The sequence below is a fragment of the Castanea sativa genome, chromosome 5, assembly GCF_040712315.1.
Source record: "Castanea sativa cultivar Marrone di Chiusa Pesio chromosome 5, ASM4071231v1".
Classification (NCBI taxonomy): Eukaryota; Viridiplantae; Streptophyta; class Magnoliopsida; order Fagales; family Fagaceae; genus Castanea; species Castanea sativa.
In genome coordinates this window covers 46705304-46777392 of record NC_134017.1, presented here as the reverse complement: position 1 = coordinate 46777392, position 72089 = coordinate 46705304, and the positions used below count along the sequence as shown (strand labels likewise).

General features: G+C 33.7%; 7 protein-coding genes across 9 annotated transcripts; 4 read left to right on the top strand and 3 right to left on the bottom strand.

Annotated features, from left to right (window-relative positions):
• Positions 1-4350: 4350 nt before the first annotated feature.
• On the bottom strand, positions 4351-8347 carry LOC142636583 (uncharacterized). Of its 2 annotated transcripts, none has more exons than XM_075810844.1 (4): positions 8203-8347; positions 6244-7393; positions 5041-6147; positions 4351-4943 (listed from the first exon to the last, which is right to left on the bottom strand). In XM_075810844.1, exons 2-4 carry the CDS (start codon positions 7249-7251, stop codon positions 4905-4907), a joined length of 2154 nt encoding a protein of 717 aa, XP_075666959.1. In that variant the 5' UTR covers positions 7252-7393; positions 8203-8347; the 3' UTR covers positions 4351-4904. The 2 variants fall into 2 exon arrangements, with proteins under 2 accessions (XP_075666959.1, XP_075666960.1); XM_075810845.1 differs by lacking the exon at positions 8203-8347 and adding an exon at positions 8012-8200.
• Positions 8348-30774: 22427 nt separating this feature from the next.
• Positions 30775-35980, bottom strand: LOC142637297 (cysteine protease XCP1-like). The gene is made up of 5 exons (XM_075811572.1): positions 35247-35980; positions 32356-32588; positions 32091-32228; positions 31492-31998; positions 30775-31272 (listed from the first exon to the last, which is right to left on the bottom strand). Exons 1-5 carry the CDS (start codon positions 35734-35736, stop codon positions 31132-31134), a joined length of 1509 nt encoding a protein of 502 aa, XP_075667687.1. The 5' UTR covers positions 35737-35980; the 3' UTR covers positions 30775-31131.
• A 4215-nt stretch (positions 35981-40195) lies between these two features.
• On the top strand, positions 40196-40724 carry LOC142635301 (uncharacterized). The gene is made up of 2 exons (XM_075809486.1): positions 40196-40383; positions 40475-40724. The coding sequence occupies exons 1-2, from the start codon at positions 40196-40198 to the stop codon at positions 40722-40724; spliced, it is 438 nt and encodes a 145-aa protein (XP_075665601.1).
• A 4675-nt stretch (positions 40725-45399) lies between these two features.
• Positions 45400-49969, bottom strand: LOC142635300 (uncharacterized). Its single transcript, XM_075809485.1, has 4 exons — positions 49913-49969; positions 46108-46971; positions 45655-45804; positions 45400-45462 (listed from the first exon to the last, which is right to left on the bottom strand). Exons 1-4 carry the CDS (start codon positions 49967-49969, stop codon positions 45400-45402), a joined length of 1134 nt encoding a protein of 377 aa, XP_075665600.1.
• A 2303-nt stretch (positions 49970-52272) lies between these two features.
• LOC142633385 (uncharacterized) lies at positions 52273-53884 on the top strand. Of its 2 annotated transcripts, XM_075807619.1 has the most exons (4): positions 52273-52514; positions 52695-53057; positions 53213-53349; positions 53610-53884. In XM_075807619.1, exons 2-4 carry the CDS (start codon positions 53046-53048, stop codon positions 53779-53781), a joined length of 321 nt encoding a protein of 106 aa, XP_075663734.1. In that variant the 5' UTR covers positions 52273-52514; positions 52695-53045; the 3' UTR covers positions 53782-53884. The 2 variants fall into 2 exon arrangements, 1 of the variants encoding a protein (XP_075663734.1); XR_012843895.1 differs by lacking the exon at positions 52695-53057 and having other exon boundaries at positions 53619-53884.
• Positions 53885-63770: 9886 nt separating this feature from the next.
• On the top strand, positions 63771-64226 carry LOC142635299 (uncharacterized). The gene has a single exon (XM_075809483.1). It carries the CDS (start codon positions 63771-63773, stop codon positions 64224-64226), a length of 456 nt encoding a protein of 151 aa, XP_075665598.1.
• A 1066-nt stretch (positions 64227-65292) lies between these two features.
• Positions 65293-65715, top strand: LOC142635298 (uncharacterized). The gene has a single exon (XM_075809482.1). It carries the CDS (start codon positions 65293-65295, stop codon positions 65713-65715), a length of 423 nt encoding a protein of 140 aa, XP_075665597.1.
• The last annotated feature ends 6374 nt before the right edge of the window (positions 65716-72089 follow it).

Genomic DNA, 72089 nt, shown 5'->3' with positions numbered 1-72089 from the left:
TGGAATTCAAACAACGTAGCTAAACTCCTAAAAACTTTTCAACGTAAGCAAAAGAGCAGCAACGGGTGCAATGCCTTGGTGGGATTGGTGAGGGACGAAAGTAGAAGCTATGACCTGCAAAAAAGGCCAAATGCCCTACTTGAGCAAGAAGAGATTATGTGGCATCAAAGGTCGTGGATACAGTGGCTGTGTGAGATCTAGGGTGATCAGAATACAAAGCTCTTATACTTTAAGGTATCCAGCAAAGACACAGAAATTTAATCATTGGGTTAAAATTGAAGGATGACAATGGAGAGTGGTTTGAGGATCTTGACAATATCACAAGAATAGCCACACAGTTCTTCGAGCATATCTATTCAACATCCCATCCAACCACTAAGGTAGTGCTAGAGCCTAGAAGTTATTGGTATAATCGTTTGTGACTGATGTGATGAATGCGACTCTAACAGCTATCTTCACACCGGATGAAGTCCTGATGCAGATCAGCAGTTGTACCCAACAAAGACAGCCCATACGATATGCCCCATCCCCCAATTTTACCAAAAAGTTTTGGTCTATTAGTATGTCTTGATATAGCATGGTGATTGCTTAAAAAAAATAAACAACCATTTTTACTTTTTACTTTAGAGGTTATTTTACAGTAGTGTCAATCATTTTTTGTAGATCGACCTCGAATAGAAGTCACCGAAATATTATTACTTGCAAAGAATCTATATTTGGGCTTGCATCATTTTCATTGCAACAAGTTTTTGGCCCCATTATTGGGAAATGCATTATGAACACCATGTTTTAATTTATGTTATTTTCAGTAGTTTGCTAGATTTTGGTTTAGATTAGTTGTTTTTATTTAATAATTTAATTATTATTTTCGTTTTTATTTAGGTACTAAATTATTCTCCTCAAGAAGCAAAGATTGGGGGAGTTAGATCTATTTTTTGTAGAACTCCTATTAAAAACTTTACCAAAACTTTTCAGGTAATTTGTTCTAATTTGTCTAAAGTTACCCATTAATTAGTGTACGAGCGTTTGACAACGTGACCATACAAAACAACTTCATAGAATAGAATTGAAGCAATTAATTTTTGAGTCACCCAAGCCTTATACAAAACTTTTTGATAATTTGTCTACCATGGTTGATGATTAGAGTAACCAAGAAAATAATGAGTACCAGAATAGCAAAATGACCCACCTGTCAAATCTCTTAGGGATTATTTGCAACCTACTAGAACCAATACACCTTCATGTATGATGTTCCCTGATGTTGTGGAAAACTTTGATATGAAACAAGGTGTAATTCAATTACTCCCTAAGTTTCATGGGCTTGATTTTGAAAGCATGTTTTGCACCGCAAGGAATTTGATGAGGTATGTGCTACATTGCAATATAAAAATGTTATTGAAGACGAGATTAAAGTAACCTTTAAAGTTCTTGAGTGTTTGTTGGTGCTGGGAATCATTAGAGAGCAATCCCAAATCTCCAAGAGGCTTTGGAGTGATCAAGGAAACTTGACCATGTGATTGGTGGCTCACTTGCGAACTAGGGTGGCCTGATACATTTAAGGGCCTTAGGTGAAAATTGAATTGAGACATTTTATATATTTAAATATGACTCTCTCCCTCTCTCCCTCTCTCTTTTTTCTTAAGTAAATATTACTTAAAACTATATTCTCTTGTTTTAGATGCAAAATTACTATTTAACCAAGTAGTTTTTTTTTTTTTTTAACTGATAGATTCAAAAAATTTGACAAATTTTTTTTTTACACCTATTGATGTGGCAGATTGATGGTAATAAGTAAAAATGTGATGTTAGTAATTGAACTAAATGAGAACTAGTAAAATTTTGTCAAATCACTGTTGTGAATTTTTTTGTGTATTACTTTTTTTTTTTTAGAAGTGCTACATTCACAATATTTTCATAACAAATCTTAGATGTTAAGTTGTTACTAGTTCTAATTTGAATCCACCATTGAAATTAATAGTTTGCCCATCAATAATAGCCCGTAACAACCTGACACTTAGGATTTGTTGTAAAATATGTTGTTGATGTAACATTTCTTTCTCTCTTTTTTTCTTATTTTTCATTTGATAAAAAATGTTATTTTATTTATTGGCTAATATTTGTGTTTAATTAATACTATTACAATGAAAGAAATAATACCATTTGTTAAAATTTGGAAGTCTTTTTCTACTTGGGGAACTTAGGCGACTACCTCATTTGCCTACACAATAGAGCTAACCTACTTGCGGGTTTGGTAACTAGAGAAGAGAAAGGATTTGAGTAACTAGTTGGTAGCAAGTGGTTGGATGACTCGAGTTTGTTGTTACTTCATTGTTTTGAAGGATTTGTGTGTAAGATGTATTGCAACTATTTTCTCTAGTGGTTCATTTGGTGTAGTGATGCCTTAGAGAGGTTTTTCCGCCGAGTTCTTGGATTTTTCTCTTTGTAAACACTTCGGTGTGTTGAGGCAATGTTTTGATTGCGTGTGATTGTTTATATTATGTTGTTATTCATGTTTTTTTTTTTTTTAGAATTTCAACTTATGACGTCTGTTTCCGATAATAATTCTTTATCATTAGACCAAGATACCAATCGATTTTTTGTGTAGACTGAGATTGAACTTCAAATCTCTTATTCAATCATCAGAGACTTTACTAATTAAGCTAATTGGAACTCAGATCTCTTATTATGTTGTTATCCATACTTATGCCAACTAGTTAATTACATTAATAGTTGGACCTAATTTGATAGATTGGCCTAAAATTGACAAAGCCATAAAATTTGGGGTCTAAATCATAACCATAATTAAATTTGATAGTTCTCATCATTCATAAGTTATACAATATGAACAAGAAAACCATGAATGAAAAGCGTATTGTAAATCCTGCACACCAAAAAGCGTATTGTAAATAAAAGATCATTCTATCCTATCAAAACTTTTGTCTAATGAATCCTTCCGTAGTTTTAGACTTTTAGAGATTGAGTTTTATACGGCCTTTCTATAACCAGGTTATAAGGCCACTTCCAGCCCACAATTTGTCCAATAGAAAATTTTGGGCTTTAACACAAGGTGCTAGCCATAGGCCATTAGTTATGGCCCAAAACTGCCTCGCCTCTCTAGCCACCTATTTGTTAAATTGGCAGATGAGGGAGACGTGTCGACCTAAGGCCACTTCGCATTTTTTACAAAATCATTTGGAAAATATCCTGTTAAACCATATCTTAATTTTTAACAAAAAGCTGCTAAATTTGAGAATTAGAATAATTGAATTATATTGTTTAAATTGGACTAAACCTGCATTGCTAATTTTATCAGAAAAATTGCACCTAGTAATATATTCATGGGGTGAATTGGCGCCATCCTGGTCTAACTGTGATTGAACCTTAATAAGGTTGTCACCTTGTTGCACATTTCCAACGGCTTTGATGTTACTTGTTATGGAGATAGCACTTTCAGGGTTTTCCAATTGAAGCCTAAAAAAATATAACATGCATGGACACCATTTAATCTAATATTTTGAACATAAAGGTTTGGAGAAAATTTTGTTATATTAATTCCTCAAAGTTTTTTATTTTTACTACATGTGAGACTTTTGCTCATACATGTATGTATATACTAAACAGGTGAAACATCAACCACACTAAGTTACTAGCATACATAAAAATGAATAATTAAATAGAAGAAAAAAGTGGACATGCAGAACCTAGTTTTATATTGTAGGCACACTTAAAGTGGAAAACCTTGGCGCTAACTTAGAATTTGTCATCCCCATATTCTTAATAAAACAACAACAACAAAAAAGGTCAATCTCTTAAAATCCTGTTTCACCAACTGCTGATTGTCTTAAATAACCAGGTTCCATATCCCAGCCTACACTACAAGATCTGACCCACGATTTATCTTAGTGATGAGTACATAGTGTGTTCCCAATCCAAAAAGAAGTATGAATACATGCACCACAAAACCCTGTAGTCTTGTAAACAATTTTTATCCATCATTTGTTATCTACCAATGCATAATCAGTATAAGATGCAGCTAGCAATAAATCACAAAGATTAAATTAATCATTAAAAAGAAAAAGAAAAGAAAAAAGACAGATCTGCTGATGCTCATTGATTTTATTTTTAAAAACGCTTATTTGATGCTAAGTCCACACATGTATCAGAAAAACTGAAATTATAGTCTATGCTTGATTGGTGATAAGTTGATAACATATATAGTTCAATTCTCCCAAGTGGTGACATTACCAAATAAACCTTCTCATTATAAATAAATAAATAAACAAAGGAAAAAAGATGATCGGATCACCTTAATTCATTGTTGAAGGTCAAGACTATAAGAATGAGAGAAGGTTTGTGCAGGAAGCCAGCAATTCTTGAATATCATAGTATAAAGAAAATCATATAAAGAAAACAAGGCAATAAATTACAGTTGTACCACTCAAATAGCCATTTAGGCATTTAAATCTGCTTGAAAGTCTACAGACCAAGAGATGCTGTGAAATGCTGCTATGACAGAGTATCTAAGTTATCGAGGAAGCTGTAATACTGCACCTCCAAAAACAAAAACAAAAACAAAAAACAAAACAAAAGACCACTAATTTCTATATAAAAAAATTCACAGAAAACTGTAGACAGTGAAAAAGATTAGTGGCCATTACAAGTAATTATAAATATTGCCTGGTGACTATTTGCCTCAGCCCTTATAGCAGTACAGGGAAAAATGACAGTAACCAGTGAACTTAAACAAGAATTGAGCAAACAAATCTCCACTTACCTAAAATATCATGGGAGAAACAATGGTGTTGGAAAACCTCCGGGTGAAATGATATGAAGACATATACTTTCTTTGACCATTTCAAAAGAGAACTTCACAAACAAGCCAATGAGCCTAAGGACCTCTGAATCTAAGTTTTCGGTTGCTGAGAAACGTGAGTAATTAATTCCTGTCAAGAAAGGGGAAAAAAATTAGCACTTCTTTTTATCCCAGTAGTATGCCTTCTTTTATGGAGAAACCATGACAATGAAGAGTGATGCCATTACCTCAGAAAATCTAACATGATCATGATGCAAATGAGAAGTTTTTACAATGGTTTCCCACTTGGTTTTAGTGGAGGATGTCTTAGGATCCTGCTTTTTAGGATTCACTTGACTGCCAAGATTTGAAAGTGACAACAGATTACTAGAGGAAATGGAAGGCAGCGTACGCCAAAGCCAAGACTCAGAAGGTGATTTTGGTAAAGGAGGGGGGATAGTGGACTGTACAGAACTAGCAATTGCATTTCCTTGATCATCTCCATTAAGAATCTGATGACTTTCAATATTTAGATTTCCTTCAGTGGTCACTTTTGAGCATTCCAAAGACCTAGATCTTTCAATAAGTCCTTGATCCTGTCCAGAGCCTTCCATCCTGACCTCTTGGCCTTTCAAATTTGATATTTCAGACTCGGAAGATAAATCAGCATCACCAGACCCATCAGGTTCTAATATGCTCTCTTCCATCAAAACATTTAGGCATTTTGTATGTAGGAAAACAAATTCTCCAGTAGTAGTTTCTTCCGGCTGCCTGCTCACTAAAGAGGTATCCTCACCAGCGGAGTCCATACATCCCTTGGTCTCTGAGGAACTTGAGTTTAAAAATGATTTTTTTGCAATATTTACAGTATCTACATACAATGTCTTCTCAACTGCAGGGGTCATTGAACCTGAAGCTTGTTTATCCATGTCACTGCCTTTAATATTCAGATTGAACCTGTTCACTTTACTATTTTGAATTTCTTTGGCTTTGGGAATGATAGGAAACCTGACTCCACGAAAGGGAGATTGAGGTGCTTCATTCCGGTAGGGAGATACTCCAGCACCCCATGAACGCCTGTAGGGAGATAACCCACCTGCTGTTGTATGCAGTTCCCCTGAACGAGTAAACCGACGGGATTCACCAGTCTGCTTATTCCCAACTGTTTTTTGCAGTTCCCCCGAACGAGTAAACCGACGAGATTGACTGGTCTGCTTATTCTCAACTGTATTTTGCAGTTCTGCAGAACGAGTAACCCAACGGGAATGAATGGCAAGCTTATTCTCAACCTTCTGTAGTTCACCTGATCGAAATCCATTGGCTAATTTGGACTTACTAACATTATCCCAAGCATGCTGAAAAGAGACAAGACCACAATCAATGAATCTGAATTGTGTTAGTTACAGCAAGAACACTGAATATTAAGAGAAAATGGAAATGGAAATGCTCACCTTTTGAGCAGTTTCATTGTGAGATCGAGTATAAGCAGTTTTTCCTTGTCTTACAATGTCACCGGTGGAAGACACAGGACCCTGGGTAACTTTCATCCCCGGCAGTGGACTTAAGAGGCACAAAGAATTCTTAAGGCGTAATCGTGTGAATAACCCACAACCTTTAGCTGAAATATTGCCAGAATTGTCGTACTCACTGTCTTCATCTTCGCTTTCCTCTTCCTCTTTATTTTGGCCATATACTGTTATCATGTTAGACTTGTTTTGATTACTTAAAGGCTTCCAATCCCCACTAACCACTCTATTAACTTGTCTAGGTTGCTCATGTGTAACACTTGGCTTCCTTGAAGCATATTGAGGTGGCTCTAAAGCCATTGCCCTGGCTGCAGGTAGGAAGCGTCTCATCATAAAGTCTAGAGTTTGTGGATCTGTCGAAAAGTTTCCAGAAGGCTTCATTTCCAGACCACCAGACCCGCTCAGACCATTTGAACTACAGTTCACGGAGAATGAATTCGTAGGAGACAGCGTGTCAACTGCATCAGAATAAAAATCATCATTTTCATCCTCCAAATCGGAGCTCCCTTTCTCATTTACTCCCTCATTGCAGAACTCTGATTTGGTTGCTTTGTCATTTGAAGAATGCGATTTAATTTGATACCTAAGCCTATTTGTATCTTCATATTCCTTTTCCAATGGCTTTTTCATACTATCAAAAAACCTTACAGGAGGAAGTTTTGGAGTAACAGATTTCTCCTCAAGAGGCTGAGGGTGAGGCTCAGGTCTATTGCCATCCTTGGCTTTTCCTGGGATCTGCTCCCAATTAAAAGGAACCGCAACGGGTTCTGTCACTTGATCCGTTTCTGATCCACAAATAGGAAGAGCAAATCGCCTGCTGCGCATAGGACTCTCAATTACTTTCCTATTCCTTCTATCTTCAGAGGCTAATGGTGAAGAAAATCGCCTCACAGACATAAGTGGTGCATTAAAATTCAATTTTCTTTCCCCCATCCTAAATAACAACCAAGTGAATTCTGTGCTGTACAGTCCCTCTTACTTACAGGTCACCAATTGTCAACAATTCATAGACAGTGGCAAGATAATGCGGCCAAAATCATCATAAATCCCTCCAAATGCCAATTTTCCATAAATTCTAAAAATAAGATAAAAAAAGGAAAAAAAAAATTAACCCATATAACAAATCACTAATAATAACAAAACTGGAGCACCAAGGGCACTTATCATTCTCAGCTGTGAGTATGTGACTAGGAATTCAAAGCTGAAAAAATAAGTAAAAAACAAACGATAAATAAAATTATCTCGGTTTAATGGTAGCCAAAGTGAAAGATTAAGTTTTGAATACTAATTTTCTCATCATTTAATATCTCAGTGAAGAAATAGAAAGAAAAAAAAAAATCCTAATTTGATTACTAAAGCAAACTAATGGAAATACAGATTTTAATATATCATTTTATTTATTTATTTATTAACTTGATCTCAGCAATTAAAAAACTAATTCTGCAAACTAAACAATAAATCAGACAACAAAGTCTTGTCAGATAAGCTCAATTTCTAATTTTTAAGATAGTAGATGTTGACAGTTAATTCTAAACAACCAAACAGAAGAAGCATTGATTAGATAACTAACAAGAACTACCATTTCTTATTGTAAGACCACCCCAAAAAAAAACTCAAAAACAACTATAAACACTTGAATTTCTAGATAAGTATAATCTTGCCATCACAAAACCTTAAAATGAGATTTGTTTACCTGATGGAAGATTCACTGAAACTGAGTGAAACTTAACAACAGTTTCATACTAAAAAGAAAAATGGGGAACAATTACAATACAAGAAAGTTCCAAGAAAATTCAGAATTTAGCATCTAAAGAGTAAATGAACAGAGAATTACTCATACACAACCAAAAATAAAGAGATAACCAAAGAAAATAGAAAACATACAGTGAGTGAAAGATGGCTGATCTTTGTAATGATGGCGTGTTGCTTTGGGGGAATGAGTGATAACAAAGAAAGAGAGTGCAGAGAGAGAGAGAGAAATATGAGTGTGCTTGCTTAATTGCTTTTTTACTTTCTTCGTATATGGCCCTATGCACTCGGACAGAGACAGTACAGTAAGTAGTTTACTAAAATGACTCGAGAAGAGATAGACTTTCTTCCTTCCTGCTTCGATATTCTCTTATCTCTGCTTCTGTCGCGTTTGAACTCACGCGCGTTTTGTGTTTTTTTTTTTTTTTTTTTCCAGCTAGTATAATTTTTGACAAATTACCTTTTATATTCTATAGCTTTTTTTTTTTTTTTTTGGGGGGTAAAATACACTTATTCTAGGTCCAAGATTATTTTGTTCCCTAAATTTAACTTTGTCTCTAAGCTGGTACTAATTTTTCTCCACCTTTTTATAATGATGAGGAACTAAGTTAATTAGTTTTGAAAAATTTTACACTTAATTAACATTAACTCAAATCTTGGGAGTGTTAACTATATTTTACTTTTTTACTCTTTTTTTTGTGCAAAGTTTATACATTATACTTTAGGCATGGTCTCTGTTCCCCCACCCCCCTTATATTTACTAAGTAAGGTATGGTATCATATTGATCTATATAATCTCAACTAGAAATATAAACAACCTTATAGTTTTCTCGTAAAGCAAGAAAACTCCTAAAGTTTTAAATATAATATTTAATTTCGTGTGGTACATTTTATATGTGAATTGTTAATCAGTTTTTATGCGTGTCACAAAACCCTCCATGGCATTATTTATGTGAAAATAAATAATGAAAATATGAAAACATGACATTACATTAGCAGTTCATCATTTATTTTTATGAATGTTTTCCAATTTACGCATTAAAATGAAAATGCGATAGAAGAGTTAAGTGTTAAAATTATTCAAATTAAACCCTAAAGTTTATAGTTGAAATCAAATTAGTTTGAAAAGAAACTAATTTGATTTCAACTATAAACTTTACTTTCATTGAAAAGAAACAGAGGTTTAAGATTGTTATAAATAAACCCATATACTTTCATTAGTTTGAAATCAAATTTAACACCACCTACCCCTCAAACCCCAAAAATTAAAGTTCAATTTGATACTGGTGAAAATATAAGGTTTAATTTGTAACAAGCTTAACCTTTAGAATTTAATTTTAAAATTTTAAAGTTTAATTTGAAACACCATTAAAATATAGGGTATTAAAATGTAATTTACTTATGATTAAAAAAAATGTCACTTGCCCTCCTTCAAAAAAAAAAATATATATATATATATATATATATTTATATACTTTACCCTAATTTCCTATACGCCTTGACAATAAAGCGGAGTAAATAAATATAATTATTGTGATGTACTGAATCTATAGATGAGACATAGTAAATACACATGAATCACATGACTTATTTTAAGAATAGTATGCTTATTTAATTACATATTGTGAAGAGAATATTATCATTTAAAATACAATCATTAGGAGAGTGCTCTCATGGGCTTTGCTGTGATCTATTTCTTCTAAAATGAGAGTTTTAAACATGTGAAGCCATAACATACCTGCTTAATTCATAGATATTAGATAATTTGGTTGGTTAAAATTATTTCAAACTAAATTCAGATCCATTTATATTATAAACTTTCGCTTCAAGCAAGATTAAAAAGATTGAGTAGCATATGTTCTTTCATCTCAGTAGATTTCTCTATGAAAATTAACCTCATCCTACTAAAGGAGCAATCTCTGTGTTTAAAGGTTTTTTTTTTTTTTTTTTACAAGATAAAAATTATATTTTAACCTAATTTAAGTATATATGTATGTAAAACTTTCTTCTCAATATTTGAATTGTGGGTTGATGCTTATCATTTATTTATATATTAATAGATGAGCACACGATTGAGGTGGGTGTCTAAATAAAATGCACGACACGTCCGTGGGAATAAAGATAACATAACACCTCCCAATCCCATATCTGATATCTCAAATTTAATGATACTGAGGTTTGAGTTGGGTGGCCAGTGGTCACGGACATACAGTTGGGAACATAGTCGGTTGCTAAAGCCAACGGCCGCAGTTTCGACAATTTTGGCAGATTAGTTGAACCGACATTTTTTAATCGACACACATTATTGATTATTCTGCTCTGTGAATGGGAATGGTTTTTTTTTTTTTGGTTTAAAATGGGAATGGCTTTGCCCCACGCACCATTAATCAATCATTGTCAATGATTTTAATACCAGACACAGATTATTCTTTCGAGGCAGGTTTTACGTAAAGCAACGTAAATAAATAAACGGAGTAAATAATTAATAGGGGTACAGAATATTACACTTTATACACACAAGTATGAGATTAAATTTTTTTTTTTTTAATAAAAATATTACTAAGTATGAGATTTGTTTTATTTTCCTTTTCTATGAATTATTACGTGCCGGTTAGCAAAAAAAAAATAAAGAATTATTACGTGCCATTCATATTATTATTGTAGTTTGAACAAAAAAATCATTTATAGATGGCAATAAAGCAAAGCAAAGCAAATCAAGGGTGTTACTTTCCGTCCCATCCTTTCTTTAGGTTAGAAAAAATTCGCTTAAGATGCAAATGGAGCAAACTATAGGTACGGTCATTCATAACGAGGATCTATCGACATTAATGATTAGAGATGAATGATAAAAGGGTGGGGTAGTTGTAGAGGTGTGTCCACGGGAAAAATTTTTAGGTACTTCCGAAATAAAGAGAAATGATATTCTCTTCTCTCACATTCATAGTGGATCTCAACATTAATTTAATGATGAAATCCATTATGAATGTGACAAGAATGAGCATCATTTTCCTTATTTCAAGAGTATTTAAGAATTATTTGCCCACAAGTTGAGTTGGATTGGGTTTAGGGTACACTCTTCACTCAACCTCACAACTTTGGGTGTTGAACTTCCAGACTTGCTACTAATCATCAACTTTGTAGAAATCAACTGTCATTACCTTATAATTCCACTAGTCGGATTGGTCAAAGTCGCCTCTAGCATAGTATGTGTCGTCATCATCATGACATGGTGGAACTCATGAAAATCGGTTGAGATCTCCACCAGTTATAGTGGAGATCTCAACAGATTTGCGAAGATTAGGTGGCAAAATTGAAGAAGGTAGCTCACGCAGTGAGGGAGAATGGCAAGGTTTTCAATCAGATTGGTCCAATCGAGTCGCATACAAAGAAACCCTCCACTAGACCAGCTAATATCAAGTGTTCTTGACACAAACTTGTGGTCGATTGCCATGTTGCTTGGATTGAGTGAGTTTCAGATCAATTGGCTCTGAATTAGATAGATTCCTTGGGTTCGAATTCGAGTTGGACAACCTTAGGTAGTTGCATGTAGGGATGGCAATTTTCGAATCAACCTGTGAATACTTGGTCCGACCTGACCCTAATGGGCCGGATTTTACCCGGCCCAATAAAAAAATAGGGTCAGATATGAGTTTTTTTTTTAAAACCCGAATCGGGTCCAGGTTCTGTTCAGGGTTTTTTAAAAAATTCGAAACCCCACTCAAAACCTAACCTAGATATTACCCGGTTACATGAGATTACTAAACCCCTCCTTATATATATGTAAACCCTAAGTCACTACTCACTAACCCAATACCCAGTCCAGCCGTCACTCCTTCACGCTTCAGTCAGTGCCTCATCACGCCCTCACGCCTTAGTGCCTCAGCATGCAGCCATGCCTTAGCCAAGCTTAGCTACCGCTGCGAGCCACCATCTGAGGCAGCTCCGTCTCTTTCTCTCACTCAATAGCTAGTCCTAGGTTGAGCCTCCATGGCTAAACCTAAGCACTCTTTCCTTTATCTCTAGATCTAAAGCCCAAGGCCGAAGACCTCAAGCTCTCTCTTTCTGATCTCCAACTCAAGGCCAAGACTCTCATCTCTCTCCATTTCTTTTTTTATCTTCTTCTTTATATTTATTTTTTGATTGATCCGAAATCTCCTCCGTTGGTTTGGTTATTTTTGGGTTTGAGGATTGAAAAATGGGATTTTATTTATTTGGGTGTGGCTGTGGAGATTTGAAAAGAAGGGATTTTTGGGATTGGTTGTTAGGTTGTGGGTTTGATGTTGAGTTTGGGGCTTGTTTCAAAACATGGGGCCCACGGGACCCCGCGGAGCAGGTCTGGGCCCCGTAAAAAAAATCCATTAAATAATCGAATTGGATCTAGGTTGCGGGTCTAGACCCGCGGGTCAAGTCCGAGTATGCAAAAACCCGGCTCAAACCCGACCCGTTGTCATTCTTAGTTGCATGAGTGCTAAGAAAGAGAGAAAACTAGTATTTTGATAAATAATAAAAAGATATGTAAAAAAATAATTTATAAATAAGATACGTATAAAAAAAAACTTTATATAAATAACACACACGCGCGCACACACACACACATATATATATATATAGACACACACACACAATTAGGATGGGCAAGACAAAACGGAGCAAGCAAAACTCATCTCTATCCATAATATATTTGGGATAGAAAAAAGTTCAAAAACCCATATGGCCAAAGGGAGATAGGACAAATCAGGCGTGACAAAGAACTTTTGTTATCACTAACTGATATATATATATATATATATATATATATATATATATATATATATATATATATATATATATATATATTTCAAAGAATAGAAGTTGATTGCACACTCAAAGAATAGTCAACTACTTAAGTGCTCGAGAAACTCTAGACGCTTAGAGCTAAGGAAGAAAGAGACATCCCTTTCATTCTTACTATTCCTTTGAATCTCAATTAGATCTAAAAGGTTGAAAAAATATTGTTAGAGTTTAAAAAATATATATATATATATTTTTGTTTTTTCATACTAAAGGCCAAAGAAAAATAACAGTTTTATAGCTTATACAAAAGAAAAAGTGTATAATGCAATAGTCAAATTTTGGCCAAATCACTTTTACAAATAGTTTAATTATTCATAGTCCATTGACCCCATGGAAACATTCCCAGCAGAATTCCATTCAAGCAAACTATAATAAACTATAAAATGCTTTTATTTTTCAATAATCTTCTTAATGTTCCCCTTCAATTAAGGAAATCACCATATTTTGAGGTCGGTTTGATTTATATAAAGCCATTATTATATGTATTTCCTTTGGAGATGGCCTCTCGTGATTTTAGGGGTCTGCCGTTCTTGTCCATGTTGTAAGAATTAATATTGACCACAAAACAATTAAGTCATCCCCTTCCACATACAAGAGTCAAGATTTTCCTTATAATTAACTAAAAAAACTGTATTACTATTTTATTACATATATGTTGTAAAGCATTTGAATCTAAATCTATATCTAAATCTAGCATCTTTCTTATCAATTATCATAGACCATGACCAAGATCATTATTTTTTTCTTCTTAAAAAAAATATCATATTGTTTTTATCTACAACTTAAGTATTTAAGGGACATCGGAGATACGTTTTACTATTTTAATGTTATGGTGGCTTCATTCGAACATCTCATATATATGGGGATGAATTTTTTAACCCCCTGAATTTATGGACATGGATTGGAACATACTCAATACTCATTGTTTGATTATATTCCTACTCAATTCTTAATTCGTTATATTAAAGTTTCATTGATGAACCAAGGAGGAACACGAAAACATGTAATTAATAATCTCCAACGACCTTAATTCAGGCAGCTGTTGGTCCAGTGGTTAAATGACTTGTTCATCTCATAATGGACCCTACCAAATTATCAATCTTATTAATTATTAACATTATTTCAACCTATCTAGCTATTTTTGGTGGGATTCTTTTTTGAAAACACAACAAAAAATTCATAAAATTTTCAAATTGGTCTATCACCTTATACCTAAGCTATTTAAAAATAAATAAATTGTAGATTGTAGGGGCCTCATGTCATGTGTGAGGCGATAGGCTAATTTGGAAATGTTGTAAAATTCTATTGTGTCCCTCTCTTTATTGTTTCTAGTGTACTTGAATATTATTATTGACTTAAAAAAATGCCTATTTCTTTTTCCCTTTGATGAAAGAATATGAAGAATGTTAGGTCCTTATGTTTTAGTGGTGGCAAACAGTGTCCAATTTAGAGTGAGTCAAATCGTGTGTCAACTGTCAAGTTGGGAGTATTGTTGTGTGTTAGAGTGGTGATTGAAGATCTATTTGAGAACACAAAGACTGCTCAAGAACAACTCAAGAAAAGTGGAGTTTTTGCAACTTTGACTCCATCCTTGATACTAACTCGATTTCACTCAACTCCAACCTCGATTCCAATCGATCAATTAAGCACTCAAAAGTGAACTTTATGTTTCCTTGACTCTAATCGATACCAGTGAGACTACAAAAATTCAACAACACAAAAAACCCAATAACTTGTCAACTTCAAACCCCATTCAAGTCCTACTTGTTGGATTATAAAATGGACATTATAAGTTGTCCCTAGAGAATATTTTTAAGAGAGATAAAAACTTTGTTTGTGCGTCTAGGGTTGTGTAACAAAGATTCTCACAAATTCACCATGCCAGAGAATTCAAGTAGATTTGAAGGTTAGTTAGTGAAGTTGAACTCATAACTCCAACCACATACTTTTTGATGTGAATAAAAATTCAAGAGGTTCTTGAAGTCAACTGAAGATTCCAATCATAATCACAAGTGCATCATTTGTGGAGGCACTCCATATAGTACTTTAAGAGTTCAAATGTTCCAGTGCAGTGAATAGTTTTCCCTGTAAATTGTTTATGGGTTGTAGAATTCAAGAAAAATGTTTTTCCTAAGATTGTAAAGGTTCTCTTCTTATTGTAAACTAGCTAATTCCCATATGATGCACGTGTTTGTTATTATTTATTTTATAATATTCATATGTGTTATAATGTTTGAAAAATTAATTTCAATTATGTATTATATGTTACTAAAATAATGAAGAAAAAAGTTGTAATCCAATATATCTTTAAGTAATCATAATTAATAACCCTAAAATGTCATCACATGCCTATTGATTTTTTTTTATCAGACATACATGTATATTTGGTTCTTACATTTGATGTTTTTAATATAAAAATTCTAATTATTTATTTCTATTTTTCTTAGGACTATTTATTTATATTAGAAAACAAGTGAACTTTTGAAGGTTAAAAATCAAAGATTTAATGTTTATAATTTTTTATTTGTAAAACTATATATACATGCCAAGAGACTTAAAAATATAACAACAATTGAATAGAGTAATATAAAATTATATTATTTCATATCTCAAGTTTAATTTTACATACATTTGAGTACCTCAATCAATTACAAAGATTAAGCACTTCCCAAAAGTATACTAAATAAACACAATATATATATAACGATTCTATGTCTTCCCCAAATATACCTTTTAGAAACCCCAAATGTTGTTGAAGCACTATATCATGTTGTTGAGAAGTTCAGATCACATGCACCCAAAACCAAAGCCAATTTGATACTCTTCATAACACTGATTTCTCACTCTACGTATTTGGCGCTCTCTCTCTCTCTCTCTCTCTCTCTCTCTCTCTCTCTCTCTCTCCTACTTTTCTTATAGCCTTGTTGTGAAATGGGAGTATATAAAATAATATATGTTATAACATGAAAAACTAATATTGAATAGAGAAAACCTTTCATTTTTGAAATTTATAAAATTAGAAGTGAAAGAGTTCAAGAAATTGGAAAAAAGGAGTGGAACCAAAATCTTTTGCATTTATGGAGTGGAACCAAAATATTTTGAATTTAATAATTAAAAACTATCCAAAACAATAATTTAAATCATATTTAAGTAGAAACCTCAATTCAATAATTAAGAACAATCTAAATTACTAAACATTTTTAAAATAATGACAAATTTTGCAAAAAAAAATTAATGACAAAATCAAATGCATGTAAGTTTGAAGCAAAGCTTTCAAATTTTGTTTCATGATGTTAGCAAAAAATAATATACCAAAAAAAAAAAATCATCTTATGTATTCTAAAAACAAACATATTTATTGCACTTTTTTAATAAGTTATTACATATATATGTGTGTGTATATATAGACACACACACATATATAACTATAAATATATTTATATCATGAATAAGATGTTTTTTTCTTCTTATATATAATTTTGAAATAATTTTTAAAAATAATAAAAATATTTAATTATCTTAACCCGAGAAAAAATTTCCTAATTTTACTATTTCTTTTTTTTTTTCTCAAAAAGTTCTCTTTAATTTATATTCATGGAAGAATATATGTTATTGATTAAAACTCTTAAAATACATATTGATAATCAGAGTGAAATACCATATCAAACCCTCAAAAAAAAAAAAAATAGATATCATAAACTTTATCAAAAAACACATGCAATAAAATCAATGCCTTACAAAGAATAGGAAAATTAAATACAAAAAAAAAAAATGTTAATTCAAAAACTTGGTTTCAAATTATTGAGGAGACATACTCTAGCCATATGTGTACATTGTTTTCATCTTTAGCAAATCTAGCCGGTTCGTTTGAAGCCTCAGTTTAAGTCCTATTACCAATATATATATATATATTAAAGCTACGCAGTTTTTCACATAAAGAAAAAAGACATTGAAAGAATAAACTTGCTTAATTACCGAAGAAGATCAAACCAAACCAGATATGATAAAGACCAAATAAAAAGTAATTTAAATAAAGTATTGAAAAAGAAAGAAATGTAAATCAACATGTAAACTCAAAGTTTGATGTCTAAGCCCAAATTTTATTTTATATATATACACACATGTTTACACTTTAAAAGATTAAATTTTGTAAACTCAATCATTATATTTTCCAAAAAAATTTGCACCTGTTTCACTATCTCTTAAAATCCTATGTCAATTTCTTTTGTTAGTTACTACTCTTTCTATGATTTTACTTCAGCAAACCAAGTATTATAGGACTCTGATTAAACGTACGTTTTTTTTTTTAAGAAATTAAACGTTGAAGAATTTGGATTGTAATATTAAGATTTTTAGTAACTTAGAAATTATAGATAAATAAATAATAAAAAGATTAGATAAAGAATTTGGATTGTAATCAAATTAAAATTTTCAATTTAGAAATTATAGGTGAAGAAGATAAGGACAGATATATATACATATATATATATATATATATATAAAATAAAATTTCTGCAATTTAATGAAGCCACTTAGTGCAACCATGACGTCTAAGCTCAAATTTTATTATATATAATTTGGATTGTAATCAAATTAAATTTTTTTATCAACCTAGAAATTATAGGAGAAGAAGATAAGGCCAAGAAATATTTATTTATTTTTAAAAAAAATCTAAAAAAATTTCTACAATTTGATGAAGTCATTTGGCACAACTACGACATCAAAGCCCAACTTTTATTATATATATGTTTTTATTTTGAGATAGTTTTTCCATTTGTTTTTCTTGGATTACCATAATGTGTGTTTCTCATTATTCCCTTGCATCTTTAATTGATTGAGCAATATTTGTATTTTTGCATAACTAAAAGGGTTTTCATAATTTGATTATTATTATTATTATTATTATTATTATTATTATTATTATTATTTTGATGGGCACAATTTGATTAATTTAACGACCATGAAAAGTGACTTTTATTATGTTAAAATATAGAATTATGATGAATGTTCAATATAATTAATAATAAATTATACTTCAATTTCTCAGCCTTTTGATAATATAATTTTTTATATATAATCGTATTTTAAAATTTCTTGAAATGGGATAATAGATTTAAATTGATAAGTCAAATATTTTATAATACAGTGTCATCTAAAATAAACTATCTTTATAATTAATTAGCCATATTGCAAAGCCCATTAAACAATGCCTAATACAATCGTTGGGCGACTTGGAGCAATCATGGCATTTAGGACTTAATAATTTTATTATATAGAATTTGATACAGAGTTTTTTTTTTTCCACCTAATCTTTTATCTTGGATTACTCTTACATCAATTTTTTTTTTCTACTTTCTCTCCACAAATCTCTAGTCTTTTTTTTTTTTTCCCCTCTCTTTTGATAAATTTAATGATTATTAAGTTGATTTTTTTTCCTTTCTATTTTATCTTTATTACTCTTACAATAATTGCTTCTTGTTTTTTATGTACAAATCTTTCAGTCTATGTTTTATTTTCTGATACCCCTACCAAACCTATTAGAAAAAAGTAGAGGATTAATCCTCTACTTTTTTTCATCATCATCAACATATATTAACATTATTGTACGAGGGATATAAAAGTGATAGCCAAGAAACTTAACCAAAAAAAAAAAAAATTTGTTTAAAAAATATATTGTGTATAGTATAACTTAATTGTTCCACTCTTTCTTATAAATTATTATGACTTTTGAGTAGAATTTATAATATGCTTTTATGTTAGAAGTTAGAATCCATTCCTCCTTATTGTCTGTGTGCACATGTGTGTGTTTTTTTTCTCAATAAAAAAAAAGAAAAAAGAAAAAGAAATGAAAAAAACGAGAAACAAAACAACGGAGAAAGAGCCAAGAAATTCTATTATCTTATTAGATGTAGCTCCGCCCATGTTTTGTTAAAAAAAAAAATCTTAATGAGACCAATTTATACAATACCCTCTCTTACAATACGTAAGTCTCATAAATATACGATACTAACCAAAAATGTAATATGTGAGTCTCATAAATATACGACACGACAGTAACGAAAAAATGTGAGAGTGATGTTGCTGGTCTCTTTCTGGTGGGTATAGGACATGCGTGTTCCTCTAATCTTTGCTGCCTGATACCAAAGGCATCATTCATTGGCACGCTCTGCTCTGCTAGTCAAGAAAGTAGGGCTGCTGATCCGTCCAATAAAATTATATTAGGTAATAAGAGACTTTTGACTTTTAAGCAATTCGAAGTCGGACATCTCTTTTCCTTTTGCAAAATCTACCCTACCACTTTCTATAGAAACATGGCATATGCATGGCCTGTAGAGCCCACCATGATGGATGTTGTCAGTTTGCCTACATTGTACATAGTGGTGTTTCAACTTGGGCATTAAGCTCGGGTGGTTCTGACTTATTCTTTGGCAACATGGAGAGTCCAAAGTATTGTCCAAGTTAGGGTAAGCATTGTGTTATGGATGTCCTTCCAAAGTTAAGTAAATGCTTTTATTTCACTACTCTTAGTTGACCACATTAACAAATTGTGAAATTTTTTTATGGAATTTAGTTGTGTTCCGATGCCTATTGTTCGCAAATTGCAATTTTCTTATCTCATAACCTTCTATGCCATGTTTTTTTTTCTTTTTAGATCTTTAGTCCCATATTTAAGTGCACACGCAATGAACCTAAACCAAGAGTCCAAGGATGTGCATGTGCAACATAAAATGGGATGAGGAGGATTCTAAAAAAGAAGAAAACCAATATTGGCTGCCTAAGTATAAATAAGCCTAATAAAAAGATTTAGATCTTGTACAATATGAAATTAATGAGTGAGATTAAGAGTTAAAAATTCATTTTTAATCTCGATCTTGGATTAGAATTTTGTTTTTAATTTTTCAACATTTTACTTTTTTTACTTTTTAAACTTCTATATCTCATAACTGCATATATGGTAATTGTACCTTGCAATTATTGCAGGGCGTCCAAGACTCCAAATCCTAGAGGACCAAGTACATTTTGTAGCTCAATAAATTTGAAGCAAGGTTCAACTGGTAAATGTCCAATCAGATTTCAGATGACAATTGTTCGGGTATGGACAGTTTTGAGCTGACTGTAACATATTGCCGGCCTTGGAGTAAAAGCGGTTGCTGGAATAATAAGCAATGCATCAGCAAGTACAGTGCCCACACCCATGACTTTTTTTTAATGTGGACAACCAACCGAAGATATCAAGTCCACTCTAGAAAACTGTAAACCTCTTCTATAATCGATGGAGTGAACAGTATATATTGATGTGACCACCAGCTGCATAGATCTTTAACGACAGTGCAGTTATTGATACGAGAAAGAGTAATATTACATGAACATATAAAAATACGTAATTTTGTGTCCTAGCTCGCCTTATGGCGAGGTGTGAATGGTGTGCTATATGGGAACATAGTTTTACCAGCGATAATTTGTTAGGTGACCAGTTGTAATATAAAATTATGTATTTTTATATATCTTTAGAATTACTTTAGAAGAAATTGTTTATTTTGTGTGCATTTGGCTTCAAATTAAAAAATTAATTTATTTTACTATTCAGTTTATTTTTGTTATTATTTATAGGCTTCATTGTACTTTTTAGTAATATTTATGGACTCTACTGCACTTTTTGGTACTATTCATGAGTTTTATTGTACTATTTTAGCAAACTTTTACCTTTATTTATAATACTTTTGACAATTTTTTTTTAATTTCAGTAAAATAAATAGATGCCAAATAACTTCATGTTTTTTTTTTTTTTTTTTGGTGTGTATGTGTGTGTGGGTAATACTACGTATATTGTCGTGGCTAGAACTATGATGTGAGAAGAATTGGGTATATTTTTGGTTAGCATAGAGAAAGGAACTTACATATATATCCTGGGTTGTGTAAATACTAGTTAGAGATGTTGACAGAGATTGAAAGTGAGATAGAGACAGAGAGGAAACCAAGGCAACAATTAATGTGGTTTGTCTAGCAATCCATATCCAAAACTAAAAGTTTTTGACCATTATATCTTTACTATTATATAAATACTATATTACAATAAATTCAAAGAAGTAAAATATTACAATTATTTATTGTAATAATATATTACAATAATATATAAAAAAAAATAACTAACCTTAGGGTCATAGAATTTGCACGACAACAGTACAACTAGTGGAAGAGGGGGAGGCATGACCCCCCTAGTTTTTAAATTTTCCACCTCCCTGATATTGTTTTTAAAAAGTTATTATCTTAGTTATAAATTTTCTTTAATATTCCCTTCATATATTAAAAACTTTGTACAATCACTAAAGATGATTGGTGGGGTGATAGAAAAGTGAATGAATAGAACAAATTTAATTCTCTTTCATATATGTTTAGCAGGAGAGTGGAAAAGTAAAGAGGTGAAACATATTTTGTTTAGTTGAAATGAACAATGAGAGAATAGAAAATGATGTGTATGCAAATTTACACTTATACTCCTATTACATAAAAAAAAAAAATTTATAAGCCACAAAAAAGCACAGAATATCAGATTAAAAAAAAGGGTAAAAAAAAAAAGAAACTAACATTAGGGGTAAGAGAGGATCATATGTGTAAATTCTCATTGAAGTCCCTCATCTCTACTATTTTCTCCTCAATTCGAGGAGACAAGTAAACACCCCAAAATGGTGGTCTGAAGAGAAAACAATCAGAGCCTACAAAATCACCTCCTCCCATGTAATACCCCAATTTTGTTTTTATGATTATCACCATACATTGTCATTTTTTTAATATAGAGTTGAAGTACTATATGTGTGTGCGTAGTAAGATGGAAGTAGACAATTTTGCGGTGCAACAAATAGGTGAGAAAATAAAAATTTTAGTGCATACAATTAGTGTGGTAATTAAAATAATAAATAAATAAATAAAAGATGAAGATGTTTTATGGGCTTCTTGGAGACTAAAGAGATAAATCAAGTGGGTTTTAAACTCCAGCCCACCACCCCACCAAGCCCACATTGTTGATGTATTGAATATAAGGTAGAGGAAAAGATAAATTAGGGTTTTCATAAGCAGAGTTTCATCACTAAGGAGGTTAGGAAGTGTGTTTTTCTCTTGGAGTTTAGAAGTTAGAACACATACAATTGAAGGGGCATAAGTTTTGGCTACAAAATCAAGGTGAGATTCAGTTATGTCTAATATTTCTATAATGTTTATAAATCTTGAAATATAATTATGATTTTGGCAGCGTGGTAAGATTCAGTTATGTCTACTATTTTGACTAATCGATTACAATGGAAATATGGTTATATATATGAGTGTTATTCATGTAAAGATCCGATTGTAATACTCTTAAGTTATGATACTTTTGTGTTTTATATTGATTATCCGTTGAAATTGAGGACCTTGGGTCTAACAAAGGATTATATATATTAGATTAATTCCTAAAAGTGAGTACATGATTTCATTGAATTGCCTACAGATTTCATTTGAATATAGATTCCATGATTATAACCTTAAATCCTAAAGGTGGCCCTGTATCCTTACGTTTTCAAGGGGAATATTAATTTAAGGTCTAGGGTATTTCGGCTGCTGCTTCTCTAATGGTAATATGAGATTTGACCCAATGCAAGGAAACATAATTGGCCTTTGCGTATATGGTTTGCACGTTGCCCACTATGCATCCCTAGAACAAGTGATTTTTTCCATCAAATTTCCTTTTGAATATGTATATATTAAGTCCTATAGATTTGCCACGTTTTCTTTGATTATATATATTAGGTTGGATTAACGTTTTCTTTGGTTATATACATTGGGATGGTTTAACGTTTTGTTTGAGGTTTTATATTAAATCCTAGGTCAATGATATTTTGGCTACTGCCTTCCTCATGACAATATGAGTATTGGTTAATGCAAGGGAATATTATTGGTTAGAATATCATTGGTTAGAGAAACTTTAATTTAGTGTTAAGAGTGTTATTAGTTCAGCAAGGTATAATCTTAGTGAGTCAGTTTGTATAATTCAATAAGCTTTATATTTTTGTGGAGAATATTGAGTAATTTCCATGATTGAATATAGGTTTCATTTAAGAGTATTTTGAGACTATTTGGAGAGCGTTTTGGCTAGACTTTTATAGTGATTCAAGTGCTGTAAATAATTATGCATAATATACACAAGTTTGGTGATTTGGGTTCTTAGATGTCAAAGGTTTTCAAAAGTTAGGTTTTTAAGCTTACGTTTTCTAAAGTTTATCGAAAGCATTTTTACACCATTGAAAGAGAAACTTCGACTTTTAAACAATGTTTTAAAGAGAAACTTTGAATTTTAAATAACATTTTGAATGTCCAAATCTCATTTAAAAGATGATTTCTAAATTAATCTATTTTCAGAAAAGAATTGAGTTTCAATGTAAGTTTTCTAAAAATGTTATTGTTCTTTAAATTCGTTAAAACCAAGTGATTACAAAAACATATTCTTATTTTCCAAATGGTATTTAAGACGTTTTTTTTAGCAAATTGAGTTTTCAAACTTACTCAAGAATTGTAAAAATTATTTATATAAACTCTTCAGTTCTTATTCATTCCCTAAGAGACTTAAGCATCCTTTGATTTATGTCTCAATTCAATATTGTGATCTTCGATATGCCTCTTATTTGGAATAATTGTTAGTATTAAGAAAATTATTCTATTTTGTATAAACTTTGCTTTTGTGATATGTGACTCAAAATGAGTGTTTTTAGAATTAATCAGATATATGTGTAAATCCGCTCACAGGATTGTATGTGAGAATATGTGTTGATTCCTCACTTGTAGAGGTTAGATGTTGGTATCTGTTTACAAGATTGTATGTGAGAATATGTGATGTGTATATATGACACTGTGCTCTGATCAGTTATATGTATGTGTTTTCGAATGATTTTAAGATGTGATTATATATGTATTAAGTGATTCATTATATGTTTAGAATAATTATATTTGATATCATTGAGTGAGTTTGTGAAAAATCAAAATACTTGTACTTTGCTTGACTCTATCCTGTTGTGTATTGTGTATAATTTTTTACTGGATGTGTGGCTCACCCCATTAATTACAATTTTCAGATTAAAATTTAGTTGGGGAACAAAACCTTTGGATTGCTCCTTAAGGTGCAAGGTAGAGCGTAGGAGTTTTTAGGCGAAGTCAATAATACTAGAAGTCTTAAATGATTATTAGTTATTTTGTTCCACTTTAGACCTCATAGTATTTTGGAGGTTATTCTAAATTGTAGATTTTATTATTGTAAAAGATTTATTAAAAGCATTGTTTATTTGAAGTTTTATTGAACTATGTTTAAATTAGTTATGTTTATTGAGTTATGTAAGATTAGCAAGTTAGTCATGCATCTAAATTCATGTTCCATGGATTTGGGACGTGACATCCCAATTCCCAACCAAATAACCCTACTATTCAAATTTCCCTCTATTTTCTCTTCTAAATTTTCTGTCCCCTCAGAATTCACCCCAACTAAACACACTAATTTAAAGTATTATTATTTCTCTTTTTTTTTTTATCATATATAAATCATTAATATTAAGAAAATTTAAAGGATATGCTTCCAGGGTTATATATATATATATGTGGGGACTAAAAGGATCTAAATAAGTATTTGGGCCTTGGGCTTTATTGATGGGCGCTAGTTCGTTTTAGACTAAAAACCTCTAGAGCTGCAGGTCGGCCCATGGGTCGAGAGTCCAAGGATTCGTCCGAGGACGAATCTCTCCTCGGACAGACTCGCAATGACCCTAGGATTCGCCAAAAAGATCAAGGCAGAGTTATGATAAAAACTGTTGGTTAAGAGGGGGATTTAAGTACCCTCTGGACGCAACGGTGTGAGAGAAATATCTCAGAAAAAGGCTGCTACCTCCACATTAAAGATCCTGCACCTACTTCCCTGGCCGCATTAATGGAGAAGTGACCCCTGAACAGTAGAAGGGGCCTTCTGGCCATTGCTTAAGGACTGGGGGAAAGGTGGTGGAAAGGGGGGGAGGATCTAGGGGTAAGATTTGTGTGACACGTGGATGAAGAAGGAAGGAGAAGAAATATTTAAAGAGGGAAGAGAGTAAAGAAAGAGGAGAGGTTTTTTTAGAAAAGAACTAGAGAAGGACTAAGAATTGTAACATTTGAAAAGAAAAAGAGAAATAATATATAAATTGTCCTCGGTTTACGTCCGAGGAGGTTCATTTTGCCCTATTTGTCCATTGTTTGTAAATACTGTAACATTCTAGCCTGTTCATCAAGTTTCGAACACCACTAAACTAGATTGTGAACCCACACTCTACAAATTTAATTGTTTAAGGCTCATTGGGCTTGAGCCCACGTGTGTTTTTGGGTTCAGGTGCAATTGTGCACTTACATATATATATATAAAAAAATAAATTACTATAATAAAATATATTTATTTTTCAAAAACAAACACTTTTTATTTGGTATGTAGAGATGTTTTTATTTTTTATTTTTATAGGTGATATTTAGAGAGTTTAGAATACAAAAATACATGGAAATTTTTCTTTTTTCATTAGAAGAAAAAGTTATATGATTTTTATGGTTAAAAGTTAGGATATATTTGCTATGTCATCTATAGACAAAAGTGTTTTTTTTTTAATATTATATTTCTCTAATATTACATTATATATGTTAAGGCATATAAAAGTGACATTTATACATTTTACTATTATTAAATTATTATTCGTTTATCAAAAAAAATTTATTAAATTATTATTCTTCTCTAATATGCAGTCTTTAATTTATTTGACCAGAAAAAAAAATGTTGATTTAAAATATGAACGTAAATATTAATTATAATTAATATAAATTATCTTGTAAAACCGACTTGATGAAATGTTCTTTTATTTTATGGGACGTTAGCTTAATTGGTATGAGTGATGTGTGGGATCTCTTGGAGGTGCGTGTGGTTTAGGAATTTAATTGTGCAGGCTAATGGAAATGGGCTATCTTGAGTGGGCTTGTATAAATTGAACGTAGCGTTCTTGAATGCTATCTTTTCGCAGGAGCTTATCTACAGTATAGAACAGTCAGAAGTAATATGGGCTATTAATGGGTTTATAATTGTTGTGAGACCCATAGGAATACTGTTTCACGGCCTCTTTTTACTGAAATTCGGCAGGACCACATCTACGGATTTACGGCAATCGAGGAAGCACAAACATAGATACGGGTATGTATACGAATACAAATATGATACACAGACATAAATACCGATACGTATATGAATATGAACACAAATATGACACGGCAACTTGATAATTGTAGCTTAGGGTCCGTTTGGATAGAACTTATTGCTGAAAACTGAAAACACTGTAGCAAAATAATTTTTAAATATGTGAATAGTACCGTGAGACCCATTTTTAATGATAAAATTGCTAAAAAGTGAAATTTGTGGGTCCATAAACAGTGCACGGATGTACTGTTCATGAGAAATTAGTCAACAACTACGGCTGAAAACAAAAAATAAATAAATAAATAAAAGGGGGAAAACGTGGACGCAGTGGACGCAGCAATAAGCTGCATCCAAACGTCCTCTTAATGGGCAGTGGACTTTAACTCATAAAAAACAAAAATTTGAAAAGAAACACCTATTTACATCTTTTGTTCACATGGGTTAGTGGAGATAAATAAGCTCTTCACGTGTTTTAACTTTAAGGCAGACGAAACAAGGAAAAAGGGCAGAAGGTGAAAGTTGTAAAAGAAAAATAGATCTAAGAAGTTGGACTGCTGGCGCAACATGAGAAAAAGAAGTGGGAGGAGATCGGTATGAGAGGTACAAATACAATGCATTTCAGCTCTTTCTTTCTATTTTTTGGGCACAGGCCATGTTGGAATCGTGTCCCTCCCGTGTCCATTATTTTTCAAAAAAAAAAAAAAATGGTCGGCTAGACACGTGTGTCCAATGCATGTCTCGTGTGACATATGTGTCAGACATAGACACGACAACTCAAATGATGTGTTCGTGCTTTGCAGATTACAAGACAAAAGAGAAGGAACCAATTTTGTCTTTGATAAATAACCAATTGTCTAAAACTTTTGAAAATAGTAAATTAAATCATTTAACTATAATTCTAACTGTTTTGATTTTCAACAATACTTAAGACTTTGAGGCCCAATGCACTATTGCCAGCTTGGGAGTAATACGCGGAACTCATGAATAGTGAGGGAAAGATCAAAGTATGAAACAGAGAAGAGAAACAAGGTGGACAAACTAAGTTTGGATGATAAGCGAGAATAGGAAAGTGACTACTGAGCCTAGAATCCAATGTGATCATAAAACATTAGGACATCTTCCCTCACTTCTGAGAAGCTAGTATTCTAAATTTCTAATGTGTCTTTCTTCTCTTCCTTGTCTTCTTTCTCCCTCTACCTACTCAAAAGGGAATCTCTGCCCTTATATATAGGCATGGATGGTCAATGGGAAAGAATCCGATTCTTTCTAAATACCCTTGTAACAAATGTGATCATTAGGCTGGGAAGGCCATGTGTTACATAATCTCTCTAATAAAAAAAATTAAAGATTCTAGTAAGGACCAGAGTCAGGCTTGCTTCAAATCCGTTCTGCCACTAAAAAGTTTGTAGTTTAACTTAACCCAACAACTAATTTCCAGAACAGGTTGCATAGAAATTGATCTGGCTGATTGAAAAAGATGGCTTCGGTGGTACGAATGCTAACTGAACATGGATTTTATGATTAACTAGTTTACCATACCTTGCCATGACACCACTTCTGTTACTGCTATTTAAAAAGAAAAATTGATACATTCCAATAGGTGATCTTAGAGTTCATAAAATAAAAAATAAAAAATGGCATGGAAAATTAGGTACTATTAAGAAAAAATTTTCTAAATTGAAAAGTTCTGCACAGCATAAAGGAGTAGAGTCTCTGGATAAAAAAAACGAAATCTCCAAAACTCTCTTTTAAGACTTTATAGGTTCAAAGTTTTTAGATTTTATATTTGTAATTTTCAAAACAAAAAGGTATATAAATTGAATTATCGTTATTTGCACAATCATGAGTTCATAATTATCAATTTGTATTTTGCTTTTGATTACAATGGTGGCAATGTAGGCGTAGCAACCCCATTAAGTTTCCGTAACCCACCTCTATACTTTCGCCGTTAAAAACACAGAAAACATATCCAAAAGCATGAAAATCAAGATTTAAAAGCATATTTCTAAAAACATACTCAAGTTAGTAGTGCAAAGTGACGTTTTGTTCTACTGAAGGATCCTTTTAAGTTGACACAGGACGACATCGTTTTGTCTTCTTATTTAGAACTACTCAGAAGCTCCCAGTCTTCAGTGTTAATGTCCAAGAGATCTGATGCGGTCCACATATATTTTCTGTTATTAGATATTTCTCTCTCTTGTTAATGCACATTAATCACGTGTGTATTCAATGTAACTAATCCCAATCTTTACGGGATTATTGTTATGGCCTGTTTGGGAGTTTAGAGAGGGAGGAGAGTAGAGGAGAGTAGAGGGGAGGGGAGGGGAGTAGTGGAGAGGAGAATGATTACCCTCCACCTTGTTTGGATGTTTTTATAATTAGTAAGGGGGAAGGGAGTAATTAGCCATTCCCCTTGTTTTTAACATTGTAATTTTATAAATATAATAAGGGTAAATTAGGTAATTTACTTTATCAATAATGTTATGTGCTCTACTCTCCCTCCAAATCTCTCCAATTTGAGGGAATTAAAAATGAGGGGGTTGGAGGTAGTTGAAACCCTTTCAAACCCCTTCAAACCCCTCCCCCTCCTTCCTTAAAAAACTCCCAAACAAGGTAATTGAATTACTCCCCTTCCCTCTACTCTACTCCCTCTCCTTTTTTAAACATCCAAACAGGCCATTAGTTACGCCACAACCCCAAGTCCTTCTCAGTTCTAACAATGGAGAAAGGGGGTTCGAAAGTTACAATTACTCCAGTAAATGCCCTCACCAGCTAAAGCTACTACCCTCGTTTCCATTCATATAATGAAACTGTTACATTTGTTATTTGTATGTATGCATTTTCATGTATGTACATCTTGACATCTTGTGAGAACTTTTAGGAGTATTTACAGGGCATTAAATTCTTTGAGATCATATGGGTCATTTCATTTGTTTGTAAAATTTGTTGCGTTGGTTTTGATTTGAGGGTGTGTTAGGAGAGAGAGAACTGATCAGCTAGAGAAGATAGAAGAGACAAAGAAAAGAAAGAATCTAATATGATAATTATTTTTATAGTAGTTTTATTAAATTTTTTTTATACAATTTAAAATAATTTAATAAAGAGTAATTTATTTGTAATTATATTTTTATTTATTATAAGAATAATCATAAATGCAATATAAGAACAATTATAAATCATAAATTTAATAATTTTTGTCGTACTAAAATGAAAAAAATACAATTTTCTCAAAAATTCAAAAGACAAGTTAACGAAAATATTTATTTTTTAATAAAAGTTATTTATAACATTTGGTGAATCATTAAAAAGAATATAAAATTTGAAAATTATTCTTTTAATTTTAAACAAACTTTCTCAGACTTATTTTTTCTGCTGACAATTCAAAACACTGAAAAAAGTAACTAAAAAAATTAATAAAACTTAGTTATGATTAATTGGACCAATTAGGAAAACAATTTGTTGTTTATAATCTACTAAGGTTATTTTCTTTGCAGAAATTGTAATTTTGTCTACCTAAAACATATTATCAAATAAGCAATTATTAGCAAAATCTAAGAATTAAATTTCTATATATGCATTGTTATAAAATAATAATAATAATAATAATAATAATAATAAGTAAAATTGCGAAAGATAAAATTTGTCTCTCATCCAATAATTATTGTTTAGTCAACCTTTGCTTTTTTCTAAATAAATGACATTATAGAGTACTTCTAATACAATTATTAAGAGTATTTTATCCACCACAAAGGATTAAAAAATAAAAAAAAAATGATTAAAGTCTCATAGTTTAACATCTAAATTGAGCACTATAAAAATCATGCTATCCTATTATAATAATTACCAAATTAAATTATCTAAATCATGCTATGTAGTAGAATAATATTATATTTTTATATTTAATCCTTTATAATGCAATAGGATAACATTTAACAATCAAAGAGAGAGAAAAAAAAACACAACAATTAAAAAAAAAAAACTGAATTGCATTAACCTAAAGTAGATTAAAGAATATAAAAAAATTATCAACTTAAAGCAAAGATGCAAGAAAAATAAAAAATAAAAATCCACCCAAAAATTGAGAGAGAGAGAGAGAGAGAGAGAGAGAGAGAGAGATAAACTTTTTTTTTTTTTTGTAAGGAAAAACTATGCATAGAACGAAAGAGATAGTGACAAATTTATAGTAAGAGAGTGTGAATAAGAAGAAACAAAAATAGAGGAAGATGAATGGAAAGATGAAAAATGATATTAATGTAGAGAGTAGTGGGGAGATGAGAAGGTGAGGGGAGGAGAAAGGTTGGAGAAGTAGTAGGGAGATGAAAATATATGAGTGGGAGAAAGGTTGGAGAAGTGTAAATTTGAAATAAAAAATATTAAAAATAATTATAAAAAAATGAAAATAAAAAGATAACGACGTGGACGCTAACGTGGCTCAACGTGAGCGCAACAACATTAAATGTTACGTTTCAGCTTTTAGTAATAAATATAGATATAGATTATGGTCGTATTTTTATGTGTTTCTGATTCCCTTAAGTTGATTGTACTGAGATCTGGCTTTTAGGAAAGAATTTTCACTCTACCACTTTCACAGCAGCCAACTGGCTCTTATATCGCCTGAACGTATAGAACTTTCAATTCCAAGTTGGGACAATGTGATATAGTAAAACATTCAACTTATTCCCATTTATTTATATTTATATTACAATACTGGACCAAAATATCTAAACTGCCTTGAGCATGAACATTGTGCTACACAGTAGGAAAAATCAATTAAGCATAGTTGTAATCAATGAAAATAATGTTTCCAAAACATCACCAAGAGAAAAATAACTTTTTCTCCTTAGATCTTCTGTATCTGATTTTGCAGTTTGCTCACAGCATATGTTCAGACTCTGGAGAGTCCATACAAACACCTGTCACAGCAGAAGGACACAATGCCTGCTATGAAGAAATTGAAATTGCAATAGTAACAACATCCTTCAAACTTCATAGAAATGGTAAATATGTTCCCTTTCTCAGCGCATTGCAGCAAATGGATTCCTCTTCCACTGAAGTGGGAGGTATTCCTTCTCTGTTTGTTCTAATTTAGTCCATGGGAACTTGTGTTTAGCCATCCTTTTCTTCCTTGCGGCTACTCCTAAGTAATCTCCCTGGTTCTACAGAACAAAATTGAAAAAGAATTAGTAACTAATTTGACAGTGTATACACTATGAAGAAAACAGAAACGATATTAACTTTTTATTGATGCCTTAAAAACTCACTGCAATGAAATAATGGTTTGCAATTGTTTGAAATGTAATCAATGGCTGTCAAATAAAGGCTATACATTTCAAAATTTCAAAAATAAAGGATTCCAAACTTAAAAATATTCATACCTTGAGACAGAGCCCTTCTTCAACATCGCAAATGGGGTAATCACCCGGGCAGCAGTACTCAGTTCCAGTGCAACAAACAGCATTTTCATATGGACAGCAACCATAAATCAGGCAAAAGTCATAGAATTCATATATGCAGCAGCATGTCTCATCACTTGGACAGTAGGAAAAGTCACCACATTCACTTGGTGAAGGAGAAGGAGGAGGTGGTGGTGGTGGTGGTGGTGTCACGGGAGTAGGTGGTGGTGGTGGAGCAGTTGGGGATGGATAAGGAGATGGTGAAGAAGACTCTTTGGTTGGATATGAAGCCATAGCATTAATAGCACAGACTCCATATGTTAAATTAGTATTCCTTCTTATATAAAAGTATCCATCAATTCCCCAATATGTTCCCCATGAATTCTTCACTATCCAATAATCTTCACCATCTTCAGAACCATAGCCTACTATTAAAACGGCGTGGTCAATGTCATCAGGATCACTCGAACAGCTACCGTCATAGATACCCTGATTACATGATATCATTTTAAGCACAATCTATTTTCCAGTAAAGATTTCCAAGTTAACATGAAAGCTTAGTGAACAGAGATTAGACTTACACTTGTGTAAAGTTGAAAGTCAAGTGCAGAGCCATCCATACCCACACTAACGGGCTGCTGAACAGAAGCACACAAGAGAGCACTGTCTGATTCTGCTACATCTTTATAGCCATCAATGCTTACAACTTTGTTTTCCTCCTGATTAAAATAAAACACCATAAATGAGACAAAGATGGAAATGGTATAAAAAAAAAAATTGCAACCATTTTGATATATGTCTTAAAAAAGTTTATACTCAAAATATTCTAGCAAGGGAAGAACAAACCTTGGTAATGTTGCAGGCTTGATCCACAAATTTGTAGGGATAATCAGCTTCTGTATCAATCCCCCCATTGCTTATAACCCATTCGAAAGCATAGTCCATATAGCCTCCATCACATCCATAGTTGGTAGTATCACAATCCATAAGTTCTTGTTCTGAAAGACTAATAAGGCTTCCAGTGACTATGGCGTTTATTCCTTCTATAGCACCAGTTGAGGAGAATGCCCAGCAACTTCCTGTGAACATAAGCCGAATCCGCAATTAGGTGATTGTTGTGATAGTGAAGTTAAAATGAACATGACTTCACAATTCTCTCAAACAAAAGAGACATAAACCTTTCATTTAGCTTTTGCATTGAATTTGCTCTTGACAAAATTAAGATGTTTTGCCCTTTTGTTGTAGAGAAAACTATTGCTATTTTAAAATCCATCCTGGGGCTCTTAGTGATTTATAACAGTATATCAATCCACCATAGAATTAGACCAACTATTGTCCTGGGACTTGTTAGCAAGACAACATCAAGAAAACAGATTTACAACCATGCTCCATTTATGTTCTACATTCTCAACTAGTTGGGCAGGAGACACACCTGCCATAACACTGCATATTGTTTGATTATATTAAGAAGTCAACCCTCAAATTTGGTTGTGATGCATGATTGAATTGTGCCTTTCACATCTCAATTAACACCCTTATGTTGCAATTAAATAGAGCTTGCTAAAACCGAAACAAGATCAAACAAAACCTTGATGACAGAAAACTAGTTAAATTATCCTTGAATATTCTGACTTTTGTAATTTAACTTTTAAGGCATTTGTTTCTCTCACTTTCTACCAAATTCTTTAAGAACTTTAAAAAAAAAAATTTAACTTTTTGCTATCGTTATACTTATACTTCTTTGGATTTGGTACTGTATATCTGTTTTAGCAAAAACTGCGTCCTTTTGTTGAGACATCCTGTGCTCATAAAAGTTAAAGTCAAAATTTAAAACTGATACAAGAAGCACAAGTTGTATTTTGTTTTTGTGGATACAAGAACAAAATTTTAAATCATATGATTGAGGGAACTTTGATTATTATGAAACGGTCAGGTTACTTTAACCTTGGTTTGCTAATTAGAAGGATAAATATATTTCTTTTAGACAAACCCTCTCCTTTTTTTTATTCCATTCCCTCCTACTGCCTAGATTCTCTGTTGGTTGGCTTTCCATCTAATATTCAGACCCTTTGACTCACAAGTAGTGCCAGCACAAAAGGGTACTAAAAGTCAATGAACCGTGGAGCCCACGTAGTCATTTGTCTTTTATTCATTTATTATTATTTTTCTTAACTCTTAAGAAATCTACAGATTAAGGTCCTCCAACTTACCTTTGGTGTTTAAAGGATGGGTTTTTTCATACGATAAAAATAGGGAAAAGTTAAGAGGCATAGGGAATATTTTTATAAACTTTTTTATAGGAAAATGAAAAAGTAAGAAAAATGCTAAAAATGCAAATTATTTTATAATATTTTTTTAGAAATTGTTGATACGGTGGATGGTTATTAGTAAGTAAAAATGTGATATTGGTAATGAGTTTAAATGAAAACTAATAAGAATTTGTCATATCAACAGTTTGTAAAAATATTGTAAAATAGTTATGTCAATAGTATTGTAAAAATAATAATTGACTCTTTTGATAGCTTTTTATATTTCCCGTGAAGGAAAATACTAAAAGCACAAACTATTTAACTATTTTTTTTTACAAAATACTGATATGGTGGGTGATTATTAGTAAGTAAAAATGTGATGTTAGTGAGAGGTTCAATAAGAACCAGTAAAATTTTGCCACACTAATATATTGTAAGAATATTTTGTAAATAATTTGTAAATAAATGACAAAATTTGATACAGTACCTTAGATGTTGTTCCTTAAGTTCCCTTTAAGATTCAGCCATGTGGCTACTTAACAAAGAAATACACTTTCATTCCATAAGAAAAAATTCACATGGCGAAATTTTAGAAAAGAAATCTAAGGAACAGCATCTAAGTACTATACCTAAGTCTTATTCATAAATAAATAATAATAATAACAATAATAAAATCTTAATTCCAAAATTACAGAACTCGAACAGTTTTAAGGCATTTGAGTTACCAAGTGGAGACTACTATAGTTGGGCTTACAATGATTTGGGCTTAAGCCATACTAAACTCGAGTCTGGACCCCAGAGGATAAAAGTCAATAATTTCTTTATGGGCACATCCCAACTAACCTGTGGGGGCTCACAACATGTGAGCCAGCTCTCCACAAGAATTTTAACCAAAAGGCATTGAATCATTGACTCTTGGCCTCAAAATCTTTACCACATAAAGGCAGAGAGATAGACAGATAGCTACGCTTTTCTTTTATACGACCACCAAAGTTGTAATGGGAATATCCATCTTTTTAAGTGAAAAAAGGATTCTTTTTCATTTAAATTGAATGCGTTGAAAAGTAACTTAAGAAATGTATAATTAGAATTGTAGTTTACAGCCATGGTAGCAAAATATTGTGGAATAGTACGTGGTTCTACTTAATGACAAAATGTCATTTCTATTAATTTTTCGACACTTCATATACCTAATGGTTCAAACATGATTGACTTGTCCCACTGATTTTCGAATGGTTGCTCTGTCCATTTTAATCCATAGGAAGAGGTTCTAATATAAATGTCTAATGAGTTACTAATGTTTAGATGAGAAATCGTTTGTGCTTGTTCTCACACAACCACTATGAGAAATGAATGCAATAAATCATATGATTTTTAACACTAAGTCAGTAACAAGAGTCAGTCTATCACTTAAGATATGCATACCAAATCACCAATACAATGTAAGTTAGAATGTATAGAATTACTCATCCAAGTATAGAAACTTACCACAATCGCCTTGGTCCTTAACGCCAGTGACAACTCCCTTTTTCCTCCAATCCAAGGAAGTAGGAGCATCATCACAAGATTGCAACTTTTCCTGCATACTCCCACTCAAAAGAGTGTTACTCATCTTGTTGAAAGGCTTCTTCACTTTTGACAAATAAGTCTTCTTGAACTCTTCATTGCTCAAATCCGCAAACTTGTTCAACCCCAAGCGATGTGCGTTGGGTGAGTTTCTCTTTGCATTGTATTCAATTATGTACTTCAAATTCCTCCTGAAGTTCTCGAACCTCTTCTTGGCCTCCTCCGCGTGTTTGTACACCCTTTTGTGCTCTTTCATCCATTGTTGGAAGAGCTCGATCTCTCTTTCCTCTGTAGGAAACTTGTCCTGCTCTTGACCCAATATAGAGTACTCACTCGGGAGGCTAAAAGATAGGCATGCTAGTGAAGCCCAGATCAAGAACAGTATAGCCAGTTGAAACTTTTGGGAACCCATTTTCTCTAGTGTGGGTTTCCAGTGATGTTTGATTTGATTTTTTCACCTTCTGTCTATTGTATATAAAGTTAGACATACAAGGCTGTATTGCCATGTCTACCAGTCAGCTCAAGAACACTGTATTTTTTTTTGTCCGCCCTTGCATATTTTAAATTTTACTTGTATAAATCATACACATGTCAGAAATAGACCAAAATGACATTAGAATTCCATTGCAATATTAATATTTTGAGGGCATTTAGGTAGTTAGAAATGAGCTGCCAGACTTTTTTAAATAGATTAAAAGCCACAGGAGTTGCTATCTGAATACTTGACTATCTATTTTTCTTGGCTTACCAAATTGTTTGGGTGATTTTTGTTGTTCTCGTCCGCAATTCAGAGAGTTTGACTAGTGAGTGGAAGACCAAATACGAAGAGATATGTAGCATCTAACAGTCAACCAAACAAGGATTGAAGCTTGGACTGGTGGGTTTGTTAGATAGATGAATTTAATAGGCTCATCCAATAGACACGTAGATAATTAAATCCAGGTCCACGCAAAGCACAAGGCCCCGATGGTCCGGCCCAAAAGAATCATAAAAGATAATTGTTTTTAGGGGCAATTGGTAGAGAATGGACGTCCCAAAAAAATTAAAATAAAAGTTTAGGCATACTGTGCTACTAGTAATGTTCTACACTTCTTGCCTTCTACTACCACAGGAGATTACGTTTTGCTTCACAATCCTAAAGTGGAATCTTGATTATGATGATGATGTACTCATATTTTTGCCCATATAATACAATTGCAAATGGATACTTTGTGGGTGGCTTTGTCAACACCAGCTTTTTCCTTTAATTCTTGGGGTAAATTCCTAGTTGATAATATTTTGGAAGGGTATATGAATAATCCCCTTTTTAGATATATAGTGCGTTTGGATACCGCTTATTTTGCTGAAAACAATAAAAAAAGTTTTTTGTTACTGTTCACACTAAAAAACACAGTTCATTTGCCGTTCATGTCTCATGAATAGTGCACCAGGTGCTAGTCAAAAAAAAAAAAAAAAAAAAGGCAAAACATAAAATGTTGAAACGCATCAGTTATCCAAACGCTCACATAAGAAGATAAAAACATGATCCCATGCATTATTTTATAATTCCACAGTTAAAATAGTGAGGAGAAAAAATTTAAACCTTGAACATTTTAGTTTAAAACACCAAAAATTACATTTAGTTATAATGTTATTAAGGTTAGTGTATGTACGGTGTCAATGAAACAATGGAAAACATTAGTGTGTTTGCCTCAACTTATTTGCTTTTTTTTTTTTTTATAAATTTTTTTATCTCAATCTTTTGGTAATAAACTAAATTTTAGTCTTTTATCATACATTAAATATTAAAGTTACCAAAAAATAATAATTATATTTTATAAATGCTATACAAATAAATTACCGAAACAATATGTTTTTAAAAATATTCTCATTAACTTAAGCTGAAGAGGACTTAATCACCGTCCAGACTATAATACTGTATTATATCAATAGTTGTTGAGGCACGTAGTTATGCATCACATCCCATTTAATTTACCAATACTAAAAGAGTCAGCAAAGCATGTGATCGACCTCGCACGACAATGTTAACAAATACCGTACTACTTTTTTTATTTCCCTTTTTTTTTTTTCTTTAGAACAAGATGCCGTACTGCTTACTGACTGGTGGTTGCGCTGCTTGGCATTTCTTTGCATATTAGGATTTTGGCTTAAATATATTTGTCCTTATTGAAATTTAGTTAAATGATGCACGAAGTCTAAAGTAATTATTTTGTCTTTTTAAATGATGTATTTAACACTAAGTCTAAAGTAATTATTTTTAGTCTTTTAAATGATGTGGTTAAACTAAAAATTAACATGTCAATATTTCTTCCCATAAAAAAAAAACATGTAAATATTTTTTAAAGACTTAAAACGATCATTTTAAATTTGTTAAAGTCTAAAATCATTCATTTTTAAGCATTTTAGGCAGTAAAGGTAATTACTTTAAATTTAGAAGGGACTAAAAAGATCACTTTAAATTTTAAGGATTAAAATCGCTGATGAGCAAATGTTTAGTAATTGGTCCAGTAATTCTTTTATCTATTACATAGGCCTTTAACTGGTCTATTCAATATTTTGAAAGGGTTATGGCACTTTGTAGTTTATACATCCCAAAATAAATATTACAGATCTTTGTTAGGAGAGTATGTCATATTATTCTACCACCAAAAGCTAACTTGCTTAAGTGTCACATTGGAATAGACATATACTCATAGTTTTAAAAACTGGAGTGGTCAAAGAACTGAAAAAGAGTTCGGTTCTTGGTTTATATTAGTTGAACCAGCAATTTTTATAGTTGAACTGCTAATTTTTACAAGACTGGTTGAGGGACTGAAGAGGAGTCTATATCACATGCTTTGGTACAAGCAAGGTAGTCAAAATCAGAATTTTACGTAAGACCATAGAAGGTAGGAAAGATCGTAGATCGTAAGATCGGATCGTGGATCGTAAAATCCTATCTATTTTCAGATTTAAAATAAAAAATACATTGACAGTGACTCTGTATATTGAATAATTATGTAAATTATGAATTCTTCCATAAAAAAAAAAAAGATTTTGATCATATGATGTAATTTACATGTCCTACATTGCTACGTCTATACTAATGAAACAAATATATTTAAGTTTTGATACAATGTATTTAAAAATTTTAGTGAATGTTTAATTAGAAACCAACCAAGTACCAGAATACTAACACACTTATTCCTTTGGCAGTAGCTCTTGAACCCTCATCATCACCTAACATTGATAACCAAATGATATAATAGTGATCCCACATTCACGCTATGCACATGTAACTTTCATTTTTATTTTTAAAAATCTATAAAGGAAGACTTTAGAATTATTATTTTATTATCTTCATCAAAATCTACACTATCATCTTTTGGTTGACATCCTTTACTAACCACTCATCATCTGAAGACAAGTTCTTCAAACCAATTTCTTCTTTTGCACTTGATGGTTTAGGTATCTTTTCTTTTATCTTCAAGTTTTACATAACAAATACCAACTCATTCATTTTTTTTAAACAATTTTCTTCTTTTTGAGTGTACTTAAAGTTGTGCCAATTTTAATGGAGAATTCTCAACTGGGGGATAATATACCAAAGTCATTTGGTCTTACTATCCCAAATGTACTCCAATTACTTTCACAACCTAAAGAGCTATATGTTAAGCTCAATATTTTTCTAGCAAAATTTTTCAATTCAAGAAAGTTATCTCCATATGAGTCCCACCACTTAGTTGATACATTTATGAAGTACAATGTCTTAGTCTTGAGATTACATATTACAACTTATATAGATGAACTTAAAAAATTATTTTGTTTAAAAATAAAACTAATTTTTACGTTTTAGTAGGATTGGTAGGATCCCATATGATCTTATACGATCCTACATACAATTCTATAATTTTTACGATCCTTGTGCGATTCTAAACATTTTGGTGAGGTGGAATCATAAAATTGTGCGATCCTATGATCCAGATTGCGATTTTGACAACAATGGGTACAAGCAATGTGAGTACTAACAAGTTATGCACTCCATTTTCCTAGAGATGGTAACACAAATTTTGACAATGGAGTCAACTCTAGTCTTGAAATGTTTCTTGTGTATAGTATGGGCGATTCGGAAGAACTGAAAGCAAATTCTGCACGAGGACAATGGTGATTTGCCAAACCAAATTTTAGGTGCAGTGCACTCTATGCTTCAAGAACTTAGAACCCTGACAACTTACATGTTTCAACTATAAACTATAACCTATAAACATTAATAAAAAAATATATATTTATAAATAGATAAATTTTAAACTATTACCTTCCTCCTCTGTTACCACCACACCACCAACAACAAAAATTTAATCTCAAAAAACTCTGGATAAATAGACCACCAGAATGCTTCTTAATTCATTCCATGCTATCGAAAATTATATTGTCACCTCCTTAATTAACATAAACATAAGTCATCCTCTTTCTTCATTCCATCATCTTGTGTTGAGAATGTACTTAAGAAAGAAGGCATGAAGGAAAATACCACAGGAAAGAAGAAACAAGAAGAATACAGTTGCAGTGATGGAAAGCTAGAGCAAAACGACAGAGTTTATAAGGAAAGAAAGAGAGGAAAGTTAATATAAAGCGGTGGCATTTTACTTAAGGGATTGGCACGTGAGAAATTTTAAGTGATGTACAGCTGTCAAATACGTGTTGCTTAGTTTGTTAAAAGTTAGTTAGATTAGTTTTTTTTCCCCCTCTTTTCTCTGTAGAGAGTATATAAGGCAGAGCCTTAGTGTAATTTAATTAGTTTTCCATTTTAATCAATTCAAGCAAACAGTTTTCTCTTAAGCAGTTTCTAGAAATTTTCTATGATATGGTATTAGAGCTTTAATAGCTCATCAATGGCTTCCGTCTCTAACACTGCTTCAGATTTTGAAACCCTTCCCACAAATACTTCTAATGCTGCAAATCATAGATCATCCAATCAAGCTCCTTCAATGGATGATGTGAATACCAATCCTTTAAGCCCTTATTTCATTCCACCATCAGATGTTGTTTTGGTTTCTCAACCACTGATTGGTCCAAAAAAGTACCTCAGTTTTTATTATTTATTTATTTTTTTAGATAATAAAAAATTACCTCAGTTGGTCAAGGGCTGTGTTTCTATCTCTGAGTGGTAGAAACAAATTTGGCTTTCTTGATGGTTTAATTCCTATACCTGATCTTTCTCATCCTTTGTACAATGCATGTCACAGAGCAAACACCACAATTCTTTCATGGATGGTAAATTCTTTGAGCAAGGATCTTGCCACCAATGTCATGTACATTCACACTAAAAGGGATTTGTGGATTGATATGCGTGATAGGTTTTCACACCCAAATGTTCCAAGATTCTTTGAGATTCAAAAAGAAATTTCGAAGCTTTCATAAGGTTTCTTATCGGTGAGTTCTTATTTCACCAAATTTAAGATTTTATGGGATGAACTTGTGCATTATTAATCTTCCTCTGCTTGTACTTGTGTTTGTACCTGTGGTTCTCAACAAAATTAGCTAATTGCTCAGCAAAAGGATCAAGTTTTTCTTTTTCTTTTCCTCATGGGACTCAACGACAGTTATTCCACTGTTACTAGTCAAATCTTAATCACTGAGCCATTACCTGCTTTGAACAAAGTCTATTCTTTGATCCTACAAGAAGAAAAACATAGGCAAGTTGGTCAAGTTGATTCGGTCATTCAACCAACAGCTTTGTATGCTAACAATTCTAATCCTAAGTGGTTTCAAGGTCATCAAGGGTGGAATGAGGTTGTGACTCATGGAAATCAAGGTGGAAAGAATGGAAATTCAAAGAAGGAGAGGCCTGTGTGCACTTACTGTGGTCTTGTTGGTCATGTAGCTGATAAGTGCTACAAATTGCATGGATATCCTCCAGGCTATAAGCATAAAGGAAAGACATCTGCTAATCAGGTTTCTAGCAGTAGCAATCTTGGAAGTTTGTTTTGCAACAATGGTGGATTGGGGAATGTTACTTCTCAGCCTATGCAAGGTTTTCTCAATCAACCTAATCTGATGCCCTCCCTACAGCCTCAATTGTCCATGCCACAGTCTCAATTCAGTGCACCTTAGTGTCCCATCACTCAGAGTTAGAGTGAACAATTGCTTTCCTTCCTTGCTTCTCAATCTTTCAAGGAAGCTAATGCTTCTCAGCCCTTTCACAAAACTACCTTAGTCTTGTCTCCATTGACTAATGTTGCTACTGCTGCAGGCCCCAGCTCTTCCATGCCTTATTTTGCTAATTTTTCAGGTAATCTTTTTTGGTTGCCTCCCAATCTTTCTCATTCCATTTTTTCTGCTCGTATAGTTGATAGGAAAACTTATAAATCCAATGACTGGATTATTGACACTGGTGCTTTAGACCATATGGTCCATTCAGTATCTTGCTTATCCTCTATTACATCCACAATTAGCACTTTTGTCTATTTGCCCAATGGAGAAAAGGCTTTAGTTACTCACATAGGCACAGTTCATATCACAGATCAACTTACTCTTTATGGAGTTCTTTGTGTTCCTTCTTTTACTTTTAATCTCATATTAGTTAGTCAACTCACTAAAGCATTGTTCTGTTGTCTTGTATTTCTTGGTTCCTTTTGCTTTATCTAGGACCTAGCCAATTGGAATATGATTGGATTGGGTAAAGCATCAAAAGGTCTTTATCTGCTACAACACAGTCTTCCATCATCATCTATTCTTGCTGCTTCTTCACAGACACCAGTTTCACATACTTCTGTCAATAATGCTGATTTGTGGCATTTTCGTTCAGGGCATCCTTCTTATGCCAAAATGTCATTGCTTAATAAATTTGTATTTGGTTTGAATTCTAATAAAGCAATCTGTTGTGACATTTGTCATTTTGCCAAACAAAAGAGATTGTCTTTTCCTATTAGTACTCATGTATCTAATTGTCTTTTTGATCTTGTGCATTGTGATCTTTAGGGACCCTTTTCAGTTCCCACAATTGAAGGTTACAAATACTTTCTTACCATTGTGGATGATTACTCTAGGTGTACTTGGGTTTATTTACTTAAATCTAAGTCAAAAACACAAGCTCTTATTGAATAGTTTTCTAACATGATTGAAACTCAATTTGGTGCAAAAATCAAATGTCTTAGAAGTGCCAATGGCACATAATTCTTTATGAAGGATTTTTTCAAATCTAGGGGCATCTTACATCAATTAACTTATGTTGAAATTCCTTAACAAAATGCAATTGTTGAGAGAAAGCACCAACACATTTTAAATGTTGTAAGAGCTTTGAGGTTTCACTCTTCCTTGCCTTTGAAGATGTGGGGTGATTGCATTCTTACTGTAGTCTATCTCATCAATAGGCTACCTTCAAAACATTTGCACAATAAAACTCCTTTTGAAATGCTTTTCAAAACACCTTCTTCATATGGACATATTAGGATTTTTGGTTGTCTATGTTTCACTTCTACTCTTTGTCAAAATAGACATAAGTTTGCACCAAGAGTTACGAAATGTGTTTTCCTAGGATATCCAAGTGGTATTAAAGGGTACAAGGTCATGGGTTTGGAAACTAACTCCATTTTTGTTTCTAGAGATGTGATCTTTTATAAAAATATTTTTCCTTTTGCATCTGATTCTCCCTCCTCAATTCTTTCTGATTCTATTCCTTTTGATTTTACTTTAACTTCATTTGTTTTCCCTCATTTTGTTCCTGTTTCTTCTATTTTAGATTCATATTTTTTTAAAATGAAAGTAGTGTTTCAATCCCTGATTTTGCAAACAATGTTTCTACAGATCAGATTCCTAATTCACCATCACATTTTCAATCTCCACATGTTACTCGTGTTGTTGTTGATTCTGAGCATGATCTTGTTCCTATGTTTGTCTCTAGGCCTAATTCTCCTTTGCCCCTCAGAAAATCCACTAGACCACATAACTCTCCTTCCTACCTAGAAGACTATTCCTGCAAGTTTGCCACTTCCACACTTGTTTCTTCTAAACCTTCATCTGGCCTACCTTATGACATATTTGCTTGTCTTACGTATTCTAATCTCACTAAGCATTACAAGCAATTTGTCATGGCAGTTGATTCCAACTCAGTAGACCTTACTTCCTTCCATAAGGCTGTCCAATCTCTCGATTAGAGAGCTATGATAAGGAGATTGTAGCTCTAGAACTCAGTAATACATGGACTTTAACCACCATTCATCTGGTAAGGCTCCTATTGGTTGTAAGTGGGTCTATAGTACTAAGTCTGATGGCTCCATTGAGAGGTACAAAGCTCGTTTAGTTGTTAAAGGGTATACATAGAGGGAAAGCCTTGATTACACTAACACATTTTCTCCTATAGCTAAGTCAGTTTCTGTCAGAATGGTCTTATCTTTGGCTGCTATGAAAGGGTGGGTTCTTCATCAAATGGATGTGAATAATGCTTTCCTCCATGGAGATTTGGAAGAGGAAGTTTATGTGAGTCTTCCACCTGGCTTTCACAGCAAGGGGCAGTGTGCTTCTAATCCTAGTTGTGGTCCCTTGGCTTGCAAACTCAACAAGAGTCTCTATGGTTTGAAACAGGCTTCAAGGCAATGGTTTGCCAAATTTTCTTATACATTGTTAAATTTTGGCTTTGTCAAATCTAAGGCAGACTACTCCCTTTTTACCTATAATAAAGGTTCTTCTTTCACTGTTTTACTAGTATATGTGGATGATATTTTGCTTACTTGTAATTACCTTAGCTGCATTGCTGACTTGAAGCATTTACTTGACAATAAGTTTGGCCTGAAAGACTTGGGTTCTTTGAAGTATTTTTTGGGTCTTGAAGTGCTAGAAGTGACAAGAGTATAAGTCTAAACCAAAGGAAGTATTGCTTAGAGATCTTGCAAGATACAGGCTTCTTGGGGTCTAAACCAATTAGAACTCCAATGGAACAAAATTTGCATCTTTCAAAGGATGTAGGAATGTTGCTTCCAGATGCAAGTCAGTGTAGAAAGCTGATTGAGAGATTGCTCTATCTTACTTTGACCAGACCTGACATCACCTATGGCATAGGTTGAGTCAATTTCTAGCTGAACCAAGAAAGCCTTATATGTTGGCAGTCAATAGGGTACTACAGTATTTGAAGGGTACACTAGGTAGAGGTTTGTTCTTCTTTAGCAAGTCAACAATGCAAGTGAAAGCCTTTTGAGATGTGGATTGGGCAGGCTGCCCTGATACCAGAAGGTCCATCACAGGCTATAGTGTGTTTTTAGGGGATTCTTTAATCTCTTGGAGGTCCAAAAAGCAAAGCACAGTCTCTAGGTCTTCAGTAGAGGCAGAGTATAGGGCAATGGCTACTACAACTTGTGAAATTGTGTGAGTTCTTCAATTATTGAGGACTTAAGGGTTGATCATCCAAGTAGTGCTTAGCTATTTTGTGACAACTAGGCTGCATTGCATATTGCAGCTAATCCCGTTTTTCATGAAAGAACAAAACATATAGAAGTTGACTATCATTTGGTAAGAGACAAGATAATAGAATGTGTGATTAAGACCTTTTATGTTTCCAGCCAATTTCAAGCAACATACATCTTTACCAAAGCTTTAGGACTTCCAACCTTTAGCAGACTGGCCAATTGCTTGGATTTAATTAATATCTACTCACTAAGTCCGAAGACTTCAATTAGTCAAGTCAATGATCTGGCACGTGAGATAGTTGGCATGTGAGAAAGTTTAAGTGATGTACAGTTGTCAAATACGGGTTTGTTTAGTTTGTTAAAAGTTAGTTAGATTAGTTTCTATCCCTCTTTTCTTTGTAGCGTGTATATAAGGCAGAGCCTTAGTGTAATTTAATTAGTTTCCATTTTAATCAATTCAAGCAAACAGTTTTCTTTCAAGCAGTTTCTAGAAGTTTTCTTTGATATCTTGAATCAAAGTACTTTTTCTCACTGAGATATTCACTTTTCCACTATTCATAAATTTCAATCACCCATAATAAATCAAACCTAATTTCCATTGGTGCTGTACTACCTTGCAAGGAATCAAATGATGCTTGAAGGTGAGGATAATTTACATATTTTTTCCCCGTCGAAGTATTTTGATTTAATCCCCTCTAAGTCATGCCGCCAACATTTGATTTGACAGTCACTGCAACACTCTTGGCTTTCTTCTTCAACTATTAAAAGGTTCTAGTGTAGGAACTAAAACATATAAAAAGAAGTTTAGTGGTTTGAAATAAATAGCAAATAAAAAAAAATTAGAATTTAGAACCATTGCCATTAGAAAATGTATGCGTAAATTTTTTATTTATTTTTTTATCAGGTATACTTAAATTAAGGAATGGTCGGTTTGTTTGCACACATGATACTGATAGGCTTTCTGGATGAGTACTCCATAACCAGCCATCTATAAGAGCTCTATAATCTTGTGAAGGTGGAATTCTTTTCAAACTCAAGAGGTTGAGATTTGAGCGAGGAGGAATTGACTGTTCACTTAACAGCTCTGTAGTAATGGTGATCTAAGTATTCAAAAGATATATGTTAATATATCTTGAACTATTTACGGAAATGGTTTTCTAGAATGAATGAAGATTTGGAAAAAATTAACCTGCAAACTCTCCTTAAGAAAAGAAATGAAAGAATATTAATATTCTATCAATTAAGTGACAATTAATTGTCCTAAAAAAGTACATAATTAGAACAAGACAAGTATGATATGGGCATATAAAAATTAAAATCAAGAAATGAAATCAATAAGCTTTATGTTAGCAAAATTAAAAAATATATAATAATAAAATAATAAACTTTTTTTGTAGGTTTACCGTGGGAGACTCATCAATCCTCAAGGAAAGAACTGGTTGCTTGAAGTTTCCAAGATATCGTCTTAATTTCAGAAACCACGAAGTGTCTAGAGGATAGTGGATCGATATTAGATTTTGGGATTTCTTTAATCTAGAATAATTGATTGACAAGGATGGGATGTGAGAGCCAAAGTATGCATAAGAACTAAGATTTTTGCAGTCAATATGAAGTATGGTATCTCCGTTAACAAACAATTTAAACTTCTCAAGTCGATGATGTGAAATTTTAATCTCAGGTAAGTTTGACGGTTGCATCTCCAAAGTCTCAAGCAGAGGAAATCTTGAATTAGGTTCTTCAAGATAATGTCTAGAAATTCCCACATAACCAATTTTCGGCTTCTTTACATTTTCTGAAGTAGAAATATCCAAAAGTAAACTCCTAACAATACCTGTACAAGACACAATTTGAAGATTAGGTGCTTCATTACTCTTAATAGTGAGACACGAGTCAAATTCCGCCTTCTTAAGCTTGGGAAGATTAAGAAGTTGAAGATAATCCACCCTCGAGCAACATGAGATCTCCAATGCTTCAAGCATAGGGCAGCGGCAAACAAGTTCTTGTATCATTTTACCATCTAGATCAATTGCCAACAAAGACAGCTCTTGCAGACAAATAAATTTTGTATTTTCACCAAACATGTGTTCCACCAGCTTACAACCCCATAACCTTAATATGGCCAACGATTCAACAGCAAAAATTCTCCTAGACAAAGTGTAATCAGTAATTTTCTTGCCTATGATGGTTAGCTCTAGCTCCTTGATGTAATTTCTCGTAGCCAATTCAAGCCAGTTATCAATACAAGAAGCATGTTTAGCATCAGTAAGCTGACATTGGCAATATACATTTTTGGATTATTACCATTTCGTCATGGAGTATTTGCAAAGTTTTATCAACAAAGTTCATGAACTTTTCTAATTTCACATCCTCTGGATCTGAATCTTGGCTTTCGAAAAACGATCCATGGGTATTTTGAAAATCAAAATCTATACTACGGAGTGATTTCCATGCTTGTGCTACCAATGTTTAACCGGGTATAATAGAAATTTTGTTTTTTGGTCAAAAGGATGTGTCAAATTTTTTTTGATTCATCTGAAATCAATTTTTTTTCCCTTACTGCTCCTTATTTTCTAAAATTTTGGGGCCTCCCTTCCACTTGGGGGCCTTAGGCAATTGCCTAATTGGCCTAGTGGAAGAGCCGGCTCTCGTTGTCATATCTTGGACAAAATAGTAGTACATGTTGCATCTTTTGGAGGCAAGAAAAAGAGAATGCGCTGCTTAATTGATTCAGGCAACTCGGATATCCAATCTTTTGCATCGACACTCAACTTGATCTTTTGTCTCTTTGGTGTCTTTTGAAACACCATCATCTTCTCCATACTAGCTATTTTAAAAAATCAATCATAAGTCATAACAACAAAAAATGGTCCAATCAATAACTAAACACGAATAGTAGCAAAAACTATGGGGGAAAAAAGACTAAAAGTTATAATAATAATAATAATAATAATAATAATAATAATAATAATAATAATAATAATAATAATAATAATATTGACTTTGGAAAAAAATCCAACAATGAGTAAATAGACATTTTGCTAGATAGTATTTAAATATATATATATATATATATATATATATATATATATATATAACTTCTAGACTTTTCAATAGTTTAAAAGTGTTGTCTAACATTAAACGTTATTGAGTTACAAATGCATAGTTACCAAAACCTACAAAATAATTTACAATTCTTAAATTAATAAAGCAAAACTCCCAATAGTTATATATACACACACTCAAATTTAATATAAAATGCAAATATATAAACGAAGACCATGATATGAGGAAGACACATCAAGTTTCAAATTTGAGTAATAATATGACTTTCTCATAGTAATAACAATATAGAAAATTCAAAACATGAAACAATATCAAAATTATAATACCCAATTCCATTATCTTTTATATTGAATCCAAACAAATAATTAATTGAAATTAATCTAAACAAATAATTAATCAACCAAAAATCATAGCTTTCAATAGAAAAATAAAAAATCACATGAACCTAAATTAAAAGCATTCAAGGTGAAGAATTAAGATCAAACTTCAAAATTTATAGAATCCCCAAATTCCACTTCAAAACCAACAAAATTCAACAAACATATAGATAACATACCAAATAAAAATTTATTGTTTCCTAGGCTGGAAGATATAAGTTGCAGCTTTGATTTTTCTCAAAAAAATAGAGATGTGTTTATCTACCATGTACAATAAAAAAAAATTAGTAGTAATTTCAACCCAAAAATCAAATCTACGAAAACAATGTCAATATAAATATGAAGATTAACCCAAATACTCAAAAGAAAATCAATTCTAAGCATAATAAAAGAATAAGATCGAAAGAAAATTTTAGATATAAACAAATATCCACATATGTTGAATTGAAATTTTATTAATAATAAAAATATAAAAAAATTCGACATAAAATTCGTTAATCAAAGAAGAAATTTGAATTAGATTGCTTGCATTTTTTATTTTTATTTTTATTTTTTTTATGTTAGTCTCTGTTTTTTGCTTTGGTTATATATATATATATATCTAGATTATCAACGTTTGAGTTTGAGTTTAAGTTGGATTTATTAGAGAGATAGAGTTTCACTCCTTGTTAAGTTTGAATTAAACAAAAATATTTTTGTTTTAAAAAAATGATAATGATGAATTTAAGTTTAAGTTGAACATGTTAGAGAGATAGAGTTTCACTCCTTGTTAAATTGAACTAAACAAAAATAATTTTATTTAAATAAAATGAAAATTTTATTTAAGTATTGTGGTGACGTGAAAAACTTTGAGAGATTCAGAAGTTTTGGTTATATATATATATATATATATATATATATATATATATATAAGCGGAGTAGAGCTCCCACGGCACAAAGTTTGTTAACTTAGCTAGTGCCACCAATATATATAACTTAGTAACCGTCGTATATGTAATATATATATATATATATATATATATAGATACTACTACTACTACTACTACTACTACTATTCAAGGGGCTGCTTCTGTTTGGACTGGATTTTTTTTTTTCCAAAATACTCATATTTCCCTAGGTTTAAGTAGAGACAAAACTAAAGTATAATTTAGTAAAACTAAGTCTTTTAACTCCTATTAAAATATTGCCAATAAAATAGGACCACTTTTTTTTTGTGATAAATATGACCACTCTCTTTTTTTTCTTTTTTCTTTTTGAGAAAGAGTAGGACCACTCTCTTGGTTAAACGTTTTCAAATTTTTTTAATAGAATTTGTTTTCCTTACTCCATGATCTCAGGTTTTTTTTTCCAAATATCTTCTTATTTATTTTGAATTTAAAGGAAAAAAAAAACACTCCTATTAAAAAACTATTACTATAACTTCCCATCTATATCCTTAAATTTAGCAAATTATTAACATATACCTTTCCTAACAAAATCAAGCACGTTTTGTTATCTATCAAAAAAATAAAAAAATCAAGCACATTTTGTTATTAAAAAAAAATCAAGCACGTTTTTGTTTTTGTTTTTTATTTTTGTTTTTATTTTTTGGTTCTCAAACAAAAAGAATCAAATTTTAAACAAAATGATAAACTTCAAACTAAACAGTTTTTAACAGTTTCCTTCATGCACGTCTTTTACTAACTCACGTTCAAATAATTTACACAACTAACAAGCACCAACACTTCTCCTTGCTATAAAAACAACACAAACTTCTCCTCCCTCAAACCGTTTTCCAAAAACACAAAGTAGATGCTGATGGTGAATCCTTATCAACATCTCCCATTATTTACGTTTATTCATTTTTATCTCTATTTTTTACTTAAAATTTTTAGAATGCATGCTTTTTCAACAGGAATCAACGGATCGTATCAGGATTTTCATTCCAGTATACCAAGCCTTGGCGTCTTCATCCACTCCATCAATGACTTAGTAGCCGACGATGTTACAGAGAAGAAGCACTGACATGGTCATGCAAACCTTTCTTTCACACTTCAAAGTACAGAAGAATCCTTCCCATCAAAAAGTAATAATTTTTCTTCATAAATTTCAAGCCTAAAATAGGCATTCTTAATAAATATATTTCCTTCTTTTATCTGTTTGTGATATTTGAATTACACAATTGTATGTTGTTTGAAGTGACATGATTATACGTCTTTTTTTAATTTCATTTTGTAGGATTAAACCAATTTTGATCTTATTGTTTCCCTTTAGACTTCACTTTAAAGCTTAGAAACATTAATCATCAATATTTATGGGTTTGGGACTTTCTCTGTAGTTATGTTGTGATAGATTTCTTTACTCTCATAATCTCATTGTGACTTGCAATTTCTCTACGATAGAACAATTCAAATAGAGAAATTAACAGGAGAGAAACAAGATCACTGATTATACAAAAAAAAAAAAATCAATTTAAATTTCTCTCTTCTTTTTTTTGGAATATTTATCTTTTGAGTGATTTGTTCTTTAAAATGGAATTTATACCTTAAAATTTGAATGGACCATCTTAAAACCCAATGTTTGAACTTATACATTATGATTAGCAAAAGAGAGTGTGGATCTTACTTAATTCAAAGATGAGTTTAATATTGTGCTATTAGGTCATGGGCTTATTATAGTTGCAGAATCAACACTGTTGTATTGTTCAAAATTGGGTAATAGTTCCTTCTGTTTTCTGTAAGTAAAAGATTTTAACAATATAGCACTAAACACGAGCACAACCAAGTATCAAAAAGTAAGAAAATTTATTAATCATTCAGTTTCTTATAAGCGTGACCTCTCCATTGGTATGTTATTGACTTATTGTGTGGAGGCAGAAGTTATTTTGATGTAAGTTTGGATATGAATTAGGAAGAAAGAACCATTAGGTGCATTTGTAAAGAGAAAGGATAATTTTTTTTTGTTTTTTTTGTTTTTTTTCTATTTTTTAGCAAACTTTGTTCCTAATTGATGTTTCTATTTTTCAGCAAACTTTGTTCCTAATTGAAGTTTCTAAGTCTAAGATAGGTAAATGTTTTGGTGTTTCATTTCAATGTAGGAATTGTAGAGGTTGCAATATTTCAGGATTCAGAGGAAGACTATTGCTATACTGTTATTTTTTAGGGTTCTTTCTATCCTGCTTTTAGACATGAGAAGGAATTGTATTATATTGATGACAACTAGCAAAGAGGTAGCCAATTCAACTCTGGAACATATAAGACCAAGATGGCAAGACATGGTGGTGCTGAGGAATTTTGAAAAGATATGGAAGAATAAGTAGTTAAGTACTGAATAACCCATCAAGCATTTTTGTGTCCCTTCCTATCTACAATTAGGGAAACAGTGGGAATTGGCGAAACAAGCTTCTTTTCTCTATATGTTTCTTATTTGGACTTAGGTTCCATGTAAAGTATATGTTTTGTACATAGGATGTTTTATGTATTTGCCTTGATGTAATTTTTTTTTTAAATGCTAGGATTTAAATTGAAATCAACGCTTGCTCAAAGACTCTTCAATTTTTTTTGGATAAAGGTTAATCATTAGCATCCATTATAATTTTGTATTACAACATTTTACAATCACAAAAAAACCAAGAGGTGTGATGAAAAAATTAATTCATCTATATACGCATAATACTCATCACACCCTTAAAAGTTAATACTAAATTATAGCACCATCTTCCAATCAATAACACGTTGATTACTACATAAACAAAATTGGCAAAAAGGGATAATAAATATGGAATACTAGCCTCTGAGCACGTGTCCAGTGGCTCTTCCATTTTTTTGGGTAAGGGTTGATTTTGAGAATTTATTATAATTTGAGATTATTACATTTTTCAATCACAAAAAAAATTTAGGAGTGTGATGAGTATTATGTGTGGTGAAATCATTTTATCATCACACCTCTAAGTTTTTTTTTTTTTTTTTAATCGGAAAATCTAGTAATCCTAAATTATAATAAATTCTTTAAATAAACTCTTACCCAAAAAAATAAAAGGCTAGTATATATATATAACCTTTTCATATTATGCCACGTTATCTTTTGATGCCTCACAAATTTATACATAATAACTATTTTCTTTTTAATCTTTTAACCTTTTATTTTCTTTGAACTTCCTGTTCGAACCCAGGTTTTCTTTGAACTCACTCTCCTTCAACACATCTCAAACCGCTAGCCTCTAAACCATCACCAAAGTAAGATTCCCAGCAGCGGTTCTCTTGGTGTATGCCATACATAATTACACACTCTAGCGATTTCTCTCTTTTGTATCCCTGAAAATGATTAGAAACAAAGAAAAAAGAGGAATCCGCTAAAGACTGAAGTCCTCTCCTATCCAATACCAGATTTATGTAAGTTTTTCAAAATCTTTTGTTATTGTTTTTGGTACTGAAGATTTTTTTTTTCTTTTCTTAAATGTCTAATTATTTGAATGCCACTTTGATTTGTTTATTAAATTAAAATGTGAAACAAAATATCTGTGGGGAGGGGATAAAAATAATAGAGAGAGTTGGTGGAATTGTTTGAAGCAGCAAAAAAGGCGACAGAAGCTGCGGCATCTACCAACAGAGGAGCTGAGGACAGTCAATGGCTTGATGCTTTAAAGCAGCTCAAGAGTTTTCCCTTCAGTTTTCAAGTTCTTATAGAGGCTAATGTGCCACGCGTACCATGTGTTTGTGTGTGGTGCAATGCCATGATACAATTCTTAGTGTAACTGGACATGAGAATGATGCTTTTTAACTAACCACTCGAGCATTATTTTGCTAAGGAGTGAGAAGGTAGCAATCAATAAATTAGGCACGTCAAGTTTCAGGAATCAACTGTTTGATGAAAGAACTCTAGAACTATGTGCTTTTCACAGTTTCTACTTTGCCTTTATTTGAATGGAGACCTGGGTTAGTGTCAAATTATTTTCCTATCTCATTAGTTTAATTATAGAGCACTCTAGCACTATTCTAGTATCCTTTCTCTAATTCGATTTATGAGCCTTTAGTTGATATAGTCATATTAGCTTAATTTTTTGGCTTTTTCATCTCTCCTGAACATGCAGAGCATTAGAAATTCCATCTCGAGGCATGTGAGAGTGAGGGGATCAATTGAAAGTTGGTTGTTAGCCGAGAAACAGATTAAGAAATGTGATAAAATTGATGCCTCAAAGGAAATGGATGGGGTCCTATGTTACTACAGGTATCATTTCTCCATTTCAAAATTGTTTTCAAACAATAAACCACAGTTCACATTGTGTCTGCTGTATATAGTTTATGCTTTGTTTGAGAAAGAGGGGGTCTTTATATATTTTTTGAATAAATTTATCTCTAAAACCTTAAAATATATATCCCTAATGCCATAGGATATTTATATACACAAGTGCGCAGATATTATGAAATTGTAGTCCATGACATTATGTTTGTTTGGTATTTCTCGGTTGATGCTGTTTTTTGTTTAAGAACTATTAGCGAGTTGGCTGGGGCGGTATGGGACGAGAGGCAATGGGAGGAGGATATGGACAGTGGTTTCATTGCGTCTCATGTGGTATCTCTAGTGAGAATGGCATGCGAAGTGCTTCGAGGGACAGGAGCTCAATGCAATGAAAAGTTGAATGCTATATTTGCCTATTAACATTTGTATTCTATTACAGAAGAAGCATTCATTTATTGTACATAAATTCATTCTTCTACCATTTTTGCAATATTTGATATGCGATTGTCTATTTTTACTTCAATCTTTTTTCTTCTTTTCTTTTTTTCATTTCAAACATAATTTCAATTTCATACCATTCAATTATAAAATAAATATATATAATTTTTGTTAAATTTTCCTGCGCATATATATATATTGGCAGAACCAATTGTCCACTAATCCACACACATATCAATAATATAGCTAATTCACTAATTATTCCTCCATTGCAAATTTATATAGCAAAGATAGCAAATTTATAGTTTAATATATAGCAAATTTATTTTGGCATATCAATTATTATTCCTCCATTGCAAACCAAACTAAATAATAGTTTAAGAAAAATTACAAAAACTTAAAAATTAATAAAAAAACCTGTAATTTTCACACATATCAAACACCAAAATTTTGCATGTCTGGTTATTATCAATCATTACTACTCTAATCAAAACTTATCCAAAAAAATAAAATAAACGATACCTGATTTTTGATTGGGTGTACCAACACCGTGATATCTCCGATGAAAACTCGAGACGGTCCCTCTAGACTTGGAGAATTGAGTTACGCCGAGAATTGCCGATGAGTTAAGCCTCTAGTGGTGATGAGCTCTACTCGGAGTCCTAATCGCGTATGACACTACAACACTGTCTGGTTTTTTTATTTTTTATTTTTTTATTTTTTTTTATTATGCGACTTGTTGCTGTGTCTGTTCTCCTCCCCTATCCTATGTTACTATTGTCTGCTGAACTAGTTGCTTGACGTTTTGGGATTTTTTTTTTTCAAAATAACACTCATTTTCAAACAATTTTGTTAGTTAGCATTGTTTCTAAACTATTTAGTAAACTAACATCTCGAGCTGAAGGACTTGAGTTCACTATAGAAAATCGAGTATCACAGACTCGATTTCTATTAAAATTCAAATGGAACTCGAGTATTAAACACTTGATTTCCACAAAAGAGACCCATTTTAGTCTCCTTCTTCCTCTTCTCCCTTTGAAAAAAACATCCATGACATCTGAAAAAAAATCCACGACAACCACCGTCGGCGAAACACCTCAGTTAGTTCTTCCTCTTCTCCCTTTGAAATAAAATCCATGACATCTGAAAAAAAATCCATGACAACCACAGTTGGCGAAACACTAAAAACAAGAGATCAAAACATTGAACCAACGTTCCAGCGGCGAACCCAAGCAACAAAACCCAAAACCCACAAACTAAGGCGGCAAACCCATAAACCCGGACGGTGAAACCCACGAACTAAAGTTCGAACTGAACCCATGAACTTGTGATTCCTCAGGCGAAGGTCATTTTCCTCTGTTTTTCTCTTTTTTATTTGTGCGGACCAAGAACTCGAGTATCTAATACTTGAGTTCCACTGGAATCGATTCCAACAGACTCAACTTCCATTGAAAATTGATTCCTCCATACTCGATTTGCTACAGTGAACTGAGATGTTAGTTTCCTAAATAGTTTGAAAATGATGCTAACTAACAAAATTGTTTGAAAATGGATGTTATTTTGAAAAATGGATGTTAGTTTACTCCGTTGTGGATTTTGGCATATCAATTATTATTCCTCCATTGCAAACCAAACTAAATAATAGTTTAAAAAAAATTACAAAAACTTAAAAATGAACAAAAAACCCCTATAATTTCCACACATATCAAACAGCAAAATTTTGCATGTCTGGTTATCATCAATCATTACTACTCTAATAAAAACTTATCCAAAAAAAAGTAAAAAATAAATGATACCTGATATTTGATTAGGTATACCAACCCCGTGATATCTCTGATGAAAACTCAAGACAGTCCTTCCAGACTTAGAGAACTAAGTCATGCTGAGAATCGCCGACTGGTCAAGCCTCTAGTGGTGACGAGCTCTGCTCGGAGTCCTAATCACGTACGAAACTACAACACTGTCTAGTTTTTTTTTTATTTTTTATTATGCGACTTGCTGCTGTGTCTGGTCTTCTCCTCTATCCTATGTTACTATTGTCCGCTGAAATGGTTACTTGACGTTTTGGTTTGGTTTGATTTGGTTTTTTATTTTATTGTTATTATTTTTAATATTGGGGAATTTTATTTTATTTTATTTCTGGTTAGTCAATAAGTGTTAATTAAACTATAAGAGTATTAGCATTTGGTTTCTTAAAAAAAAAAAAAATTCTATTTTACCATCTCAAAATCTACTTTATCAATTATACCATACTATTTTACAACACACTTAACATCCCAACTTTTATTTTTCTATACAATACATTCAAGTAATACATCTACCCAATAAAATATGTAACCTAAAATCATTTCTCTCATCTCTCTAATTTCTGTCTCTCCCTCTCCCTCTCTCTCTCTTAACCTCTCTCTCACCACTGTGAACAAACCCAAAACCCAACACAACCACCCTTCAAACCCAACCACCCCACCACTTGCCAACCATCAACAACACCACCACCACTTGCCACCACCATCATCAACAACACAACCACCACCCAAACCCACCACCCCACCACTACTGCACCACCCAAATCAACCCAAAAAATCATAACAAACCTACACCAAAATCATAACAAATATTTACCAAAATCACCAAAATCAACCTAGCAAATTCCCAACATAACCCATTGCCACCACCACCAATCCAAACACAACACAACCCACTGCCACCAAGCCAAACACCTACAACATTGAGACCAAAACCTACCACTACAAGAATCAAAACCCACTATAATCTCCAAAAATCAAACCCATACCAAAACCCATCCAAGAATCAAACTCATAAAAAAAAAATTACAATAGATCAAACCCACTGAAATCTCCACCACAATCTCCACTGCAAACCCACTGCCACCAAGCCAAACCACCAATCAAACCCAAAAAGAATACAACTGATCAAACCACCGGTCTCAACCCACATTAGCTGACACACACAACACTGAAACCAAAATCCCAACATTGCTAATCTCCACGCCACCATAGACCGATCTCCTCCACCATAGGCCGATCTCCAAGCATCATCTCCATGCCGATCTAAGAGAGAGGAAGGAGTGGGAGAGATTGAGACAAAGTGAGTGGGGAGAGAGAGGGAGGGAGGTTGGCTTTAGAAAACATCATGCTTGGATGATAGAGAGAAAAGTGATTTGGGGAGAGAGAGAGAGAGAGAGAGAGAGAGAGAGGAGAAATTAATAAAATATAGGGTTCAAGTTTTACAAGTTGCTACAGTACCATCATACATATAAGACGATACTATAGCACTATTGCAAAAAATTTTGCAATTAGAAGACCGGGTAATGCATGTTATTTGTGCTTTGATGCTAAAATATACCATAGTTTGCCATTTACAAGTCCGGATGTGAATGCTCTAAGAATATTACCATTGGATGTGTAAAACCTTTCATATTGCTATTTTAATTCTACATATGTCTAAAACTACCCACATCAGGGTTGGTATATCCAAAATTTTTTCTGACACAGTAAGGTTGTAAATTTACAACCTTATTGTATCTAAAGTGTAAACATAAATTTACTTATTTAATTCTCTCTCTCTAGCTGGCAGTGTGGATTTGATGGAGAGAGGGAGGAAGAGGGAAGAGAGAGATGGGAGAGAAGAGAGATAAATTGGTTGTTTATATTATTGTTGTATATATAGGAATATACATGGATAAGTTGTAATAATGATTTTTAAATTTGGAGAATTTTGTTTTATAATGGTGATAAAGTGAAAATTCAAGTTTAGGAATTTTCTAGATAAAAATTCAAGATTTAGTATGTTCAATCGATCAAAGATTTGCTCGATCGATGTGATCAAGAAATTTAATCTGAAGCCTCTAGATGACTTGATTGATGAGCAATTCTTGATTCGACTGATTGAAAAGATCTTTCGATTGATACTTGATTCCTCTTGATTGATTGAGACATGTAAAAACTGAATTTTTGCAGAATTTTCTGGTAATTGTTCTGAATGTTTGAACATGTTTTAAGCCTTATGAACAGTTTTATGAAACATTGTAACTCTCCATTGGTACCTTTTGAAGGGTTATAACCATATGGGTATTGTACATAACACCACCAAGACATGGGAGAATGCAGAAGTGGTTGAATCTAGACGTTACACGTGGAGTAGCTGTGAGGAAAGGGGAGAGGGGATGTTGGCTAAGAGATCTTGTCTTGGTCTGTGCTAAAGGCGTGATTGCCTTGGGAAGGAAGTGAGATTTACACCTGACACGGTACTCAAGCACTCACCAAAAAGGGACATAGTGACTTTTTAAGGTCAGAGGCTATGAGGACACCCCTTATTGGTTGAATGCACAATGAATCACCTTAGAGACACATGTACCAATCACAGTATTCCTGATGTCCGTCTCAATGACCAAGACTTGTCTCCCAAGCAGTGGCAAAGCTATCTACCTATGGGTCTCAGTGCCACGTTGGCTCAGTTCTTATCCCTTAGTCAGCAAATAATATCACAGCTGTGAAAATATCTAAAAGAGATAATGATAACTTGACACATGTCCTTGTACTCAGCCATATTCCTCAGAGTATAAGAGGAACATGCAGCTGTGCTATTAGGGCAAGAACCCAAGCAGATATTTTGAGATGAAAGTGGAGAATTGGTAGGAAAGAAAGACAACTTGATTGTAAACTGATATATTTTCATACAGAATACAAGCTGAGCTAAGAAAGAATATTAAGTTCTTGATTAAACCATGGTTTTTTTTTTTTATATCTCTTCTCTAGGGTTTTGCCACGTACATTATGTGTTGTTTTAGTAATCAGTTTCGTCTTCTTGTTTAAATGTGCGTCTTTTTCATGTCCTATCATCACTTTCTTTATTTCTTGCTTTAGTGTCATGTCAAAGCTTGCATCTTTTCGAGCTTTTTCATGTAGATGTATTGTTAGATAACTTATTTCACTTCTATATATAAGCTCAAATCTAACTTGCACGTACATTTTTGGCAACTTTGTTGGGGTTCTTTAGTTATTTTTTTTAAGGGTGTTTTTGTTCGATTGTATACCTCTGTTTGTTGTCACTTTCTCCATGCCTCCGAGGAAGTAGGTAGTTACTAGAATACTAACTGGTGTAGGTGAAAACCATCGGTCAGAACCAAGTACAAATTAAATATCCATGCATTCTAAAGGCGCAGAATCTTTGGGTGGAACTGCTCATCATGATAGCAGGGAGATCGTGGCTGCTATTGAATATCTTCAGCGCTCTTAGGCTGCGTTTGGTTGGGTGTAAAATATTTTCCGGGTGTAAAATATTTTCAGGTGAAAATATTTTCGGGAAAGGAAAATAATTTCTAGTGTTTGGTTACAATTTTAAAATTATATTGGAAAATAATTTGAAGTGTTTGGTAACATTCAGAAAATGCAAATTTTCCACTAATTTCTCACATTCTCTCAGCTTCCAAACAAGTTTTATATAAAAAAATCTACTAGCACCCACACAGCACCCACGGAAAAATCCACCACCACCCACACACCAGCACCACACAACACAAAAACCACCAAAACACCACCACCCACACCACCGCAACAACAACAACAAAATCAGAGATCAAAAGCCACCAAAACACCAAAAAAATCATAGATCAAAAGCCACCAAAACGCCACTACCCACGCCACCACAACAGCAACAAAAAAAATCAGAGATCAAAGAGAGAAAGATTATGAGATTGAGGGAAAGAGATTGGTAACGGCGGCCAGATTGAGGGAAAAATGATCGGTAATGGCGGCCAGATTGGTAACGACAGAGGTGGGTTTGGGCTTAGGACGGTGGTCTTGCGGCTCGATCTCGCCGGCGCGAGCTCGCCGGCGTGGTAGTGATCTCGCGGCTCGATCTCGCCAGCGCGAGCTCGTCTGGGCTTGGGGTTCGGTTTGGGCTTGTTAGCGCGTCTGGGCTTGGGGCTCGATCTCGCCGGCGCGAGCTCGTCGGCATTTCTCTCTCTCTCTCTCTCTCTCTCTCTCTCTCTCTCTCTCTCTCTCTCTCTCTTCGTTCTCTCTCCCTCTCTTCGTTCTCTGTCTCCCTCTTTTCGTGCTCTCTCTCTCTCTCTCTCTCTCTCTCTCTCTCTCTGTTTTCAGTCGAAAATGTGATTTGAAGGTAAAATAGGAACGGATTTGATTTTCCATCATATAAGGCTTATTTTACGTTCAAACTGTAAAATGATTTCAGTTGACCAAATTTTCGGTGCCTACCAAACACACGTAAATGCGAAAAATAATTTCTGAAATTAGTTTACCGTTGAACCAAACCGAGCCTTAGGCTACTATGTGGGCAGAGTTCTAGTCCCTGCGTTAGGAGACAACCATGCATCAGCCTCCTTAAGGTCCTCAAGGATCTCTTTATCTGACTAGGGAAAATATACATGCTATTTTGTTTGAGGCCAAGAAGATGGAGAGTGTTGTTTATGTTGATACTAGGCCTCCTTATCCTGAAGAAATAGTTAAGAAGCCTTACCCTACTAACTACACACCTCCTATATTCCCAAGTATGATGGCATAACAGAAAGTGCTAGAAAGTATATTAGATGGTATGTAAATGCGCTGACGGCTTACTCTCACGACCATGAGTTGAGACTCCGAGAGTTCTCTAAGTCCTTAGAAGGCCAAGCTTTTACTTGGTATATCAGTCTTACACTAGGGTCAATTCTAAGTTGGAATGATTTGGCAACGCAGTGTCTGAAATAGTTCTTTGCTTTGGAAGAAAAGCTCACGTTGTCAGATCTACAACACGAGAATCAAAGGGTGTCTAAGGGGTTGTTGGAATATATTCGTAGGTTCGAGGATCTCTCTTTGCTATGTTATGACCCTGTGGAGGAAGAAAGATTGATGGATGTTTGTATCGTAGATATGTTGTATGAATACTGACCTTACCTAGAGAATTTTTAGATTTCTAGTTTCACAAGGATTGTAGAAGCTGCAAGGAGAACAAGTATGTCCATGAGAAAGCTATCAAAATGTTTAACTTCACAAGCTGTGAGTGCTCCTAGACATCCGTGGAGAAGAGAAAACAAGAAAGTGGAAGTTGTTGTGACAGAAAAACTTAAGAAGGTGGCCAAAGGAAAGAAGAGAGAGAGAGAGAGAGAGAGAGAGAGAGAGAGAGAGAGAGAGAGAGAGAGAGAGAGAGCGGTAGTATTCCCTCTCCTTTTACTGTGTCCACTGAAGAGTTGTGTAGCATCCTAGAAGTTTGGGTGAAAGATGGTGTAGTGACTTGTCTGAATGCAAGCATGAACCTATATAAGAGGAAAAGTGAAATCCACTATATTATAGGTACCACAGGAGATGCAATCACCATACTATGGATTGTTATGCTTTGAGGAATACTTTCCATGATAGGGTAGCCAAGGGAGATTTGGTTGTCAAGGCTAGGAAGCGGGTTGACCCAAGGATGCGTAGACCGGATGTGGCAATGACTTTTTTCAGAGGTCGTGAAGATCCTATGGAAGAAGAAGTGGAGAACATGGCTAGCAGTAGCTCAGCATCGCCACCATTGGTAGATGAAGAGATGGTAATAAGAATTCAGCAAGAGGATAAAATACATTCCTTTCTTGAAGGAATAGGGCTTAGACCAATGGCTAGAAGAGAAGCGGCCCAAGCTTTGATTAGGGTGATGGAAAGGAATCATGAAGTGGGAATCATGAAGTGGCAACTGTTGAAGGAAGTTTGATGCAAGTGGCATATCAGGAAGCAAAGGATTCAGTCACCTTTTCTAATAAAGATTTAGTCAATCGAGTTGTTGACGGCAACAAACCTTTATATGTCATTGTCTTCTTAGGAACATTTCTAATCAAAAGGGCATTGATAGACACTAGTGCATCCACCAATATTCTGCCTCTCCCAATTTTTGACACCTTGAGAATTTCGCGAGAGAGAATTATTCCAAAGCCAATGCAGGTAGCAGGAATCGGAGCCTTACAGTAGAATACTCTTTGGCATGTGTCTTTAGATCTTAGGGTTGGGCCAATTCGAGCACCAACTCTCATGCATGTGATGGAAGGGAATACATCCTACCATATCATTTTAGGCCGTCCATGGCTAAAAGCATATAAAGTAGTGGCTTCCACATATCATTAATGTTGGAAGGCCATTTGGAGGAACAAACAGCTAGTCATTGAGGCCACCAAGATGCCTTTTGATAGAGCAGAACTTCATTTTGCTGAGGCAGCTTTATATCAAGAGTACGAACTTGAAGGCAAGAATAGAATTCTTCCTTTTAATCCTATTGCTTTGAAATTAGAAGAAGAAGATGATGGCGAATTGGTGGAACCAGAAAGGCCTTCCAAGATAAGAAGGGTTACCGGGCCTGATGGCCGGGTGATATATGAATTTTGACGGTTAAAGGAAGGAAATGAGGAGGATGGCGAGCCTAATTCCCTTAATCCTATACACAACAACCCCTGAGTGCATGAATGATCTTGTTAAGAATATGCAAGAAGAACTTGTTGAGATTAATCTGAGTGATGGAGAAGAAAGCGAAAAGCTAGTGAAAATTGGCAAGAATCTGTCTGAAGAAGAAAGAGGAAAACTGGTAGCCTTGTTGAAGAAATACAAGAATGTTTTTGCTTGGAGTTATCAAGAAATGCCAAGTTTGAGCCTGAACTTGGTAGTGCACAAGTTAAAGTTGGATCTTAATGCTAAGCCTGTTAAATAGCCGCCAAGGAAATATCATTTGGATGTGGATGAAAATATAAAGCTTGAGGTGCAAAAGCTTTTAAAGGCAAGATTCATTGAAGAGATTGAATGCCCAATCTGGTTAGCTAATATAGTTACTATAAAGAAGAAAAATGGTCAGATAAGAATCTGCGTGGATTTCGAGATCTCAATAAAGCCTGTCCAAAGGATGAATTCTCACTTCCTAATATTGATATTTTGGTAGATGCAGCGATGGGTCATGAGCATTTCACCTTTATGGATGACTATAGTGGGTATAATCAGACCCTTATGGATCCAGTAGATGCCTTGAAAATTGCTTTTAGGACACCTTTTGGAAATTAATAGGGTGATGCCTTTCAAACTGAAGAATGCGGGTACAATGTACCAAAGAATTATGACCTTAATTTTTGGTGATATTCTGCATAAATAGGTGGAAGATTACGTTGATGATCTTGTGGTAAAAGCAAAGAATCCTTTTGAGCATTTGGTGTACCTGAGACAAGTCCTTGAAAGATGTAGGGATCATAACTTGCGGGATGAATTCTTCCAAGTGTGCCTTTGGAGTATCTTCAGGGAAGTTCTTGGGATTTCTTATTCACCACAGAGGGATTGATTTGGATCCTACAAAGGTCGAGTAATAACTACCCTCAGTCCTCCTACAATTTTGAACGAGTTGAGAAGCTTTATGGGAAAAGTTTCTTATTTAAGGAGATTCATTTTAGGCCTAGCTAAGATTTTAAAGCCTTTCATGGAGCAGACAAAGAAAGGAGTGGCTTTTGTATGGTGTGACCAATGCCAAAAGGCATTCAGGAAAATTCAGATGATATTGGTGGGTTCCCACACCATGGTGACCCCTATACCTGGGAAACTCTTGCTATTGTATATAGCTAATATGGAGCAATCCTTGGGAGCATTGTTAGCTCAGGAGAAGGAAGGGGTAAAGAAGCCAGTATATTACATTAGCAAACTTATAAAGGGACAAGAATTAAGATACTCAACTGCTGAGAAAGTATGTTTGTCTCTAACCTTTGTTGTGAAGGGCATTGTGTGCAGTTGGTGACTAGGAGTAATCTCGTAAAGTATCTCTTGACACATCCTCAACTATCAGGGAGAATGGCGTAATGGGCCATCTTGACATCGTGCCATGATATTGAATGCATACAACCAACTGCCATCAAAGGCCAGGCAGTAGTTGATTTGTTGGCTAATTTTCCTGGGACAAGTGATTTTTCACCCCTTTAATAGGAAATTATGGTGACAGAGGAGCAGGAGTAGTCAATGTATTTCGATGGGTCATCTACGTTTCAAGGAGGAGGGATAGGAGTAGTCTTAAAGTCATTAGGGGAAGAGCAAACGTTTGCCTATAAACTACAATTTCCTTGCTCTAACAATGAAGTAGAGAATGAAGCCTTGTTGGTAGGGCTAAAGGCTGCTAGAAGGTTAGGCATAAAAAGGTTGAAGGTGTTTGGTGATTCTGAGTTGGTAATAAGACAGTTTGAGGCAATTTATGGAGTAAAGAATCCTAATTTGGCTGCTTACAGAGCTGCGGTGCAGAGGATCATGAAACACTTTACTTCCACAGAGTACAAGGTGGTTAATAGGGGTGAAAACAAGCTTGTTGACTCGCTAGCTACTCTAGCCATTAAGTTTGTATTGAAGAAAGAAAATATGACACTCCGAGTAAAGAAACAACCTACTTTAGTTCAGGATGAGCTGTGTTTCCCTCAAGATTAGCGAGAACCCTTGTTGAGAGCAATGACTTAAGGGAAGTATATTGGGTTAGAGTTACCAACAAATATGAAAGACTTCATCAAGATCAATGGAGATTTGTTTCTCACGAGAGCAGAGGGTTTGCTAATGAAATGTGTCGCAAGGCAAGAGGGATTGACATTGTTTTGCAGGTTGCACTATGATATTTGTGGTGTAAATCTCAATGTTAACCTCTATAGAAGATTACAAAGGTTGGGGATCTTCTGGCCAATAATGCTAAGGAAGAACAACGTAGTTGTAAGACTTGTTCTGTCATTCCTCTAGATTAAGCAGAGGTGCTTAATGGTGAATTTTTGGAAGAAGATTGGTAGGATCCATACTTGAGATACCTTTTGCAAGGTGTGTTGCCTGTTGATTGAGTTCAAAGAGAAAAGCTAAAAAAATATGTGACCAAGTTTAAAGTGGTAGATGGGAAGCTATTTAAGAGAAGTTTCCAAGGGAGATGGATGGTATGTATTCCTACTAAAGAGGTCAATGACAGTCTTTCAGACCTGCATGAAGGAGAGCCAACAGGACACCCGAGTGGGAGAAAACTATGGCAAATGGCTTTGCACCAGGGATATTACTAGCCCATAATGCAAAAGGATGCTCAAAACTTTGTAAAGAAATGTTAAGAATGCCAAAGGCAAGGGGACGATATACACACCAACCATTAGAGTCTTCATCCAACTATGGCTCCATATCCATTCCACAGTTGGGGGATAGATTTTATGGGGCCAATAAACCCCCTTCTGAAGGATGTACATGGATACTGGTAGCCACTCAGCTATTTACCAAGTGGGTAAAATCTATGACTATGAAGAAGGCAACAGGAAGCTCAGTGGCTAATTTCTTGAGGGAGAATATAATATGTCGTTTTGGGATACCCAAAAAAATTATTTATGACAATGGCATGCCATTCTTGAGTAAGGATGTGCGTCGTTTAACAGACTAGTATTCCATTTCTCACACGACATATACACCTTATTATCCCAAAGTAAATGGTTAAGCTGAGGCCTCTAACAAGAGATTGCTTAAGATATTGGGAAAAATGATTAAGGAAAATGGAAAGAGGTGGAAAGAGGAGCTTCCTACAGCTTTTTGGGCTCATAGAATAGCCATATCACAAGCTACAGGAGCTTCACCCTTTTCTCTAGTCTATGGCACAAAGGTTGTTATCCCAATAGATTTAGTAAAGCCAACAGTGAAACTAGCAGAGATTGTAGGAATGCCCAGAGAAGACACTTTGGAAATTATGGAGGAAATGCGTGATAATGTTGCTTCTCATAACCGCCTTTACCAGGATAACATAAAGGCTAGGTATGAAGGCCAAGTTAGAGAAAGAAAGTTTCAAGTGGGAGAGCTTGTTTGGAAAGCTGCCCCACATGTACGAGGAGTTGTTGGAGTTGTTAAGCATAAGTTTTCTCCAAAATGGGAAGGGTCATACATAGTAGAAGAAGTACATTTAACATGACATTATTGGCTAAAGGATCAAGTAAGAATAAAGGTGTATAGCCCCATTAGCGGAGCTCACCTTAAGAAATATCGTGCTTAATCTTGTAAAAATATTTTTTGTGGCCATCACGTCAAACTGATTTTGTGTTTTGCAAAACTCATACTATTATAAGCAAAGACTTATGTAGCTATTTTATATAATATTGTTCATAATATGCATGCAAAGTCTAAATAGTTTGGTGAAATAAGGCATGGTAAAGTTATAGTACAACCCCATGGCCTTTCAAGACCACACAAAAATATTACAACTTGAAAATTAGAGAATGTTTGTGAGAAAACTAAAATTTTCAAGAGAGAAGTCTGGATTGCTCAGAGCTCCTAGCTCGCCTTCTAACTTCTCAATCTCTTTCTTCAAAGAGTTACGTTTAGCAGTGATACATTCTAATCGAGCTTGAAGGGCAGAATTTGCTTCTTGTTGGGATGATAATTCCACTTGAAGTCTTTTGATAGATTCCTGGAGCTGAGTGATTGAAGTGACATGCACTTGTAATGCTGATTCTACTTCCTTTGCTTTGTTGATACATGAGTTTTCATTAACTCTCAATTCACGTAGTGAGTACAAGGAAGCATGAGCAGAGGGTCCTACATTCTTTAAGTCTCTCAATGCAGTGACACGGCTTTTTAATCAGCCGACATTGACACTTAGGCTCTCAGCCTCACTCAATGTGGAAAGGAAATTGTCAAGGGGGAGAGCTAGACAATTCTCTTTACCTTTTGACTACAATTGGGATATGATAGACCCAATTTGTTGTAAGAGAAAGCCCTTAAGTGACAAGGTCCACTTACTGGTATCCCTCATGGCTTCGGGATATATAGAGAGCAATAGAGAACAAGTTGTTCTTAGATTGGGAGAAACCAATGAGAGCAACATATCAAATTTTGTCTAGTGCTATCACCCTCTTGTTTCTTGGAAGTAGCTTCTGTTACGTCTTCTTTCTCTTGGGAATTTTCGGTATACACCTGATTTGAATCCTCCCTTTCAGTGTTAGACTATGTCTCTTCATTGGAAGTCATTTCTTGTACAAAAACCTCTTGGGTTGAAGAAGTGACTCTAGCTTTGGGTCGAGCTTAAGAATAGAGCTTGTAACCTATCAAATGTCAAAAATGGAGAAAGGAAGAAAAGTTACTTGTGTCCAGGGTTAAAAGAAGAGATTACAAGAGATAGTCACTACAGATAAAAGAGTGTACCTTGGGCTTCTTGCTAGAAGGAGTTTTTACATTCTTCTTTCTCTTAGTGCTTGAAGGTTTGGCTTTTGGAAGGGGCTTCAAAGTCAAATCTCCCTGAAAGATAGGTGGGACATCCACTTGTTGGGCACCACTCTCCCCAAAATTCCTAACACGATCTCTGATGTCGAACCACTATGACTTAAGTCTAGGTGAAGGCAGTCCAATTTTGGTGGGGGAAGTAAAGGGGATTTTAGGGCTTGATACTAAAATCTTGATGAGATTTTCCTTCTTGAAGGCTAGAGAAGCTACTATAGCAGGCAAGGGTAAGGTAGAAAGATGTCCCAGTATGCCTTGATCAAAACCAAGTTGGCGGGGGCAAACCTATGGGAGTTGTAGGTTTGAGTTTCATGCTCATCTTGAAAACGTTCCTGGAGATGAGAAGGAAAAGCACAAGCAACAAAGAAAATTTCTTCCTCAGACCAGGGGGTATCTCTGTAATGAGAAACAAAAATACTTTCTAAAGAAGTGAACAATGGAGGAAGTCCACCCTCTAAAGTAGAATAAGGTCAGGTTGTCCAATCAGTAGGGTCATCTAACACCTTGCTAAGGAAACTGTTTGAAGATACTACCACTTTGTTCCAACGTCAAGAGCGTGGCAAGCCTTAGGGTGATGTCAGACTGGTTTTATAAGAGCTTAACACTCTAGGGACATGAGCATAATTTCTAAAGTGTTCCCACAACCATATTTATAAAAAAAAAAAAGCAATGGGGATGAAAGTTTCAACTTGAAATTTGCCCTAGGAGTATTGCAAGTCAATAGTAAAATGGTCTAGGTGAGAATACAAAGTTCCTAGAAAATATGGGGTAAGGGGAAAGGATTGTCCTCTAGCTAGTTTAACGGCTAAAGTGAAATGTCTACTTAGAATCTTTTCATGAGGATATCCCTCAAACAGATAGCGAGAAAGTAAAAAGGCAATAAAGGCTTCAAGTTCATAGGAACTAGAATTACCTTCTCCCATGACAAAGTCGGTACCTTCCTTCTGGGAGTCTCCATTGACTTCCTCATCCACGCCATCAGCATACTCCCTCCAAAAATATCTGATCCATCCCCAGAAGTTGGATCTGGAACCTTTGTCTCTGCCAACACTTGTATCTTTTGGTACTTCCTCGTTGGGGGCTTTCTCTTTCCTTGCTGCCTTCAAAACTGGTTTCTTTAAAGTTTTCTTCATTGCATCCTCAAGGAACTTCACAACTTTAGACTCATCAGGTCATTAGAAGATAAAGAAATGTTGACCACTTCACCATCTTCGAACAGGGGAAGTCTCAATATCTCATAGACATCTTCTAGAGATAGAGAGATTTCTTGACACCTTGTGAAGAATGTATGAGTGACAGAGTTCCATCAGTACAAGAGAGAGTGCAAACTTTCACTATCCTTGTTGATCTCTAGATTAGAGAACACAAGAATGGTCTCCACAAGCTTTACTCTTTGCAGGATGTCCATGAAGGGAGGATAAGCCAACACTCTTTGACACCAGCTCCTCCAACCTTTGGAAACGGAAGTTTGAGATTTGAAAATCACATCTATGGTAGGAGCAAAATCTCCTCTGCAAGTGCCAAGCCTAGGAATATGCTTTAACTCCAAATCCACAGTCAAAAGATCATCAGGTTCTTCACATGCTATGTAAGGAGGGTTTTTAGAACAGGGGGCTGAGTCCTAATCGAGACTTTTATCAAATAGGTAATCTTCAAAGAAAAGAGGGATAGTCCACTATTCTTCTATAGAAGGATTTTCATCTCCTCCTAGAAGGGGTTTATTACCTTTTGAAGCAGAAGGTTCTGCAAATTTGGCAGAACTAGATCTTAAACCACATTTTACACCCATGATTTGATGTGTGAGAAGAATTTTGGGTTTCGGGTTGAAGAAGGAGAAGAAGAAGAAGTAGAAAAAGAAGAAGATAAGGGAAAAAGGAGAAAAATAAGGAAGGGAAATATTTGTTTTTCCTTTTATACTTTGAGAAGTTAATATTTTTCCTCCAAAAGAGAATGGTTCAAAAGGGAGACATCTTTTCAAATTTAACACGCGTCAGCATAGGGAGGAAGTTGAATACCTGACAAAGGGAGGCAGTTGGTGGTGTTAAAATCAAGAAAACCGCCTTCACAGTCGAAATGGAAAGGCCCAACCCTTCACCAACAGGTATGGTTTAATTTTTGCATTTCACATTTTATTAACTGACATGTTTTTCCTTATGTGTTGTGCAGAAATTTTATATATGATAAAATAAACATAAAATACAATGTGAAAGAAAAATAGTAAACATGCAACAAAATAACTTTTCTTTCTTTTATATATTTTTTTGTTTAAAATTTTTCTTACAAAACAGGAAAGAGGGATTTACATGATTTGGTCCTTATGGCCTATCACCTCTTTCCTATCTATAAGAAAGATACACAAAATTTATAAAAAAAAGAAGATGAGAGAGATGAAGTTTTTACAACTTAAGCCAACAGATGGCTAAACAAAACAAACAAAATAAAAAAAGAGAAAAAAGAAACAGCTGTAGATTTAATGGCGGGCAACTCAAGGAGACCTTGGCACATAGGTATCCGTGTCATCCCTAGAATCCTCTTGGGGATAATATAGAGCCAGATACTCCATCTCCTTTTCATCGTCATCATCCTGTTCATCCTCCTCCTCCTCGCCTTCATCATCCCCCAGGCAGAGCCATTAGAAGAATCTCCAGAAGGTCTATCAGAGGAGTTTGACTCAGAATCAGAAAGCCTTGAGACGCTAGACTTCGAGTTTGATTGACCATGCCTTCGCCTTCTCCTATGCCTGGTGGGATCATCCATGAATGCAACAGTCGCTGCATTTTGAGCATCATCTTTGGCCCTCAACTGAAGTTCCTCCAAGTTCTCTTCCCTCTTCATCGCTCCAGTCAAAGGGAGCAACCTTTTTGGGAATGAAAACTTGAAGAGGCAGAGGGTGAATGGGAAAAGGGAGAGCAGGGCGCACAGTACTTGGTGGTGGGGAAGGAGTATGATCACTAGAAGCACTCTCTGAGAAGCTTGAAGAGTGCTTTAGGGAGTTGGAACCAGCAGAAGAAGGGTTTGACATTTTTCGTGGAGGTTAAGGTTCTTAGAAGAAAGATCAGAAAGATACAAAAAGAATGAAAGTTGAAGAAGAAACATTCCCTATTTAAATCCTCCACTGCAGTTAAGTGAAGAGACATGACATTTATGAGGAGTAATGTCTATCTACAAAAACGCAAGAAATGAAGAGGTGCCAAAACGGCCAGGAACACCCTTTTGAGCCACGTGTCCATTTTGAACGACACAAGGCATGATTACTAGAGTGTTAATGCCTGAACCAATGTGACTATCAAAGGCCTTTGCCGTTAAACGCCATTGACAATCAGGGGCTAAATGTACATAACACCACTAAGGCATGAGAGATTGTATAAGTGGTTGAATCTGGACTTTACACGTGGAATAGCTGCGAGAAAAAGGGGAGAAGGGATGTTGGCTAAGAGATCTTGTCTTGGTTTATGCTAAAGGCGTGATTGTATTGGGAAGGAAGTGAGATTTACACCTGACACGGTACTCAAGTACTCACCAAAAAGGGATATAGTGACTTTCCAAGGTCAGAGGCTATGAGGACACCCCTTATTGGTTGAATTCATAATGAGTCACCTAAGAGACACGTGTACCAATCATAGTAATCCTGACGTTCCTCTCAATGACCAAGACTTGTCTCCCAAGCAGTGGCAAAGATACCTACCTACGGGTCTTAGTGCCACGTTTGCGCAGTTTTTATCCCTTAGTCAGCAGATAATATCACAATTGTGAAAATATCCAAAAGAGATAATGATGACTTGACACCTGTCCTTGTACTTAGCCATATTCCTTAGAGTATAAGAGAAATATGTAGCTGTGCTATTAGGGCAAGAACCTGAGTAGATATTTTGAGATGAAAGTGGAGAGTTGGTAGGAAAGAAAGACAATTTGATTGTAAACTAATCTCTTTCCATATAGAATACAAGCAGAGCTGAGCAAGAATGTTAAGTTCTTACTCAAACCGTGGTTTTTTTATCTCTTCTATTGGGTTTTCCACATACATCTTGTGTTGCTTTAGTAATCAGTTTCTTCTTCTTGTTTAAATGTATGTCTTTTTCATGTCCTATCATCACTTTCTTTATTTCTTGCTTGAGTATCATGTCAAAGCTTGCATCTTTTCAAGCTTTCTCATATAGATGTATTGTTAAATAACTTATTTCACTTTCATATATAAGCTCAAATCTAACTTGCACGTACATGTATAAATAGTTGTTCATGTTCATTTGATAGTAAGTTCTCTCTCTCCCTAAAATAGTTTCTAAGAAATACAAGAAATTCTGTGGGCATTTTCCAAAATTGTTATTTGTAAAACCCAGCAAATTTGGTTGTATTCTAGAGACAAATTTGTAGTAACCCTTTAGAAACTTGCGTATGGGGACAAATATTGTCCAATGATATCATTCTATTGTGCCTCCAAGTCAATCATAAATTCTGTTTACTTATTGTGTTCATTTTGTCCTTTCATTTTACTTTTTGATTTGGTGAAATCCCCAACATTGGATGGGTTAGTTTATAATATTTTAATGATTTGTATCTTAAAATAAAAACTAAGATGTTGAGTGAGTTATAAAATAGTGTGGTAAAATAGATAAAATAGGTTTTTAGTATGTAAAATGAGTATTCTTTTTAGATCTTCAGAAGCTTACGCTCTAAAAATCTTAAATGTTTAAATGTTTTTAATATTAAATGAGAGTGGGGAATGGTTACCCAATTGTCTTGTTTGCACTGTTTGAAAAATCGAATAGGAATGAAAATAAAATTATTAGATATAATTTAATTTGACAATTATACTCCCATCTTGTTAATTTTTTTCTTTAAATGATATCATTGAGTTCCATGAAATTAAATCCATTTCTTTCATGGAATTGAACCCTATTTGGGAAAAAAAGTGTGTACATTAATATTTTCCATGTTTATTGACAATGTTTTGTTCTAATTTCTGCATAACATGTATTAAAAAAAATATATATCCAATGTCTGTTTGGGAATAACTTATTTAGCAAAAACTGAAAACTTTTTACTGAAAGTACTATTTATAAATAAAGCTAA

Bases quoted from the DNA above. Each gene is read 5' to 3' on its own strand.
- LOC142633385 (XM_075807619.1), top strand. The intron at 53,350-53,609 runs GTATCATTTCTC...TTTTTGTTTAAG, and splicing joins GGGGTCCTATGTTACTACAG to AACTATTAGCGAGTTGGCTG.
- LOC142635301 (XM_075809486.1), top strand. From the start codon at position 40,196: ATGGCTTCCGTCTCTAACACTGCTTCAGATTTTGAAACCCTTCCCACA. The intron at 40,384-40,474 runs GTACCTCAGTTT...TCTGAGTGGTAG, and splicing joins CCACTGATTGGTCCAAAAAA to AAACAAATTTGGCTTTCTTG.
- LOC142635299 (XM_075809483.1), top strand. From the start codon at position 63,771: ATGTATTTCGATGGGTCATCTACGTTTCAAGGAGGAGGGATAGGAGTA.
- LOC142635300 (XM_075809485.1), bottom strand. From the start codon at position 49,969: ATGGGAGATGTTGATAAGGATTCACCATCAGCATCTACTTTGTGTTTT. The intron at 46,972-49,912 runs GTTTGAGGGAGG...TGCCAATGTCAG, and splicing joins CTTTGTGTTTTTGGAAAACG to CTTACTGATGCTAAACATGC. The intron at 45,805-46,107 runs GTAAACCTACAA...TTGAATACTTAG, and splicing joins GGATTGATGAGTCTCCCACG to ATCACCATTACTACAGAGCT.
- LOC142637297 (XM_075811572.1), bottom strand. From the start codon at position 35,736: ATGGGTTCCCAAAAGTTTCAACTGGCTATACTGTTCTTGATCTGGGCT. The intron at 32,589-35,246 runs GTAAGTTTCTAT...TTATGTTCACAG, and splicing joins TAAGGACCAAGGCGATTGTG to GAAGTTGCTGGGCATTCTCC. The intron at 32,229-32,355 runs GTTTGTTCTTCC...TATTTTAATCAG, and splicing joins AAGCCTGCAACATTACCAAG to GAGGAAAACAAAGTTGTAAG.
- LOC142635298 (XM_075809482.1), top strand. From the start codon at position 65,293: ATGATTAAGGAAAATGGAAAGAGGTGGAAAGAGGAGCTTCCTACAGCT.
- LOC142636583 (XM_075810844.1), bottom strand. From the start codon at position 7,251: ATGGGGGAAAGAAAATTGAATTTTAATGCACCACTTATGTCTGTGAGG. The intron at 6,148-6,243 runs GTGAGCATTTCC...GTCTCTTTTCAG, and splicing joins ACAATGAAACTGCTCAAAAG to CATGCTTGGGATAATGTTAG. The intron at 4,944-5,040 runs GTAATGGCATCA...CTTTCTTGACAG, and splicing joins ATCATGTTAGATTTTCTGAG to GAATTAATTACTCACGTTTC.